Raw genomic sequence first — 72,089 nt, 5'->3', positions numbered from 1 at the left:
TCTCAGCCCTATATATTCCTATTGTTATCTGTCTAATTTCAGACATCTAAATATTCTTCTGTTGTATATTAATCATCCAGTTGAAAGGACTCAAAGTGGTATAAATTAATCCAGAATATCAAAGCTATCACATCAGAAACATATCATAATGTAGGACTTTTTCATATTATAGTTTCTGGAGATAAAATAATTTGTTTAGAGGAATGTGAGCTTATGTGGATATTTCTCTCTATTTCCAAAGTAGTAGTGTACATGTAAAACTAATGTAGCTTCATCCCCACTTTTATAATTTTTCCTTATTATTGTAATAGTACTGATACATGTTTCCATGTGCTTGTCAGGATAAGAAGCTAGCTCTGTTTATTTGAAGGCTTTACTTAATTGATTTTCTGATACATAGCTAAATTCTCTTCTGGCTCAAACTAGAACAGCAGCAGTGCATTTGATACAGGCATTTAGAGGGTCAGCAGAGTTTATTGGTCAAATTCAGCTTTCAGTTGCCATAAATTGAGAGTGAATTAATTGATTTCTGCTAATGTATTGTAGAATTGCACTTGTACATTTGGGGGCCAAATTTAGGCCAAGGACAATAAGGACTACAGCCAAAAAATGATTGTGACAGAGAAGTAGAATTTAAATTCAGCTGTTTAGGGGCAGGTAATTAGCAGAACAAGGCAACAGCAGGCTGGGTAACTGACCTGTGAAAAAAGCAACCACAGTTACTCTGTAGTTGGGTCACTGGTGGGTTGACCCCAGCTCTAAATTTCTAGCACTACCTGGTGTATTAAGCTGTTGCAGAGTGTTCTGTGCTGTACCTGCAGCACAGGTACATCCCAGGTGATAAGATTATGAAAAACTCCCACTGATTGACCAGTCACCTACTGCTGATAACATTTTTTCAAATTAACTCCAAACAGTTTGTTACCACAGCTCCATTTCTAAAAGAGAGATTACCACTTTCCCATGGTGTCATTTACAAAACAGCACGAAAACAACAGCCTCCAGGTGCTGTGAATTTCAAGCTGTTCCTTGTGAGATAAGTGCCATCAAGATTCCTTCCTTTAGTACTGGCAATCCCATATTTAACCATGTTGTTGAGTGTGCTGAAAGAAGAATCTTAAAGGGTTTTTCTCAGTGTTCATGTGAGTGTTGCTAGAGAGATTACAGAATTATTATTTTTCAAATTTCCTTTGAAGTATACTTGTTATTTGGGCTCTTCTCTTACACAAGAGCAGTTTCTTGGTTGCATTTTAACCTTAGCTGAGAGCAGGAAAGGGCTGTCCAAAGTTGCACACCAATTGTGTGCAGAATTTCTAAAACTGAGATATTTTGAAGCTGGTTTCAGATTTTAAAGGGTATGCAGTAGGGTCAAAACAAGGAAATATAATCCTGTGCTTGAAAAGCATGCTCAAGTATAGTTTAATAGACACAGACCCTGTGTTTAATATGAAATGACATATTTTAAATTCACAATTGGTTTAAAGGGTCCCACTCTGCATTAATTTCTGTTTTCTTTTTGAATTGAAAAGATACAAATATCAATGAGCCATGTAGGACCAAAATCTATGCTTGTCCATTCATAATCATAACAATGATTTTACCAAAATCTCAACACAATGCCCACTCAGTTTACTGGAGACTGACTATAGTTGTTTGACTTTGGCTGAATTCCAGGTACCCACCAAAACCACTCCATCACCACCCTCTACAACTGGATAGGGGAGAGAAAATACAAATATTCATGAGCTGGGATAAGGGCAAGGAGAGAATACTCACCAATTACTGTCACGGGCAAGCCAGACTTCACTTGGGGAAATTAATTGGATTTATTTCCAATCAAAATCAGTACAGGATAATAAGTATAACAAATCTTAAAAACATCTTCCCCCCAGCCCATCCCTTCTTTCCAGGCTCTGCCACCACCATCCCAGCAGCACAAGAGAGACAGAGAATGGGAATTAGGGTGAGCTCATCATAGGTTGTTTCTGCTGCTGCTCAAGGAGGGAAGTCCTTCCTCCATTCCAGTGTGGGGCCCCTCCCATGGGTCTGCAGGTCTCTGCCAGGACCCTGCTCCAGCACAGGCTTCCCACAGGGTCACAGCCTCCTCTCAGGCATCCCCTGCTCGAGCATGAGTGTCCTCCATGGGCTGAGGTGGATCTCTGTTCCCCCATGGACCTCCATGGCTGCAGGGACACAGCTGCCTCACCATGGGCTGCAGGGGAGCCCCAGCTCCAGAGCCCAGAGCAGCTCCTGCCCCTCCTTCTGCACTGACCTTTGTGCCTGCAGAGTTGTCCCTCTACATATTCTCACTCCTCCCTGGCTACAATTGCTTTTTCACAACAAGCTGTTTTTCCATTCTTAAATATGCTATCACCAAGGTGTTACTGCTGCTGGTTGACTCAGCCTTGGCCAGGGACAGGTCCCTCCTGGAGCCAGCTGGCATTGGCTCTGTCAGAATGGAGGAACTTTCTGGCAGCTTCTCACAGAAACCACCCCTGTAGCCCCCACTGCCAAAACCTGGCTGTGCAAATCCAATACACTGATGGAGAGTATCAGTGAGCACAGAACACTCTGTGAAGACATCTGGCTTTGGGTCAGTAAAAAGAGAGCAGACATTGGGGGATAAGCCAAGATCTAAAGGCAATCCCATTATGACCATGGGTGAGGTGGAAGCAGCCTGTGGCATCTCAGAAGGATTGGCTATGACAGAGAGGTCCCATTGATGGCCTAGTGATCATCTAATAAATGCAGAAAAGAAAGGGATCATCCCATGAAGTCATAACAATTCAAAACAATCACCTGTGAAATAGCTCAGGAAAAAGTTTAAATGAGGTCCTGAGCTATCAGAATCATGGGAAAAGCCCCAAGGCAGGCTAGGCTGGGACAGTCAGGGCTAACATGACTAACAGGCCCTCAGATTTCATACAGCAGCCAAAATAATGCATGTCTTATGCTATTAATTATGCTTATGCTATGATTTTTGGGTTTGGTAAAGTATTACTTAAGCCAGAAATTAGTGTTCCATTCCAGGTCCAATTATTATTTCCATGCACAAATCTTAATTCCTAAAAGCTGATATTCACAGATATTTGAAAGTGTTTAATCAACAGATGGATTAAGTAAGAACAGATGCAGTTTAGTCTGAAAACTAAAACCACATCAAAATACACCCCTTTATACAGTGTACACTGTTACAACCACCTGGAACAGTGGCATCTCTTGCACTTTAAACTTAGTATATGACATGAGAATTACTTGATAACAAAAATCTCCTTCTAGCAGATGGAAAACTGTCCTGTACCTCATGTTTCTGAGGTAAAAAAACTGGTGAAACCCATTAAAAGCCATCTCAGCTAAAGAGCTGCCATTGAGAGTTTCCTCATTTCTTCTTTATACACTGTGCCCAATTGAAGCATCATTTCCCAAAAGTGCTCCAATTAGGAGGTTTGGTAAAGTTCCCAAGTCACATTTCTGTGGGATGAGGAAGTCCAGCATAAAGACTCTCTGAAACAGACACAGCACATCCATTGAGCTATGAATGCTGCTTCCTCTCCTGCTTTTCTTTGACCACTATTCATTTATTCAGTAAAGAAAGCACTAGTAACTAGTATTAGCAACTGCTGTGCTTTCAGAATTTGCCACTCCATGGTTCCAGAGATGAAAATCCCCTTTCTCCTTTCACACTGGGTAGGAAATCTTGTGGTATCTGTCTCCAGGTGATTTAAGGTTGTTCTGTAAAGCCCACATACATCTGAGGAGGTGTTTGAGTGGCTTCAGTCAGTGCACACTGAGATGGTGGTTGCCTCACTCTCTTGTACATGAAGGACACAGAAGGAGCTGCCCTGCTTATGTCCAAACCATCATATATCACCCATAGTCATTTGCAAATTATTTTGTTTTCTGTATAAATGTTCACATGTCACTTACCCTTGGACTGGTGCAGAACTTCCACTAACTGTGTGTGGCTTTATGTGTATGATCAAATGGTGTTTACTATATATTTATTATTTATTATATCAAGTTATTTGTTAGCACTTATAGTTTGGTTTTTTGGTTTTTTTTTTCCTGGGGGATCTATTGATACCCTTAGTTTTATTCAGCTTCTTTAAATAAATAAAATTGAAAAGTTTCTGAGCATCAAGCTCAGATTTATCTGCAGCAGTGCAAGTCACTGTGGTTCCCCAGAAAGGGAACTGCAGGGGAGTTATGCATCCATTCCTAGGCTTTCCCAGTCTCATACTGTACACAAAACCTCCTAAACAATTTAAAAATGCAGGACCATGATTTAGAGCAATGCAGTCATGCTTCCCTTGCTGCCAGAAGCATGAGAAAAGGACAAAGGCCAGAGCAGAGAGAAAGTAAGGGTGCATGAAGCCAGTCATGTCTTAAGCTGCCATGGTTAAATTCACAAGTATGAACTATGATCCAGTGCCCGTCCTAAATGAAATCTGATTTAATCAACTTCATTAAAATTCCTGATTTGGAAATGGTTTGAGGTAAAAGAAAGCAGGGCAGTAAACCCAGCCTGGAAGAATGTCTCATCCTCTCACTGGTCTGGCAGGTTTCTTCCTGGGGATAGAAGACATAAGCCAGAACTGCAATACAGACTTGTGAAATGGAAAATGGAAGGAAGAAACTAGGTAACTTCATAGAAAGTTTCAATCTTAAAATAGAGTTGTTTTAAGCAAGCAGTATCCTGCAGGGAGCAGAGACTGTGTGTGTGCTTATTTCTGTTTCTAAGACTTCTCTGCTGCCCGCCACAGGAGATCTGTATGAACACGATTGCTAAGGGCTGTAATTTAAAACCCAGAACAATGCATTAATAAATCTGACAAAGAACACAATGAGCAGCAAGTCAGACTTGGGAACTGCAGCAAATGCTGGAAAGCTGATGTGGCTACAAAAACTTTGTCTCATGACTGCCTGGATTGCTTTTACATGAGTCACCCAACCTCAGAATGTGGTCCTGCAAGGGCTGAACTTTCCCATTTCCCTTATTAGGGGTTTATTGTTTCTCAGGTTTCACACTACAGGGCTGTCATTCCAGAAAATGACAATGGATCTGATGGAAGCATCCCCCGAGGGTGGCTAGTGATTCATTTTGAGTGCTGTGATAAAATTGCATAAATATTTCGCTTACTAGATGAGCAGGATGCTAATGTGGTGACTACACTTACAGAGCCCTCTAATGTGGTATCAAGAAAACCTAGTATATATTTGTGATCATGTTTTCACTACTTATTAAGCATGTCTGCATCAGAACAGTAAAACTGGTCCTCAGAACCAAATCATTGTAAAATGGCTAAACTAAAACCTGGAAAACTATATACTGACTTAAGACTCCCAATCTATTGAGGGACATGAAAAGATTACACTTGATAATAACTAAAAAAAAATTATCCCTTCATAATATCAGTTCTACCACTGAATTAAAATCCTAACTTACTCAGGTGCTGTGTCATCAGACTTCAGATTTCAGCCAATACCATGAGGTTTGAATTCTGAAGCCTGGCTAGATTCAGATCAGGGAATTTAATTCTAATCCATCTCAATTTATTACCTACTTCATACCTATTTTTCTCCCCACAGGGCCCAAGACTATATTTTCTTTAATGTCAGGGAGGAAATGTTCTCTTTGAAAATTTCAGTCTTATTCCAATAGCTTCTAGCTGCTGAAATCCACAAGGCTGCATTTTAAGGTTCATTTTAATTTCTATAGGTGTTCAAGCAGCTCTCCCACACCTACTTTAAAAATGAAAACTATAATCCATTTCTCACTTGCAAATAGATCTACTGTTGGTGTAGCAGGCTTTGGCATGGAAGTGACTACAATCCAGAGGCCAAAATGTTTATTACATGCTGTTTCATATTTTTTTCCACTTCTGGAGCAGATAAACTATTAATCAAACCTTTAATCTGAGTGATTGATATGCCAATTTATACCTTCTTTGCTTTGATCTTTTAGTCCTACCGCAGAGTAAATTTGGCCTCGTATTTAAGACTTGGAAAATCCCATGGTTATAACGTCTTCTTTTTCTCATTTCCCATTCTGAAGCAGTTGACTTTTTTGTGGTTCCTTTGAGAAGTGTAGCCCAGCATCTTCCTTGAACTTTGTTTCTCTGTGTATTTAGACAATTAAAGACCACTGCTTCAAGATTTCTCTTACTATTACTTTGCAGCAAATCACATGGTAGAGATAATAATAAATTTTTAAAAAATAGTGCATGCATTCAAAAAAATTGCAAGTGTGCATGACTTTTAAGTACCTGCTAAAGTCTCATTAAGCTCATGCCTGAAATAAAAACCACCTAAATATTTTGCTGAACAGAGCTCTTTTGGATCAGATCCAATGCACATTGCAGCAAGTAAAAAATTCCCATTGACTTCAGTGGGCTCCCAGCCGATTCCTGGGAGGTATTGTGTGTGTGAAGTTCAGCAGTTCTGCCAAACTTCAGTTCTTGCTCTGACATGTGTTCTTTAGCTTTTTTACACTGTCTCCTCACAGCAGAAAAATGTAGAAACCTTAAGGCCTCCCTGAAAGGTCAGAGGAGTTTTTTCACCACTGCTTTAAATGCACTCTGATCAAAACTGAGTTATTTAAAAACCATCCCTTTCATTCTATGCAGGGGAAAAAAAAACGTAAATAATTTCAGGTCTAATATATAATTTTAGATCTGATAAGTGTCATTGCAACTTTATAATTTACATTACAACTTTACGGCATGAAACTTTATGGGTTACATTTTTATACAAATATTCAGGATAGTCATTACAAATACCATATACATGCATAAACATATAGTGCAAACTCACATTATTGTACATAATCACAGTCTTTTAATGGTTTAAATAGTTAACAAAGTATTTTTCTTTTTCAGAATTACAACCTTCATAGGTTTATATTCTGTTGTAAATTTTAAAATAGAAACATTTTCAGTTCAGATTAAAACCAAATTTCTAACTGTTCAATTTTCCACAGAAGAAAAATTTGTTTTTTTTTCTGTTGACACAGAATACTTTTAGAGTATTTCAGATTATATAATCTTCTATACTTCTCCCTGCAGCCTTTTACTGGTAAACATGGAAATTCACTTTTCAACATCCCCCTCTATTAAATATACTTGTTCTTTATGTGTACAACCAGTACCAGAATACAAAACTCCACTTGCACAAATTAATCTTTCAAGAGCACAATTCATCAGACGTTAACCTTAAATGGGAGCTCATTGTTAATCACAGTATAGCTCAGACTTGCAGATTTGTACTATGCCTATTCTGTTAATTAGTGAGTACACATGGCACTTTCACTTCATTTACCTGTTTGAAGCAACTTAGAAATACTAATAAATTCCTTCTAAAATAACTTTGCAGTTAAATAAATTTACTTTGTACACAATGTGACAAGCTAAGATAAATTCAGCAGATGAGAGCTCTGGTTTCTGGGAACTGTGTTAATTTTGCAGCAGTTTCATTAAATACAAAAATTGAGGCCAAAATCTTAAGAAGTCTTAAGGCCAATGAATTTCTGATGTCTAATAAACTGTACTGGTCCAATGCAACTCGTGAATGAGTCAGTTGAATATGAAATTGAATAACAAGAATCGAAAAGGAAGGAAGGGAGGAAGGGAGGAAGGGAGGAAGGGAGGAAGGGAGGAAGGAAGGAAGGAAGGAAGGAAGGAAGGAAGGAAGGAAGGAAGGAAGGAAGGAAGGAAGGAAGGAAGGAAGGAAGGAAGGAAGGAAGTTTCTCCAAAGGAATTAAATGTCTCTGTGCCTGAGTTGTCACTGTACTGGCTTTGGATTGGTCTTTCATCATTGCAAGGGGAAAATTTAAATAATTGCCGGTCGTCTTTTTCAAACATTTTTCCTCCTCCACCTTCTCTGCTTACCTGTTATTTATAGCAATGACTCTTCCAAGTTGAAGAGAAAATCAGAGAAAACAGTAATTTAGAAGATCAGCTGTTAATACAACTTTGAGCTTGTCCTCTCCCACACTAAAATCAGAGGTGGTGTAGTTAATTATTGCAGTGTTTTGCACAAGCCAATGCCTTGTTCTGCAAGGACCTTGTTCTTCTCTCATTACTAGTCAAAGCAAAACTTCCCTCACTTTCATTCAGAACAAGATTAGGAAATATATTTTCTTTTCTTTCTTTGTTTTTTAACATGTGAAGCAGGGCTTGGTAGGATAAACACAGATAAAGGAGAGAGGTTATTGGAGCAAGCAAGAGCAGTGAATTCTTTTACTCAATAACAAAATCAACAGTTTCATTGGGAACTTTGTTCTCCAAAGAGAAGGCGGTCGTATTCTTTCTGTCAAGATTTCAAAGTAGTTAAAAAACAACGAACCAAACAAACAAACAAACAAACAAAATCAAAACCAAAGAGAAATAAGAAAGCCTTTAAAGCAAATAAATCAGATCACCACTGTAGAACCTGCAGCATGGGGAAAGTGGCGTGCTGGAATGTAAGAGGAAAAGTGTACTTCATTTATTTAGATCATACTTGATGGATTCTTTAAAAGAAACAATGGTCGGGAGAGCTACAGATTAAAGCAAAAGTCCACAACAGAGACTCTATACTTACAATATGGCAGCAGTGTCCACCTGCAGAAGATCACAGAACTATTGCAAAGAGAGAAGTGCCAGAAACTGCTGAGTCTATAAGAAAAGAGAAAATTAATAGGAGAAAGCAGAGGAAGCCTCCACCCTCTATGCTTTCCTGACCTCTTAAGTTCAGGTAGTGCTTTTAAATCCTCTCACTGACTTTCCCTGGTGCTTCTCTGGCAACTTACCCCTCTCACAGACTAGGTAAACCAACAGACAGTAATTTATACTTCTGTAATTCACATAATGACTCTTCATCATCCCAGGATAATCCGAAACATTTTCTTTCTTAGTGGAGCATTAGCTTATGTTGTACAGATATCTACATAAAGGCAGCTTACCAAAATACCCAGTTGGAACAGCATTGTACACAGAGGTTTAATAAATCTCCATAGTTTCGGATAATTTAATAGAGTCGGTATTATTGCAAATACATGAAAACATAAGCCCTTAAGCTTTGCATCTCACCAGCATTATTTCTCCCCCTGTTTCATCAGCAGCTATACCAGTGGTACAGCAGAGCAGCCACATCACCTTTTTTCCCCTCAGATGACACTGCCTAGTCAGAGTAGAATATCTGGCTGCAAGTCCCCTGGACTCTGAGAGGCAAGGGAGGTGAGAGGAAAAGTGGGCTACATGAGTAACTAGAGCATGCCTGATTCCAGAACAGCAGTTAGTAATGAAAAGCACAGATATCTTCTCCAGGACCAGGCTGTGTTGTTTTCAGTTTGATTTGCCAAAATCAAAGTGAATAAGGCTGTCATTTGTAATGCACACTACTCCTTTACCTGCTGTATTACTGCTAGGCTGCTGAAGCCCAAACTAGGTGTGACTGCTTTAGACTGATTTCAAGCTTTGTTTTAGAGTGAGGCCATTTTTTAAACATTCTGTGTTATTTTCCCCTTCATTAAAAGTAGAGAATACATTTGAGAACATCTAGAGAATGCTTCAGGCTCTATAATTTTGAAAATAGAGCTGATCTCCTATAAATAATAGTAAAGCAGCTGCTAAGTGCTGCACAATAAGAAATCAATAATAATAAAAAATATTTTCTCTCCCTAACTTTCCACTGCCTGCTTCAAGCCTCCAGCATCTCTCAGGAGCTGTTCTGATTACACTCTTAGGCAGTTGCTTTAAAACTAAGCAAATCAAGGGGAGAAAGTTTTGAAAAGCTGTTTTGTCTTTGTCCCAAGGTAGAAAAATATCTCATTAAACATAGAGTCATGATAGAGTGGGGATATCTGTGACTGTCTGGGTTACCAGCCATAGCATGTGGCTGTACTTCACTGTACAAAATGACTTGGCTCATTGCAACAGCCACATGTCATGGGTATATCCACACTGCCATTTCTCTTCCACAGAGAAATCAGCATATGAAACATATCTCATAGTCCACGACTGGAAAATGCCAAAGTACATGTTCTATAATTCTATTCATTTAATGAATAGAAATGACATCACTTTTGAACAGTTTGTGCAGATAATGAGCATTATGAGCTGTTGCAATCATTGTGATACCAAATACTTTACCTATAGGAGAAGTTTGGAATACTTCCCTAAAAGAAAATTATGAGAACTAGGAACATTGAAATTTTCCAGAGGGGGAAAAAAAATAATTAAACCACAGTGGTATTTCATCTCTCTTAGATCTTTGTTAACCACATCAGGAAAAGAAAAAGGAGCTGTCTTCTCTTCATTAACCATGTTCAGCTTTGATACAATGGCTCAAGGAACACGGCTCTCCCCTCTAGTTATTCAGTAACATCTTACCACGATTCCAATTGTACACTCTGTAAGAAACTCATGGTTCTTATTTGTAGAAGATAAAGCTGTTCAATAAAGATTAGGGACTTCGTGGGAGTATTATAAATAGGGATAGGCAAGTATGAAAGCACTTCATGCCTGCCTGTATCTGCAAGGTGATAAAACAGTGGAGAAAACCTACATGGTAACAGGGTAAGCCATCCACTGCTTCAGATACCAGGTGAGAGGAATCTTAGGGAACCACCCATGAATAAACAGTCCAGACCTTGTGGAAGGGCACGGCTGATTGTTTAGCAATTAAAATTTTTCTTATGGAAAAGATGCATCTTGCCTACATGCAGGTGTGCCTGTTGAAAAAATTTTTCCTTTTTTTAAAAAATTTCATTCTAATAGCTTTAATGATTATTTTAACACCTTAATTTTTCTGACAGCATAATTTTCCTGACTAAAATCATGGGAAGTTGAATGTGCAGTCTGGTCCACAAGTACCCTGAAATTTGGAAGAATTTTGACAAATTAAGAGAGGAAGTGTGGGGGACACATGAAATTTGTGGTGGTTTCCAAAAATTTGGATATAAAATCCAGAAGTTTCTGCAGATATTTTGCTCTGAAACTTTGATGCTGATAGATGCCAGAAGTAAAGACAAAGTTCAGAGGGAGAAGACCCCATGGAGCTGGAAAGAGTTGGAAAGAATCCTCAAAATTGTTAGTTCCTGGGTTTTAAATGGACTTAATTGCTCTGATGCATATGGCTGAGTCACTTATGGGCAGCTTCTTGTGCCCAAAGTTGGCAGTGTGGAGACACACGAGGACTCAAGAGAGTCTGGCCTAGCTTCAGTTCCTGATCTTGTTGTTCCTTCCCCACAACAAAAATGAAAGGCTTAGAAAATAATTTTCTCTTCAGGATAAAAGGAGGGAATTTAAAATTTTGTGGTTTCCCCTGTGCCTATGCCAGCTCTGAATTAACTCAGTACTAGTATATCTATGCACAGTCCAGCACAAAGGAAAAAGCACAGAACAGCAATGATTGCTCAGCTGTCAGCACTGTACATGAGGCAGGGATTTTCCAGGTCATTTTTATCCAGTTCATCACTACAATTTGCTGTTTCAATTCTGCCAATTCAACAGAAGTACCTCTTAAAAGAAAGCCTCACCCAGTTCTGCACAGGCAGCAGTCTAAGGTTTTGCAGGGTTATTGGCACTTTTCATCAGAAATCAGTTGTGAATTGCACTTTTTAAAAAAGCAAAAAAAATTTGAAAATTTTCACTACTGCTGGACATATATCCCCAAGGGAATTTATAATGACTGATGATTTTGCCCAATTGAAACAGCAACATTGTCCTTGCCTACAGCAGGCTGAGACATGAAGTGAAGAATGTGCAAAGAGGCTTGTGACCAAAACACATGCTGTTGTTTCTCATTTGAGGAGTGATTGATGTACACAGAAAAAAAAAGTAAACAGTTTTGCCTATTGATGGCCTGGTGGAGAAAAGTATGGCTGGAATGAAACCATGGAAGCAGGGGGGTGGGGAAGTGAAGAAAAATTGAGAAATATTTCATTACAGGCACTCACACAACACTTCAAAAATTCATGTAAAAGTACCTTGTAATGCCCTTAGTCCTGCTGAAGGCAATGTAGAATGAATTATTATTCCATGAAAGCAGATACAGTCTAACTCTTATTCAGATGAAGGAAAACAGTGCTTACTGGCACACCCTTTGGTAATCACAGAACCATAGAAAACTTGAAAGACTTTGACTTTCAAAGTCTTTTAGGGCTTTCCATTCCCCTGCCCTAAGGGAGAAGCAACCATATCCATGTAAATCCTGTCAAAGAGTTCTTCTTGCCATCCTTAAGCTCCCGCAAGGTGGTTCCATGGCCTCCCCAGATAATTTACTGTCCTCCAAGCCAAGTCTCTTCAGCAGGAGACTGGTGCAGATATGTCCCAGGAGGAAGGAAGAGCAGCTGGAGGGCAGATAGGGTCAGGAATCCCTGAGGAGCTAAAGGTGGGCATCTCTTCTTACCCCATGGTCAGGCCTGGGAGCACACAAGACTGCTCATATAATGGCCTCACTAGCTTAATAGGACCATTGTTTTATAAGAAAAAATACTACAACACTACACATCTACCTGTATGTTCATAGTGATAAAACAAGGGAGAAAATCTACGTGGTACCAGGGTAAAGCATGTGATGGTTTTGGGTGCCAGGTGAGCTGGTACATTTTTGTTTTGTACATGATTTAAAGGGCAAGGTTGTACATGGAGCCTTTTCAGAAGCACAGGAGCTCTCTGGAAGGCATGTGATATGTATTACATGCCTTTTAAAGGGGTGCTTTGGCCACTTTAGGAAAATCTGGCCTATTCACTAAAGCATGTACTGAGGAAAAGATCCTTGATGGAAAGGTTAGCCTGAAAGAGGAAGTAAATATCAACATGGGAGAGCTGGAGTGAAAGGAAAATTAAGAGCAGTGTGTGACTTTCTCTGTGCCTTCTCTTGCAGGAAAACCCTTCTGCTTCCTTTTTACATACTGTGGCTGACCTGCAACCCATGCTATCCAGACCAGACTGCCAGCTCGTGTATTGCCTCCACATTCATTTAAAGAGTTGCTCTGAAAATCACTATCCTTGCCTTTCACACTGATTGAAAACTTCTGCTGACATCCCCTGGTGACTGACTCCTTCCCAAATGATTGTCTGACCTTGTAATGTCTTTTCAGTCAGCTTCTCTATCTACACATATCCTGTCACTGACTTGCCACAGACAGATTGATTCTTACTTTCAATGTCATCAAACTAATTCTGGAATTTTAAAACTGGGCAGCAAGGTATAAAATCAATGGAAACAGCCATTCATATAAAAGTTGCTCCCTTCAAAAATCCATATCTATGGTGAAGGGTTATGACTAAAATTGACTGCAGTTGGATCTGATTAATAGTACCAGTGGATCTGACAGTATCTCATTACACCAATGCTAGAACAGGAAATTCACTGAATATTAGCTCAGATCACTGTAGAATTTTTGCCACAGTTTCCATCCCATCCTCTCACCTTTATTGGAAACACTGCATGTATTCAGGGTGCTAGAGAAGAACTTGAACTTCACTGACATCACAGTACATTTCTTTTTACAAGTCTCTATCTTGCTGTCAAAAAGTTTTGCTTATGATGCTAAAAAATTTTATGGAGCACACAAATACATATTTTATTGCATTTGTCAACTAAAATCAGTCTCAGGAATATAAACATCACAAAAAAAAATCTCTTTAAAGACATTGCAAATGTGATCTCTTCTCAAAAAAACAGCGGAAATGCCTTTTGGCCAAACTAGATGCTCCTCCAATCATTACCAGTTTTGCTTTTGCCTGAAAGTGATATTTGTTCTTGTGGTAGCTACATTTTTATACTCAGCTTCCTCTATGACACTGTCTGAGACTCCATTCCTAAGATGCTGCTCTTCTCAGGACACAGTCCATGTTTTTGTCAACTTAGTTCTACCACAAAGTTAGCCATCACTTTTATGTTTACACCAGCTCTCAAGCTTTCAAACTCTTCCATTCTCTGCTCATCTCGATCAAGGAACTGAGAAGCTTTTTTCCAAGTTTTCAAACTTCCAGCTGCAAGAAACACTCTCCAGGTCAGCCTGCTAGAATATATCAGCCACATTTACTTTTGGAGCACTTGGAAGAGAGGGAGCCAACACACATTAAACCCTCTGAAATCTTTTCCCAGTCCCTGCCATTATACTTACACATCAAAGCTGAAGGTAACACACACAGGTGGACCCCAGTACCACAGAGCTTATCAGAATGTTAAAGATCCATCTGATAGTTTGGGTCATCACCTGTTGAGATCTCCAATAACATGGGCAACTTAGTCCTGGCAGATTAAGCAAGAAAAATTGATATAAAATTGGGTGAGGTATAACTAGAAAAAGTGGCAGTGGAGTGAAAAGTCTGGTCCAACACATGTGTGGTACAGCTAAGATAGAACACCAAGATACAGTGAAAAGCAAAATTCAGGCCCAAGATAAGTGCAGCATGACACACCAGTTTAAATTTAATACTTACCAGGAAGTATAAACCACTTCTCCCCACTAACATTAATTTTTATCTTCATTTAATTTTCACGTGCACATGTAGAAATATATCAAACCTTATGTTGTCCCCTATGACTACCAGAAACACTCTGAATCATTCATAAAACCTGACTACTGAAACTCTTCATTAAATCCTTGAAATGTGCCATTTCAGAACTTGTATTACTTTCCTAATTAATATTCATACACTGCCTCAATTCAAATTCAAATCTGTCTGTTATTAGATTGTCACTAAGGTTAGCAGTTTAATTCACTCATATCTGACCATTCAGTGCTACATAATATAATGTGACATTCTATTGCTAATACTTTTTTTTTTAGTCTTTATGGAATTACTGAAATAAAATTATTTTCATACAGTTCAGTAGACCTAAATCAATAATTCTGTCAGCTGATGATCTGCTCTCCCATGTTCCAGGTTTTCTTTACTTAGCCTGCAATGTGGTGCCAGACACCATTAGATTATCCATTTACCATCCATCAAGAGCTATATTATAAAAGTATGATTTTATTAATATGTCCTTGAAAAACTGCATATCAGAAAATATTCAAAATTTGTTCTAGATAAAATGGTGGAAAATATTTCTAGGTAGTTTTAGAGCTTCTTTTACTGGGAAATGTTACTCAAGTTTTAATGGGATTGAAATTTTCTTTTGCAATGTAGTCATTATGAGATACTGTTGTTCACCTTTTGAAAAAAAGTACTAGCTTAGGAATGCTGTCTTTTATTTTAAAATTAAAAAAAAAACTAAGTGCAGTTGACAAAGTTCAGATAATTGGACATAGCAGCAGAGCTTAAACCAACAATGTATTCAGCATACTGACATGTGATAGCTTTTGAAATCTCTGTAGGGTCTTTTAGCTTACAGTGAGCCATTGCAGCATCCTGGACGGTTGCAGAATAAAGGCTTTGCTCTTTCAGGCATGCACCAATTTCCAATAACATAATTATTTCTTTTCAGCTTCTCCTTTCCACTAGATCAATTAATATTCTACTTGGCAAATGTAGACTGCCACCTCAGTCCAGAATCCTGCAAGGAATGCCAGAACCCTATAAAAAAAATTCAAATCCAGAAAAAATGTGATTTGGGTCTGTCATTACTGCACACTATTCTCATTAAGGCATAATAAATCTATCACTGGTAGAAAGCCAAAAAACAAGGATGGGGAAAATGGGTGCTAAATGAGAGCCACTGGAATAGATAGAGCAAAAGACCAGCAGCTGTCCTCCTGCCACACTGGGTGCCTCTAGCAGCCCTGCTTCTCAGGAGTGTGGGTAGCCAGTGATTAAAACATCTTCTATTCAAGTGTAAGGCTTAAAGTACTAACCTTAAGGTTTTAAAGACCATTTTGTAGCTAGGAAACTTACAGTCTTGCTGCTGTGAGATTTGCCTGGTTCCCAGAGTGAAAAGGCCTTGTTTCTGAACAGGATGGAACTGAATAAAGTTTAAAACAATTATTCTATTACTTCTGTATCTCTTAATATGAACAGCTCTGTTTCTGTCCTTGAATTGAGCCCAGTAAAATCTGTTTGATTCTCAAGGGAGACCAAATGTCAAACTTTACCAAGTGTTAATCTAAAATTACTGGCCAGCTGAACCAGCAGTGATGTTTAGCAAGCTATGCATTCTGCAACCTGATGACATAACAAAAAACAGACTGATAGGACTTGCAGGAAGATTTCTCTCTAACCTCAGCAGGAATATCCTGCAAAGCCTTTAAATTTTTGCTTAGTAAATGAGACAAACTTGTAACCCCATCAAGTCTGCATCTCACTTGACTGAATAATCTCAAAAAAGTCGTCTTGATCAAGCCAAGACATCAAGAAATTCAGTTAGCCTCCTGATGCAATAGGAGGCTCAAAGAGATGCCAGACCTAAATTGTGGAAGGAAGACAAGCTAAAGATAGAGACAGTACATTTAAACAGCCGTGAGAGTAAGAGCTGGAATTAATATTTATGGTCTAGACAAGCAAATATGCTAAAAGAGAGACAAGAATCCCGACAAGTTGAAAAGACTTGGTAGCCCTGTGGTGGCCAGCTAACACAGAATAGTGTTGTCTCCAGGAAACAAAATGATTGTGTCATGTGTCCTGTGTCCCAACTCCTGTGGCCATGTTTCAAAACATCCACTCCTTTCCTCTCTTCCCCAACAAACAACAAAAACAAACAAAAACAGAACCTCCTTCTGCTTACCTCACTCTATAGCCAGATCTTGACCTCACCATGATAAATGCAGCAAGCAAAGCTCTGCCAGTTCTGGAGTAGACACTTTTTTATAGCAGTGGAGGAAACCACAGGTACATTGCTCTTCCTTTTGCTGGCTATGTTTTTCCCACGGCTGGAGTGCCATGGTTTCTAAATCTGACCACTTAACAGCTGATATGCATTCATGTTGCATGAAATATGGTGGGGAGGTTAAATATAAAACAGGATGTAAAAAATTTATATGTATAAATAATGAAACAAAAGACAGAAATTCAACTGAATCGTAGTTGAGATAAATGTCAAGAGTTTAATGTAGAAAAGAAATGCAAAAAAGAAAATATGTATTGCTGAATAAAAACAGCAAACCACATGATTAGCATCTCAAAAATCTTGAAAAAGAACCTTAAATGCTGTGAATTATGTGCAATGAGACAACAATGATAGCATAGCAGATCTACTAAAAAATGTATTGTTAGAAAATGCTTTCTTGCAGCAGTGGCAACAAATCTGTGGCATTTCTTTGAGACACTCCCCTATTTGGTTAAATAAAGATAAATTCGCAGAAATGTGATGTAGTGATAAGAAGTTCCCAAAGGAAGACTGAGGACTTGATGCACCACTGATTCAGGACACTTGCATGAAGCTGGAGTCCATGGTGATCTGGAAAAGGCAATGCTCAGGTGAGACAGAGACCAGACAGATCTCCTAGTTCAATGCTGGGAAAAAGGAAGCTCCAGCAGGAATTCAGAAGCCACTGAATGTTTAGATACTGGCAGCCACACTGAATGTGCCTGGAACTGCTATCACACAGGACACTAACACATCCTGTAATGTTTTGTTGTACTTTCTTCAAGGAGGTGTCTTACCTTGTACAGGCACAGAAATGAACAGAACCAACTACAGGGCAAGTGGTAGGCCTTGCTTCTAGCAAGCCATTCATTATGAATAATTCAACATAACTTTAGGGGTTTTCCATCCCCCAAAATTCACTATAAAAATAGTAGCAGGAACGTTTCAACCACAGAGCAGGGGAAAAAAAGGGAAGAAGGGAAGGGAGGGGAAGGGAAGGGAAGGGAAGGGAAGGGAAGGGAAGGGAAGGGAAGGGAAGGGAAGGGAAGGGAAGGGAAGGGAAGGGAAGGGAAGGGAAGGGAAGGGAAGGGAAGGGAAGGGAAGGGAAGGGAAGGGAAGGGAAGGGAAGGGAAGGGAAGGGAAGGGAAGGGAAGGGGAGGGAAGGGGAGGGGGGGGAGGGGAGGGGAGGGGAGGGGAGGGGAGGGGAGGGGAGGGGAGGGGAGGGGAGGGGAGGGGAGGGGAGGGGAGGGAAGGGAAGGGAAGGGAAGGGGAGGGAAGGGAAGGGAAGGGAAGGGAAGGGAAGGGAAGGGAAGGGAAGGGAAGGGAAGGGAAGGGAAGGGAAGGGAAGGGAAGGGAAGGGAAGGGAAGGGAAGGGAAGGGAAGGGAAGGGAAGGGAAGGGAAGGGAAGGGAAGGGAAGGGAAGGGAAGGGAAGGGGAGGGAAGGGAAGGGAAGTGCGGGGGAAGGGAAGGGAAAGGGAAGGGAAGGGAAGGGGAAGGGAAGGGGAGGGGAGGGGAGGGGGAGGGGAGGGGAGGGGAGGGGAGGGGGAGGGGAGGGGAGGGGAGGGGAGGGGAGGGGAGGGGAGGGGAGGGGAGGGGAGGGGAGGGGGGAGGGGAGGGGAGGGGAAGGGAAGAAGAAAAGAAAAAAGAGAAGAGAAGAGAAGAGAAGAGAAGAGAAGAGAAGAGAAGAGAAGAGAAGAGAAGAGAAGAGAAGAGAAGAGAAGAGAAGAGAAGAGAAGAGAAGAGAAGAGAAGAGAAGAGAAGAGAAGAGAAGAGAAGAGAAGAGAAGAGAAGTTGCTGCTACATTTAAAGGCATCTGAGCTTCTCTTTACTGTGCAAGTGCAAGCAAAGTACGAGCAAAGTCAATGGCACTGACCTTCCTATTGTTGAAGGGAAAGCAACAGATTCTTGACAGTTTCCAGGGCAAAACAAGGGAGACCTTGCAAACATGTCTCTGTGGGGGCTCTAAACAATAGCAAAGGCTCTTTCCCAGGGCTGAATTTCTCTATTCCTTTGGCACACTTTCACAAAAGGGTTGGGCCCTTTGAGGTTATCTGCAATGTGCTTGCGCTCTGAGCATTAACATGCCTGTGAGCTCTGTACCCTCAGCATACTTTTACTGTCATTAAAGAGTGACTGTAGTGCAGAAAAAAAGAGTGTCTTGGAGATGAGACACTGGGCTGAAGAAAAGCAAGCCTCTAGGCTCTCTTCACATGGCTCTTCAGGCAAGCAACATCACATTTCTAAAAACCATATATGTTTAGTTCATAAGCTCTTTGAACAGAGATTATTTCTTTCCTTGTGTATGTAGGTATAGAATAGCAGCGTATTGGAGCAGTGGTCTTGGCCAGAATGCCTTTTCACCATCAGCTAAGAAATTTAGCAACTATGAAAAAAAAAATTTTTTTTGCAGGCCTGTCTATTAATAAAAGTATTTAAAACATCATACAGCAAATTTCCTTTTATATTTTTTGAGATTACTGAAGACTTTCAAGTGCACTGATCTTTGCCTGTGCTGACTCCCAGTTTCCCAAACACAAGTGCATATTTCTTTAGCCATATGCTGTTGACTTCCAGCCATGTGGGGCACAACATTTCTTTGCTGTATTGACACAGTTGGGACAAAACTGCCACCAGCAAGCAGGTTGTGAGAACCTCAACATGTGCGTTAAGATTTTGCTGTCCACAGCTGCAGAGGCTGCTGGGTTTGGGTTCAGCTGTGCAGCACAGGGGTATTTTTAATTACCTCAAGGAATTAAACTGTAGACTGTATTCAGCATCACATAAGGATGCAAAAGCTTTAGGGTGGTGCAAGATACATGGAGGTGAATGACCTGACCTAAACCTAACTGCACTACTCCTGCCTGTTCCAATAAACTTCTCCCACGTGCACAGGTGCATGACAGTACTGCCAGCATGGTATAGGAAGTTTGTATTTCTGAAAAAAAGTAGGATTAGTATTATGCAAGTCTGTAGAATGAATCATCCTCACTGCATGGAGAGAAAGTATTTGAAATAATTTATACCATTTTAAAACACCATTTTCCTTATTTACTAAATACAAGCCAGCTCATCCCTTTGGTATGTGTACCAGCTGTGTTTCTATTTACCACTGCCCACTTCTTTCAGAACTTCTGCTCTGCCCAAAAGTTTACTAATAGGCAGGCCAAATAAGCTGCTTTAAGTGGTTTTGTGAATCCTGGGCTCTGCACTGAAATCGTTGTCAGTATCCACCAACACCACCCAGCAGAAAGTGCAATTACTCAACTGTTCTGTTAAATAAAAATGAAGCAAATAGGCAAAAGTAGTGAAAAATGTTCATGCTGAGCTAAACTACTCAGCTACACAAGGCTATCCATATTTGAAATACGTAGGACTGGCCTTCTGTGGCACCGGTGGTTTATCTCCTACCCAATAGTAATGGGGAAAAGAACAAAGTGTATCAGCACTAGAAATACTTTCATAGGACTAGGATTAAATTTAATTACTTCATTTTAAAAGATCAGTTTATCAAATCCACTGTCTTAGGCCCAGTTAAAACTCAGTCAGCATGCCTGTGGCTCTTCAAAATAACTATAGAACATTTTATTTTTTCACATGTTGGGGCAGGCAAAAGCCATTTCTACTTTGACTGGGATAAAGCATATGAGATGCACTGTTCATTGGCCACTTCTTCCAACCTCACCTAAAAACACGTGTGGCTGTTGGAGAGTGGCTATTTATAGGAAAGTAAACAACTCCAGAAGTAATACTTCTCTAAGTATCAGAACCTCCTTGGCCTAGTTCTCAAGGGGTGAAAATGAAGATTTAATCAGTCTTTACACTTATATATTTTTTAAATTATTTAACTTTTATTACTGTTGCACCATTTATACAATTACATATAATTTCAATGCATCCATTGTACATTTTGTTTTTTCATTTGTTTTCCAATGAGTGTGTGTTGGTGTCTGTGACACAGAATGGAAGAGAAACTGGAACTGCAATGAACGCAGACTTTTTCATTTCCACTGACCAATAAACAGAACTACAGGTGCACCCAACCACGGACATGCATTAACTCGTCATGAGAAATCTAGGTAGGCTAAGTAGGATGAGAATGCTTTTTACTCCCAAAAAATATTTGGAGAGGAAGAATTGGAGGATTGGCATTGAGAAATACGTGGACAGCTAAGTGGGTTTTGTCTGAAAGTTGGCATTCATCCACTGCATAAAAAAAATATCAAAATAAGAAAGGCTGTAAATAAAAAAAAAAAAAAAAAAAATCACAGAAAATACTGCTTTCATAAAGATCTGATTGCCTTGGCACAAACCTTGTGGGCAGAATCAAATGCATCACTCCCAAACCCCATTACAGAACAAAAAGAAGATTTTAATACACTGGTGGAGTGCATTTACAGCAGTTCAGATACAAAAGATGTGCTGTACTTTCAGACATCCGTTTATTTATTTATTTATTTTAATCCAGGACTTGTGTCAAGTTGGCAGAAAGTATATTAGATATTTCCCCACAAAAATACTATTTGGATTCTCCCCCCTCCCTCCCTCCCAACTTGATGGGACATCCTTTTCATTTTTTTTTCTCATTATTATTATTTTTTTTTTTGTTTCTCCTTCTTTTCTGGGCAATACACATTTGCTATTTCAGATCTGAAACGAGTTAGTATAGCTGAAAAAATAAAAAAAAGACACAGGTTGTTTTAAGTGGTTGTTTCAACAGGCTGTCCAGTTTAATCTTGCACTGCTATGGTTTGATCCGAGTTAGCGGCGGGGCCGTCGGAAGGCTTGGCTTCCTCTGCGGGGTCCGAGGCCTTGGCAGCGGCGCTGGGCGCTGCTGCTGCCGCGGGCTCCTTGCAAGGAGGAGCAGCCTCGCTGCCGCTAGGTTTTGAGTCTGAAGCTGGCGCCGCTTCGCTTTTAGTTTCTTGGGCTGCAGGCGCTGCGGGAGCCTCAGTCTTTTTGGCTTCCCCTTCCTCTTTGCTCTTGTCATCCGCTTTACTGGGAGCTGTGGCTTCTGAGGGCTGGGAAGCTTTTGCGTCGCTGCTAGGCTCGGAGGGTTTGGGTGCTTCGCTGCTGGCAGCAGGAGCAGAGGCAGCAGCGGGCTCCTCTTGCTTGGCTGCCTGGTCAGTGTTCTTCTGTGGCTCTACCTTTGCATCGACAACGGCCTCCGACTTCTCAGGTTCTGTTTTCTGGGTCTCTTCCTGGGTCACTGTTTTCTCCTTCTCCCCTTCTTTTTCTTCTGTCTTATTGGCAGTGACCTGAGTATCCTTTTCTCCCTTCTCCTCCTTGTTGTTCTCCTTCACTTCTGTGGTCTCTGTGGTTTTCTGGGCATCCTCAGCCTCCTTTGGAGTCTCCTCTTCCTCAGTTGCTGCTCCTTCAGCCTTCTTGTCTTTGTCTTTAGCTTTTTCATCATTGACACTGTATCCCTTCTTCTTCTTGCTCAGTTTGCCTCCCATGTTGGAGCTCTGTAACAGAAAAGAGAAAGGGTTGATTACTCAGAGCCCAGTATTCATCACTAAGAGAATCAACAGAATGCAAAGGAAAAATAGTTTCCGACTGCTGAAAAGGAGACCACATGTAAGATGTTGTCAGCTGAATGTTCCCATGCTGCAGAGCACCACTGCCACTGAGCTTAAGTCCTGCTCAGCCCTGAGAATTTCAGCCAGCAAACACCCTTCTGTCACATTCCCTGACAAACAGCCCTCTGAACACTTCCAACCCTGGTTACAGGTCAGCGGGGAGGAAAGGGACGGAGTAGCAAGAGGCAGCAAGATGATGCAGGACTAACACACAACCACAGTCTTTTGTGGCCTGAGAGAGGATGGAAGTGAAAAAAAGACATACTTATATTCAGGCTGGGAATGAACAGAATTTGACTGTCAATCACGTGCCATCCACCCCTGGCTAACACAAAGTCCAACATCACTATAGCAAAGGCTCTGAACCACCTTTTCATTACGGTTTGGAGAGATCAAAGCAGCCTAGAGTCAGTGAGAAGGCTAACATAGAAGCCTAACTCATGGCCGGTTTCCCTTGGATATACAGCCTTTGTAGAGGGCTGGTGGTACCAGGGGCCAGGATCATGTTCTCCCTCACCCAGAGGCACCCACACCTGGCTGCCCCAGAAGCAGGAACAGCTCCCATGAACAGAGTCCTATCCAGCTTTGCAGCTTCCACAGGGATGTCCACCCAAAGCCCTGCATTCCCCAGCAGGGTGGGAGGCACAGAGGCTGAAGCACAGCAAGGCTGTGACCACTCCATAAGACAAAAGAAACACATACAGGTACTTCTGATCACAAGCTTACACGTGGCACATGACATGATGCAATAAAAAAATGGAAGAGAGGGGCATATTTGTAGCCTCTGCTTGCAGTTTTCAAGTATGACAAGCAATCAGGTACACTGCTCAGTTATTTAAAAGAAGTTGACCACGTGTGTAACCATATCAGTATTTATATAGCCTTTATGTGGGAGTCTTAAGTAAAAATATACAAAAGCTTTCACAGTGCTTCAAAGCAAACTTTGTCTATGAAAACAGGAGAAAGATATATTGGGTCATTAATGAAAACAAAAACCTCTATGAATGGAGAAAAAAAAATACATTTCTACCATCGAAGGAAATATTTAATTAATGATTAATAAAAGGTTAAAAAAAATATTTCTGTGTTTCCTACTATTTGAAAATAGGAGAAGGTGACTTTTTTCAAAGAAATGTCAAACAAATGTTTAATGTAAGAACTTCTCCAAGGTAGATGAATCATTTTAATTTTCTATTTTGCAAAGGTAGATATAATTACAGGCTGCATATTTTTCACACGCTAAAACTGTGAATAAAAATCAGTAAAAATTCAAAAGATTGCTCATAGCAGGCTGAATATAAAGTAATATTGCATACAACTAAGAGCTAGCTGCCTCTCTGTAGATTATCTGCTAGCACAGCTACAAGCCCCAGGCACAGCCCAGCAGCCAAATATCCACATGTCTTGGGTAAAACTGAGATATTATGGTCAGCAGAGATGTTTCTGACTGCAGCTTTCAAAAGGAGTAACAATTTGCAAATACTGTTGAAACGTTATCACACAGTCCTGCAAAATGGTAATGTGATGTTACTGAAACACTGCTTTATTGTCTGAAATTTTACAGGAACAGCAATAAAAGGATTAACTTCCACAGAGTCACAGCTGAGCAGTCTAATCTCCACCTTCATGACAGAGTTATCAGGTTTTTAGGCATTTAGGGCAGGCTGTGGACATTAGTTTGTTATCTGACAAATGTATAGCCTTCTTGATTACTCCATAAATATTGCCTGATTATTGTTTATGTGCAGTAACAACCAAATACTTTGAAAGGACTTTTGCATGTCCGTTAGATTGAAGATTTATATTGAATCCATGCATGTATCCCAATTTGTAATCCCTAATTAAGCATTTATTTCTTTTCCAGCAAAGCCCAAGTACAGCAAACTGAATTTCATTTGTTGTGTCTTCTGTATTTTTCAAGATTTTGCTTTTTTTTATGATAGTAGTAGCATGCCACAATTTATATTTCCTTCCAAAACAGTCTTTTGACCTCAGTTACAGTTGGATTCAGAATGTCTATGCCAAAGGACCTTTAAAAATTACAGAAGCATGCATAGGAGAAATGTGCTCCCAAACTAAGAAAAGAAACACACACTGCCTTTGCTCAGAGCTACACTGAAATCTCTGTGCCTCACTTGGCATCACAGCCAGCTGGCTCAAGATGCTGGAGCAGAAGATGGAGAAGAGGTTCAGAGACTACCATTATGGTCTGTTAACAAATATTTACACTTACAAATGGACTGCCATCTTCCAGCAGAGTTTCAACTACTTTATAACAGAATAGTTTCACTCTTTGGGACACTGAATCTCCTATTTCCCTGTTAAAAAGCTGCCCAGATCATCGTGATGACAGCTGTGCCAGGCTATGATGCAAAAGCAGAGCAATCATTGGGGTCATCGCCCAGGTAGCAATGCTACAGTGTCCCTTTTTCCCTAGATCTGATTTACAAACATTCCTCCTGTCCCCAGACTTCTGATAACACATTTGGGCTTCCCTGTAGCCTTTTACAGAAACAGTCTCACATGCTCCACTCCTTCAAACAGATGCTGGTCTTGTCCCTGCTCCTGCCTGAGGCACAGCCCTGAACCATCCAGTGCAGAGTCCAAAGGTGTGGCAGGCACAAAGCAGGCCTTAAAAAGTACTTTAAAATTACAACCAGCTGTACCTGCAAGAAGACCAGCATGTGGACCCCTACACCTAAGCTTCTCTGGGACTGAGCTGGATATTGTCATGGGGATAATCCTGGCTGGTATTAAATCAAAGTGAATGTCAGTGAAACGTCTCCCAAGTGAAGAAAAGTGCAAAAAGTCATTGAGATGCAAACTCATATACTATTAAATCCACTCTTCGTTACTACCTGCATGCTAACACTTGACAGAGTACAGACATCTTTCACACTCCCCACAAGAGGAATAAATTATGAGAAAAAATAAGGAGGATGCACCCTCTGTCACAGTGAGACTGGGGTCCTGGCTTCACTGCTCAGCCTCTTCCAGTACCCCTGCCCCTCCCTAAAACCATAGTCATTGCATTCACCTTGTGAATGACAGGCCCAGGACCAAAGATTGCCTGCAGCTATTGACCACCCTGCACAAGCTGAACCCCAGTATGCCTTCAGTTATTGGCACTTCCACTGACAGGTTCAGCTTTTGAGCTAGCTTGAGCAGCTGCCAGCTGAACATCATGCAAGCACATATAGCAAGCACATCCCAAATGAAGATCCTTGAAAATTTTGGTGCTGAGCACCGTTCCTATAAAATGGCACAGCATTTGATGGCTGTGTCTTCTTACTGCTGGAAATAACAGAGTCTAGAGAGAGAGAGAGTCCAGAAGACAATTTTATATAAGAAGTTGCAATGTAACAGTAGTTTTCAGGGAAATTTTAACAACTCTGCAGAGCAGTACTTCAGAAGAGTGAGGCAGAATATAACACTTGGAAGCTACAATAGACTTTGTCTGCTTCCCAGGCTGCTCAGTATTCTTTGTATTGCTCTTTTTATGGAAAAAGAAACCAATCCAGAGATCACCAGGTCTGACTGTAGAAGAGCTAATCTTTGCAACAGGAGCAAGGATTTCTTCAGTTTCTAGAAGCTGCTATATATTTTGCATATCTTGAAGTTTCCATTCTCCTGCAGGAAGCAGGAACAGAACCAGAGAGATTGCAAAGTTCTCTTCCTTATTGTATAGTAGAAATAATCTCTGGAGTGGATTATTTAGATTAAAAGATATAAGGTGTAGAAGTCACTTGGAGAATGGTAAGCACTTTGAAATTTGCATATTTGTGATAATCAGTACTCGAAAGATTCAATGTCCATAAGACTATAGTGCAAAAGGAAGAACAACTCATGAAACATTTCAAATTTTCCATCTGAAGACTCACAGACATGAGTCCCTGGAACATGGGCAGCACACATTTGCACAGTTTTTAAAAATTATTATTTGGAAATTTTATTCTTCAAATTGTCCTTCTATATTGAAAAAGTCCCTAGAATGAGACTCTTACAATCTCTTTTGTCAGTAAATGTTTGTCTGCCCAATTAGTTTTATGTGCTTATAAACTTCTAAAGTTCCAAACATTTCTTTTAGCATAGGCTTCCACATGCCATGAGAGAGTCTGACTGTTCAAGAACGGGCTTGCTCTCACCCTCCCTCGCAGCACTGCGAGCAGGGCAACAGGAAAGGACAAACACACGGATTGCACCTGATGTTACCTCTGTCTGGCTGCCAAAGCTAAACTTCCAGAGCTCCTGTTCGACTGCATGCAAAGCCTGGGGAGTTCAGTCCAGTGCCAGAAAAACCAGTTCAGGAGCACAATAGGCAATTCTGGAATTCCACTGCCTCCAGCGCAGGGCAGGCACGTGCGGCGGGTCAGGACAAAGTAGCCCTTGCACAAGCCTGTTCCCAGGCATGGGTCACTCACACTGCCTGCAGGCAAGGGCTGGGAAATCACATCCCTCACAAGGCAGTTTCAACACTCCAAACCAAATGAAATCCCAGAAACCACCCCAACCCCCAGGTGCTGAAAAGAAATAGAGAGATCTCGAAGAAACCATTGCATCTCTGTACCTCAGGGTACACCCTATGCCCTCATTTAAAAAAAATAAAAAAAAAATTTAAAAGGGCAAGAAGTTTTAATTAAGGGATACATATGGTAACTGAAAGAAACAAGGGGTATGCAAATGCTGGTTTTGAAAGGTTTTATGAAATTTTTATGAAAGAAAAACACCCAAAGCTTGCTACTTCTCAAAATATGCAATATAATTTCATGCTCCCCATTACATACACACACACACTCACATTCCTATCCTCGCCAGGTCAATCAGTTTTCCAGGTTAATGCTAGAAAATGTCTGTTAGCATACCCCTAGATAGGATGAGACTTGATAGCCTTGCTTTTTAGCAAAAAAGCCATGTTTTTCTGTTCTTTCTCCATTATTTTGTCTGATTTTACTTGAACTTCACAGAACAGAAATACTAGGTCTCATTCAGATTCAAGCTTCTTCAAACCTCAGAATAAGTGCCTTTTTACCTTTCCTTTCCTTTCCTTTCCTTTCCTTTCCTTTCCTTTCCTTTCCTTTCCTTTCCTTTCCTTTCCTTTCCTTTCCTTTCCTTTCCTTTCCTTTCCTTTCCTTTCCTTTCCTTTCCTTTTCCTTTCCTGTCCCTTTCCTTCCCTTTCCTTCCCTTTCCTTCCCTTTCCTTCCCTTTCCTTCCCTTTCCTTCCCTTTCCTTCCCTTTCCTTCCCTTTCCTTCCCTTTCCTTCCCTTTCCTTCCCTTTCCTTCCCTTTCCTTCCCTTTCCTTCCCTTTCCTTCCCTTTCCTTCCCTTTCCTTTCCTTTCCTTTCCTTTCCTTTCCTTTCCTTTCCTTTCCTTTCCTTTCCTTTCCTTTCCTTTCCTTTCCTTTCCTTTCCTTTCCTTTCCTTTCCTTTCCTTTCCTTTCCTTTCCTTTCCTTTCCTTTCCTTTCCTTTCCTTTCCTTTCCCTTTCCCTTTCCCTTTCCTCTTTTCCCTGCCCTATCCTCTTGTTCTATGTTGCTTATGCTTCAGAGCAGTGATGGGAACCACCTCTTCTATGGTTAGGCAGGCTGGTGTGAGGGAGGCAGAAGGAAATACACCCTTGGCCACCTCTCCCTTCTGAGGAGACGCTGGGCTGGCACAAATCTGTGCAGGGAAAGGTGGAGCACATGGTGGAAATCTGCACCTGTGGGGCTGTGACCATCACCTGCACACCTGCACAGACCCCCGAGCAGCAAGGTGCTCAGACGTGAGGAGCACACGAGAAAATATGACCTGGTTGTTCCTTAGCACCACACAACTGTGTGTGTTTTGTGCTGTGAGACACAAAAACAAACTGGGAACATCTCAGCCTGGCACTTGAGCTGTTTTCTTCACAGACAAAAATTTTTAATCCCTCCCTCAACGTGTGCACAGTCCTGTAACTACTGCATCTCCTTTCCTTCTTCCAAAGCCTTGTGGATCTCAAGCTTTAGAAAAGGGGTATAGACTAAAAGAATAGTGACTGCTTAAAACACAAAAATCATGCTCACTTGATTTCCTAACCCTAATCTTAAAAGGAGCCAATTCCAATTTTGGGACCTACCTGTTTTCTTTTAAAACACAGACAATAAAGGAATTCTAGGAAATAATATTGTCTGGTTTAAGTGCTTAATTCTCAGCCAGATTTCCGTTCTAGTCTTCTCTGGTGACCAGTGGAATACATGTTATGCAAATTTCTTTAAAGAAAATTCTCAGGAACATGTGCACCACATAAAAATTGGAAGCATGATTTTTAATATGAGCCATTTGTTATTAATATATCTAAATTATTATTGTTGATATTAGACTTCAATTATGAGAGTTATAATAATTTAAGCACACTGCAGGCTGATATAAAATTATCTCTGTCTATTTAAGAACTCATACATGAAAAATTGCTTCATTTGAGAAGCATAACTGCTACTAATACAGCAAGTTATCAAAAATGTTAACAATCAGATGACAATCTTTTTGAGACCAAATTTAAAAAAATTTACCTGAGATACTGCTAAGATTTATCGATTGTGGTCAGAGGTGTGTATTAATTAATCAAGTAGGAAACAAATTTTCCAAGAACAGATGAAGGGTGATGGTCAACAGTTTCATAACAGGTAAAGGTTTTGCCAGAATTATCAATTCATAAAGCATCAACCTGAAACCACAAGTACTTCACATGTGTAATCCATCCTTTCACCCTGTGTGTAAAAAAGGCAGCTAGATAAGCAGAATTCCTGAATAAAAATAAAATGTGTCCATCATTTGGTCAAAGAGTGATGAAGATTTTATGAGTTACTTTGACAGCCACTGTTGGAGACTCTAGACTCGCATCCTCCTGACTTGGAGGGCCCTACAGATGAAGAACCTGGCTGCTCAGCAGTGACTGAAGAGCCACTTCTCAGCCTGACATGGTCAGACAGCAGCACTCCCTTTGCTGTAGGAGGGTCTGTGGGAGCAAGTGCATGCCAGCACTGCCTTGCTGTCTGTCTGTGTGTGTCACTCCAAGTGAGAGACACTTGAGTGAAGTCCTGACCTGTGTGCTGCAATCAGCCTGTAGGAGCAGGTTCCCAAATGTAATACACCTCATTTCCACAGCTCACAAGCAGCCTCTCCAGCTACAGAGCCATCTTGCAGAAAGCATAAGGTGAAAACATGGGCCATTCTTGCCTTCCTGAGTCAATGAGCAGCAGGGAAGAAATGCTCTGCTGTGCCTAAATTCCCTACTCACCCCAGGCGAGGCTGTGCTTTGTAGGCAGAGATAAGGTCTTTTATTAGACCACTTAATAGGGATAGAGATAACAGCACCCCTATTCTCCTCAGACAATTATCTACAACTGACACATTTTGTGTTAATTTTCTTCATTACTTTCCTAGTGCTGGTTTCAAAGCAGAATTGTCATGTTTTGCAACGTGTGGGCTTTTTTCACTGATCCAACACAGTACTGCTTTGCCCAGCAGTGCAGATACAACTTCCAGCACGTTCAGTTTCATCCCTGGCAGCAAATTCAAGGCTGTTTTGCATTGTGTATAACAAAAACAAGCCATATTAAAAACTGAGCAAAACAGATGCAGCATAAAATACATTGTTTTTACAGTGCAGTGGATGTATTGCTCAGCTTTGCATTCAATTCATCTGATGCTCTGATTGCTTAAATTAAAAATGCTGCCATCAATTTCTATTTATTTGCCTCATCTGCTTCATTCTGTTTACCAGTCTTCTTACAGATTCATTCAAAGCATTTCTCCTATATTCAGATTAACTGCATATGTTCTTTTTGTTGAATAATAAAAGCAGCTTGCAGACATGCTCATGCAGGCACACACATGCAGCCAAAAGTCAGCCTGCCCCAGAGTGAGATCTTAATCACACTATTGTTAGGCACAGGGTTGGAAGAGGAAACTCTGCTGTAAACACCTGCTTTGCAGAGACTGGAATTAACCTTACAAGAACACCTCTTGTAGAAACAGCTTGCAGGATTCAAATAACCTGAAAGACTACACCAAGACATATAAGCATACACTGTCTCCTTGTTCTTTCTAAATTACCACATCATTTTGGGGTTTGTGCATGTCTCCTCAACAGCCAGTTTAATAAATATTTTGTACTAGTCAGTTTTCTAACCTGTATCCAAGAATCAAGTTCCTAAGCAGGAAATGATGCAAATTTCAGAGGTGATTATTACCCACATCTTTGAAGCTGTTTAGGTCCCAGGACATGCAACACTGAGGGAGAGGTGAGATTCCACACATATTATTCCAATTATGGCCAGCCTCCCTCAAATACCTAAGACACCACCACCATGTATAATTACAAAAACACACAAGGTGATAAAAGCCTAGATAATGGCATGATTTCTTTTTCAATTGTATTTTGCTTGAATTCTGCCCCTCCAGTGCAATCCCCACCATGGATCTCAACACCACAAATATGCCTGGCTTGTAGACCCAGGAACAGTTCCTCCTTTGGGTGCCTCCAAAGGCTACATTAAAAATGTAGCAGTCAAATGCTAGCAAGCATTGAGAACATTATCCTCCTCCACACTACAGTCCTACTGAAGAGCAGTGGTGGGAAGACCTCATTCCTGGAGGGACTTCACACTGGAAAAGGGAAGCAAGCTTAACACCTATAGCTTATATTTTTCAAGCCTCTTCCTGAACAAACAGTTCAGGGAACACGAAGAAAGTTGAAACTCATACTTTCTATACTGAAAAAAAGAAATTATCATATGATCCTAATTTACATGTTTTCTTCAATAGCAAAACTTCTTGGTTGCTGTTAGTATAAATAGTACACTTACCTGTCATTTCTTAAAATAGTTATAGAGAGCCACATTCAAATTTTAGTAAGGTATTTAACTAGGGAACTCTCACTTGAGAAAGTTATGTATGGCAATCTATATTTACATTTCATTTGTCTAATATTCCACACTCAAAAATACCTCTATTACTTTAATGCCCATTTAAATGGTCAAAGTTGTTTTAATTAAATTTGAAAGAGTTCTTAGAATATAAATTACAGTATGCTAGAAGAAACAGATTAGCTTTGAAATCTAAGAACTACCAGTTTTGCTTTGAAAATGAATTCTCCAAGTCATTGCTAAATTCTTCCTCATTTTTGTTTTCCATCTCATGGTGCTGCTCACTGAAAAAAGCAATGGCTGAAAAAACCATTCTTAAACCTTGGCTGTAAAAAAGCATCCTATACCTAGAAACAGAACTTTTAACAGACAGCTCAGACCTAGGATAGGTCATAGCAATCCTTAGACTATGTAATTTCCTTCTTCAGTTTGCATTACAACCTCACCACAAGGAATGAAACCCCATTTAAAATTATAAACCAAATCCAGCTCTCAGTTTTGTTTTTCATTTTTAAATATGAGGCACATGGACTGCAACACACCATTTCTGACTGCAGCACACGACTCCACAATTGCACCACTGAAAGCAGGAAAACAGGGAAGCCAGACCAGCTGCCACTGAATTAATGCAGAGCCTGCTGCTGCTGTGCATATCACGGCATGCATGAGAACACTGCAAGCTCTTCCTTCCAAAATACACAGTATTTAGTTCACCCAGCAAAACAGAAAAAAATAGCAATTTAAATGAAGTATTCATTGCTGACTCCTTTATTCCATAAGTATTTAAGTATTTTAAGATTTAGTATCTAGTTAACATATTCTCTGTGTGCTTTTATCTGTTTTAGCTCTATATTAAGCTACAAGAATAGCTTTTCTCTCTTTTTCCTCAAAAGGAAATGATTGCACATCCACTTGATGCTCCTGGATGTACCACGTTTTTGGGTTTAGACATTAGAAGAGGCTGATTTTAAAAGAGCACTGCCATCTCTTTTCTCCCAAAGAACATGCATCTACTTCAGTCACTGATGATGGCCCCACCCTCCCCAGAACCTCAGCCCTGAACATGTGAGCAACAGCACTCCTCACAAATTAAGGCATTTGCAAGAATCACAGGATAGAACCAATTTCATTCTCCAGCTGATGCACAATTGCTAATGATAGTTAAATTAGTAATTGAAACATTATTCCAAAAATACCTATACGTCTAACATGGCATTAGAAAGCTGAGCATGCTTACGTCTTTAGGATAGTGTTACACACCATGCCTCTGGTGGAATTTAACCTCCTGCAAGCAACCAGCACAAAACCTACTCACCACCTCAGCAGCACTTACAGGGTATTTTACACCAGCTCCCTGAAGAGCTGCTGCATTTCTCCTTGCAATAAAACCGTCTGACTTTCAATCCTGTGTACAAAGTTTCATTTTAAACAAAAAATGTTGTACTGAAGTCAACATATTCAAGTCAAGTCATGCCTTGTGTAACATCAAAACTACCTATAATTAAACCTGGGAGACTTGGGGCTAAATTACAAGTATTTCTCATGTTACTAAGAAAAATTCTTCCTCGTGATCTCAGTATCAGTGTCAGCAGCTTATCAGCTCTCAGCTTCTCACAGCTCTGTTGTAATAATGTCTTCTAGTAAAGATGTGCTCTAAAGAAATCAGGAAAATGGAACAGTGAATGCTCAACACCTTGGAAAATTTCCTGAGCACTCATTTGTGCTATATACATTTTCTACCCGACTGCAGCTTAGTCTATTATATTAAGCTTTTCACTTCAGTTTCTCTCACTTCCTGGTTCTCACACTAGCACAATATGTGGGGATTTTTTTAAACCAGCATACATTAAGAGAAAAGAAAATCTCATATTCCAGACTTTCTTTTTGATCTTATTTAGAATGCATGTTTAATACTGCATTTTGACTTTTTTCTTTTCCCCCCTCATTTTTTAAACAAAACTTTACATTCAAGCTGGGTTATCAGCTTCACTGATTGGGGGAGGGTTATCAAAATAACATGGAATAGGTACTCAAAAATCACTGAAACAAAAGAGGATTAACCAGCTAATTTTTATTTGTGCCTCATCCCTCTCCTTTTTCACCACTACTCACTTGCACTTCTCTAATGTCTGTTAAAAATACCAAGACATCTTAGGCAATCTTTAGTTAAGACTTGCAATATTCTCCAAAACTTGAGAAATGAGAGCTGTATTTCCTGACACAGAGGGAGAGGCACAGGTATGCATCAAAGAGAGCTGTCAGTGGAGCCTTTTACCCTCCTTCAGTGCCACATGATGGTAACGAGGTAAAGCAAGCTCTGTGTGTGCCAGAGGGTTGAAAGAACCACAGTTTCCTTTTTTATTTCGGTGGTGCAATATGACAGTGGGAAATGCGGAACAAAACCAACATTTGTTAGAGAGTTTCATCTCCTGATCCATCAGGACAATGGTCAGCTTTAAAAAATTCACTTTAAAAACATAAAGTGTTTCTAATCATCCCAGAGTAAGAGCCATGGCAGGCAGTAAGCTGTACCATGTCACGTTTTAAGCCATTAGACATCAGCTTGGATTCAAGACTCCCAGGCCTAGACTGTTTGCCTAAATTTCTTCCTGAAATCTTCACTGACTGTACTTTCTCTTTTCTTTTTGCTTGTTTGGTTCGGGTTATATTGGGATGTCTGATCAGCTCTGCTGGAGGGAAGGTTACATAAGACCAGAGGCTAACAAGTCCATTTGGCAAGATATGAAGTGAGCAGCCAGTGCATTCCATGAATTGCACTAAGAGATTTATGTTCAAACCAGGAAAGGCAGAAATCCAATTTAATAATTACTCAGCCAGAACCATGCCAAGCCAGCAACTACCCAAAAAGAAGAACGAACATTGCAGCAGCAATGAAAACTAGAAATCAGGAAAGATGATCAGATGCATATCTCCTCTCTTAGTTTACATTTCCATTTAAGTATCAGCAGGAAATCTGTCCATAAGAGCTATCAAATTTAAACTCACTAAATAAAAGCATAAAAACCTTTGCAGGGATGGCTGTGGAGTTGGATGCAGTCCCTTTTCCACCCCCTCACCTGAGCACTAACTTGCATTTTATGTCAATTATTTTAGTTAATACATAACATGGCCACCATTCAATTTCAGCAGTTCAGAATCCATACCAATTTGATGATATAGCTCTTAGATAGACCTCCATCAAGGCTGTATGTAGGTCAATCTGCAGTTTTGGTCACCTCGTATCATATAACAGAAAAAAGCTTATTTTCCAATGCCCACATGCTATTTATAGAGAATTCTTCCAGTCATTCCTTCAGTTTAAGAAGATTTCAGCCTGTGGCTATGTGAAAAATTACTTATTCTAACCAAAGAAGGTAAGCAGATATCAATATAAAGTATAACTGAGCTATTTCAGGACATAAATGAGAGAATTCTATCAAAGCAATGGAGACTTCAGAAATACGGAAAATTGGTTTTCATTTTTCAAGACAGAGCCATAAATAAAAAGAAAAATACCCCTAGAAAAGTTCTGCTAGCTGTTTCAGCACTAACATACTTCAGCAGTAGCCCATGTTTCAAACCAGCACTGGGGTTCCATTTCTTTGTCCCCCATGCTAGCAGATACATGGAACCCATCTGTGCCCCAGGAAGCCCATGCTGCAGGAGTAAGAGGATAGAAATTTGTTTTAATTCCATTAACAGAACACAGCTGCTACAATTCCCAGCAGTAACTGGCTTTTCTAGAGGTTCTTTTTATAATCAGTTCTCCTGGCTGGTGAGGTAGCAGTGGTCAGCCTGGCCAACACTCCAATTTGGGGATTTTTCCCTTCTGCTCTGGCAGGTCAGCTGGTGGGACAGGGCCCCTGCATTCCCCTGTGAGATCACATCAAGAAATGTGAACTGAGTTAATGCCTCTGCCCTGCTGCCTCAGCTCTGGCTCCCAGAGTTTGGCAATTCATGTGCTTGGGCGCTGGGGAGAGGGAGCTGCACTTCATAAACTTTAAGATGTTGGCTGTCAGGAGCCAAGAGGCATTTAGCTCTGCAGAAATCATGTTCACAGCTCTGCTCACTGCAGTTTTCTGGGTATCCCCCCCATATGCACAAGTTGAGCACTAAATTCACACATCCCAAACAAGGGGGCTGGGTTGAAATATGATTCAAGTGCATGAAAGTCTCTTATCCATATTTGGAAATATTACTTTCAAAGGTCTCATGCTATCTCGAAAAATGCTAAGTGAGCCAGTTTCAAGAAATACGTCACAAGGAACACCTAACTATTTTAAGAATCTTTGCAACCCCAAATATATTCATTTAAGTCTCAACCTCCCACAATCTCTTACTTTCTGTATTTCTTTCATTTTTAATCACAGGTAACTGCTAAGCAATACCACAAGTAAGGTTATTCTGTGATTTATGCATAAACCAAAATAAAATCATTTTTTTTCCAGAAATGGCCAACTTCCCTGTCCACTTTCAACTCAGTAATTCTTCACAAGTGGACAAATCTTCTATTCAAGTATTAATGAGCTTTTGCAATGTGGTGATTTAAAAAAGTTGTGTTTTCAAATTCTACTCTGAGTGAATATATGAGTCTAAAAGGTGGGATTCTTTTATGTTGTTTGCCAATGACTGCAAACTTTGCTCATGTCACAAACTTCTCACGGGATCTGACATGAGCCACTTCATTCCAAAACATATATCAGATAAAGGAGGAATTACTCTCCTTACTCAGGACAACTTAGGTAAATAATGCAAAATGGCAATCACCTCATCACATTTTCCCTAAAATCACAGCATGCTCATTTACAGCAAGAGGCATCTGATTCTCAAGGTGAAAAAACCATCGTGGAGCAGTGGGACAATATTCTTTGGTTTAAGCCTCTGGGACCTGTCAGAGTAAAAAAGTGTACCATGGTAAAAATGACAGATGGGGTCTTCCCTTTCAAAACAGACACAAATGACTGCACTAAAACTGTAACACATCACAAAGTCACAAGACTACCTCTCTCCTTCTTTCTGTTTTCAGGGGTCTACAGAGGCTGGGGTAGGCGCAGGCAAGAACCCAAAACCGACTCAATCTTTCCCAGCTGCTCTTGCATGGAAGGCCATCTAATTTGCAGCCCAACTTCCCCATTTGCAAAATGGCATATTATCCCTTTTCATTCTCAGATAAGCTCTGCCTGATGCCAACAGGTGCTGTAAGGGCTTGGAGATATTTCTCCTTGTTTTAAAAAGCAAGCCCATCCCACAGGATTCCTTCAACCCAACTCTCTGTTAGAGAAGGCTGTTTTTCTGCATATTGGCACTGTACCGAATTGCTCTCTCTGAAGCTTCCCACTGCACACCACATTTGAGAACAGCATAATAAGCAAGTCACTCATGGTGATTTTATAGTACTATGTCAATATTGCAATAGGCAGTTGTAAAGCATCTCTGACCAATTTCAGGTACTGCTGGAAAATCCTTCTGGAACCAAGCTCTTTCCCATTTATGCCTCTAAGCTGAGAACATCTGTACATGGACATTTTGATTTATAGTTCCAAATATGCACATTTCGCTCCGTTTCGGATGACTTGCTGAGAAGGATTTTTTCTCAAGCTAAGAAAGCTCCGGTGTATCCAGCTGGATGAAGATGAAGCTACTGCTTGGCAGCCATCTTAGTGCTTTATTGAAGACAGATGTAAGAAAACAAAGTCATTTTTTCTTAAACAGAAAATTTTGAATGTTTGAAAAACAGCCATAAACCCTTTTTTAATTTGCTTTGGTTCCTGGGCATTGGGCACATTCTGGTCACTGCTATATTTATATTATGTTCAGATGCATGTCTCTGTCTTTTAGGAGTGATTATTCAAATTTGAACAGACACAAGAGGAAGTTCTAAATTGGTTCACTAACTTTCCAAGACCTTTTTAACGATGACACAAGTTTGAAAATTCTGAGTTATATTTGTCTGCTGAAGCTTCCTTTCCTACCCACAGATCTGAGCTGTAGCGATTACATTATTACAGTCACAGAAAGTCATGAAAATCGGAAGTGTCTTCCTTTAAAGTGTGATTAAGCATCAAGTAGACACAGCGACATGGCACTGCTGGAGATGAAATTCAACAGAGCAGGATATGAAAGGATCATCTGAAAGAAGTGGCAGAAATTAGGGATTTGAAGGGTGACAAATTTAGGTATATTCCCTTCTATCACAGCACTCAAACTAGTCTCTAGTCTGGAATTTCAGAAGTCTTGGTCAGTAAATCAAGACCAGCAGTACAAATTTGACCAGGTCAATATCAAGGGAATGAAGAACAGCCCCAGAGCTCTCAGTTCTTAGTACCTGCACTGAGGAACAGCTACAAAGGACTGCAGGCCTGGCTCAGAGTCACAGGCTCAATTTGTGAACCACTAACTTTGTACATTTTGATTTGTTTCTTTTTCATTATGAGTAGATTATGTGGCACTGAGTTTTGGTGCTGAACTTTGCAGTGCTGGGTTAAGGGTTGGGCTCAATGATCTTAGAGGTCTTTTCCAGCTTAAATGTTTCTATGAGTCTATGTTATGTCAGAACATTTACATTACATAAACCCAAGTCTTTTGAAAAGTTCCATATAAAAAGTTCAAAAGTTACAACTGAAGAAAGAAAAAATTAAGAGGCTTTTTTTCCTTTAAAACTAAAATAAAACTACTTTCACTATGATATTTGTCAAAGACCAGTCAGGAAAATATTCATGTGTGCCAAAAAACATTAGAGATTCTAGCCTGAGAAAGAAGAGAGCTTAAAGTAAATAAATAATATGGGCTCATAACCAAATGACACTCAGCTTCAAATTTACTGAGTTTCTATGAACTCTTGTACTTGTAAGTTTCCAACTCATAATTTTATCATAAACTCAAAGCATTTGGACTTGTTTAAAAGCATCAGCTCTAGTACTGATTACAAAAATAATCTAGATTTAACTTCTAATCTTGGCATAAGCAAGAAAAATCTTGAAAGAGTCCTAAACCATAAGGCAATTTTTGTCTCATGATTTCTTACATGATTCATTTTAAGTGTTTATTCCTGGCAATACCACGTGCTTGCAAGGAAGGTATGTGAAACACCCATTTAAAAAATGGATGTCAATTTATTTCAATCATTCATACCTGTTAGGCTAGTATTCAGATAAGTTCAAGAAACACAAGAGTCCTTTAAATTTATTTTTAAATTTGTGGTAGTGTTCTTAGCATGCTTTGATCTGGCAAGTTAATTGTATGTACCCAGAAGCCAAGAGATGCAGCACTATTTGAAATAAACCTAATAAAGGACTGTATAACAAGGCCATAGAGAAGACAGAAAAATTGTAGATGGAAAGTAGAGAATTGACTCTCTGGTAACCAGTATGTCAGGAGTACTGAAATAGGAGTCTGTCAAAACCAGCACAGGTAGAGAAAGAAGGTATCTCTGGCATTTTTCCGTTTCAAACTTACACATAAAATCCAAAATTCTCCCAAAAATATTAAATTAAATTTATAAAGTCGAGAATAATTTTTCATCTACAAGCTAGATATAGTGAATATATATATATATATATATAATAATAATTATATATATATGATAGATAGATAGATAAATAGATAGATAGATAGATAGATAGATAGATAGATAGATAGATAGATAGATAGATATAGTAAGACAATCTATGCTATTAACTCTCCAGTTACTGAGCATTCTGATGTAAATTCCTTTGGTCATTTGCATACAACTAATATTTTTATTTTTGGTGCTCTTGAGTGGCTTTCCAGCTGGAACACTATGACAATCATTGGATTTTATTAATTTTATTTATAGATTCAATTAATCCACAAATGAAAACATGGAGATTTCACCTGGCTGCCTGTTAGGCCATTTCAACTCTTTATCCTGGATATTTTTGAACATCTTTTTGTATCCCATTCTTATTTTTAGCAACTGGAAAATAACTATTTGCTATCAGACCAGATTGAAAGAGCAGTTCTAAAACTTGTTCAGAGTAATGTGGTAATTCAGATAGAAATCAGTGTGCAATTTCAGTATTGCTGAAGAGATGAGGGCTTCCTCACACCTTTTGAAGTTCCAGATTTTATTTGCATGAGTTACATTTTCAAAATTCAGTTGAGCGGAGTTGAGAGTTTTTCCTTATGATCTTTTCCTCAAAGATAACTATAGTTAACAGTACAAAGCAAGAAGTCAATCTTTACAAAATGCCATCATCATTAAGAACAATTTTATAGTTTGACTCAACTACAAAATAATGCTTAGAAATGCTAAACAAAGGTAATCTGCAATGAATTTAATTCAGGAATCCAAAAAATATTTTAAAAACTACGTTTTATATTTAGGAAAGTGGAATTTAACTGGGATCCTTGATCTCATCTCCAGCATTTACTAGTACAATTCTCAGTAAAAAAACACAATGAGATAGAAAGATTCCAGCACTGTTTGTTTGTTCAATGAATGAAGCTATAAGCTGGAGTAAAGAATTCTTAACCAGAGGCTTTGAAGCCAGTTGGCTTTGTTGAATCTAAAATTCAACAATTTTTTTTCAGAAATCAAGTGTTTCAGCCCAACTGTATCTACAGTTACTCCAGTGCAGTGCTCATTTGCCAGAAATATGCTCATACTAGCAAGCAGCAGCTGGAAAACATTAGTCTCAATGGTAAACCTGGGTGGATATCAGTATCTGCAAGCTAATAGCCAGAGAAAAGAAATATTGCAGCCATATATGACCACATGCCTATACAGATTGAAAGCAATTAAGTCTCTTCTCAACTGAGTGTCACTCTCCTCAGATCACTGTAATGACTTTCAAACAGTGTTTAGAAAGTTAGTGGAAGCAAATTTTTTGGATTTGCAAGGCACACCACCGTTTCTCCACAGTAAATTGCTGAGATTTTCAGCCTCCCCTTGACTAGCACCTCAGCACAATGTTGAGAAGCAGAATGCACCAAGGAGCCTATGAAAGCTCAGCACATGGAATTAAGCACATGGAACAAAAGACTCAATGCTCAGCTGCAAAAACATTCAACAATTAATTAAATATTTAACTACAGAAGGATGAAATTAAAAGCCTGAGTTTCCATTAGTCCTCTGTAACTCTACCTTGGACTTATGTTTAAGAAAATATAAAGGCCTGTCATCCCTCATGTGACATGATCAAACACTTTACAGCTCTGTTAATAAGTAGACAGGAGAAGAGAGCAAAAGAAGAATAATTTTGTGAACATAACAATTTTTTGTATTAAAAAAGAGAGACATTAGAGCATGATTGCAATTAAATTTGCCAGGAAACAAAGTCTGGAGTTTGTAAAGAGCTAATAAGATCTGAAAAAAGAGTGTTTTTCCCCCTTCCCTTGGTACTGGAAATGTAGAGGGGAAAAAAAAGGAAAATAAAAAAAAGGAGTAATGTTAACTCTCCATTCCCATTCAGATGTGGGACTTCATTGAGTCTGTCAGTCTGTGCTTATTTTGAATCGATGGTTACCCACAGAAAATAGGAATGCATCACCAAAGTGTTTATTTTCCCTTTCACACCTCATATGGAAATCTTGCAGCACTGAAAGAGTCCATGCTCCACTGCTGATCTTGCTAAGGTTTGAGACCACCAGCACTCCAGGGCTCTGTGCAGATTTATGAGCACTATGGAATGAATAAACAATCACAGCCTGAAACAATGATGTGTATATGAAGATACATCCATAGAATAATTGTATGAACATCTCCAAGCCATAATTTTGTTCTTGGAGCATGATATTGCTGGGAGGTTTCTGTAACACTAAGGAGACACGTTTCTTTCAGATACAAGCATAAATTTGGTGGCATAGATTCATGGAGGTTAATATTCTTCTTCACCTAAATCCTCCTAAATTTTCAACTCTACTTTAAATGCAAAAAGCAAATAAAATGTACACTAACCTACCACATTTTTTCTCCCTGAGAAGACACAGTACTTTGCATCTCATCTGGAGTTGGTATCATGAGGTCACTGCATAGGAGACCTAGAAGCCTGAACAACCTTTACTTGGCTAATGCATTCCATGGAAATGGGATATACCCTTTGCTAAATAGTTCTTTCATTCCAGGCAAGGTTTAACTCTTTTCTACAGCAGTGTTTTAGATCTCAAAATTATTAAGGAATTAGGGCACTAATCTGGACATTACAAGCATAGTTGGCAAGGAAAGCTCTTATGTAGAATCCACAAGTTAAAGGTACAGAGGAAAGTTAAACTACAGATTTAAACTGAGACTACAAGCCAGAAAATAAGGTACTGAAACATGAGTTATGATTGTAATTCAGAAAATTTAATTACTTGATGATACTGTCCATACTGAGCATGGCCTAATAGGAAATGTTTAGCAAACAATGCCAGGGAAAGGTTACTAAACTGGTCTTGATGCTTTTCTGATAATTCAAATGTTGTGTATTTGACAAGTGGTAGACATCTCTGCAGCCCCCAGGATTAACAATCATTTTAGGATGCCACTTATTATCTTTGAGGTCAATCTGTGTAAATGTTAAAGAGTGAAACTGCTTTTACATCTGAGTTTGTAAAAGAAGGAGAAAGGACAAAAGGGTGATCTTTTCCCCTCAGAACATTTCTGAAGAAAGAATGTCCTTTATCAGCTTTTAAGTAGACACTGGAAAATGGCAGGTCACCTCCCTCTCACTGTCTTTCCTCTGTTTTTTTACCATGTTCCTCACTTGAAATATCTAGCAAATTATTCTAGCATGCAAGGTAGTGTGGACCATCACACAGAGAAGGCAAGATGTCTTCTTTTCTAACCAAAAACCCAAATCAGCTTGTATACAGGGTCAGTATGGTTCATAACATTCTCTATTACCAAGACAGAGCACCTCAGCTTCAAGCTGTCCTGTGCATGTACAGGATGTGCCCTGTTTTCATTTTCCTGGTGCCATTTAACATCTTCCTGCTTCCTCTTCATTGGCATGTAGCAAAAGATCCCATGAAAAGCTGGAATTGCCAGAAGTAAATGCATACTTTTACTCTGGGAGAGAGGGGAGGAGAGAGACAAGAGAGAGAATAAAAAGTTGGACAAAATGATATATAAGAAACCTATGTTCTTCACATGTTCAGAAAGAGCAAGAATATGCTAACACAAGATAAGCCTTCAGTTGTTTTTCTGTGGGATCTTTGCTAACAAAAAGTTCTCACCCCATGACTGGAATTTAGATACCCTAGCTGTTGTACACAGGTGTAAGAGGATGCTCTGGACTAGACAAGCAAGGTACAGCATTAGCAAAACACCAAAAGAGAACAGCAAACCAGCAAAGAACAAAAGCTCTCTCTGACCAGCAGTAGCAGCCCTGGCAATGGAGCTTGGCATCTCTTTGGACACAAGGCTGGCCTGCCCAAGTGCCTGGTGTCATTGGGGAAGTGACACAGTTTGAATGCACAAGGCCAGGCCAAGCAAGGCATCAAGTGAAATCCAAGCAAAGTGTACAAAGTGCTCTACATAACCCATTCTTGGTAAATGGCTCTTCAGGGCATTTGGATTGAGATGTAGGGCTGACCCAGGAACCTGACCAATCTGCATTTGCCATAACGTTCAGCAGGAAAGGAACATGAAATTGTTACATGTTTTGAAAAAATCCTCACTTCCAGTTTAATTAGAGCAGATAGAAAATAGTAGAGTTACCTAGCAACGTAATTTTAATTTTTTTTTTTTATTTTAAGAGAGAGATGAAATTAGAAGCAATAATTGACATTTCTAAAACTACTTTTACAATAGTTCATATTGCTATAGTTGCAAAAATTCAGTTATATGCTGGAAGCGATTTCTGTGTGTGTTTTCTGTGACAAGCAGGGATAATAAACAACAGTCTTCTGTTCTTCACTGTCACCTTATGCTGTATGTCACATTTTGGTCTATACAGTACCATTTGTAATATACCCTCCCCTTTTACTTACAGTGCCCCTTCACTTTCATAAAATACAGCTGTCAAGGTCTTCAGTAAAAAAGAAATTCCCAAATTCTCTCATTCTCAAGCATCTTCCTGTCTAATACACTGTCCATTATATCAGAGTGGTATTCTGTGGAACAAGGCTGGCTTAAGAGTATAGCTGCCACTATCTATTGACACAGGACACTTTAAAATGAGAATGTAGTAAGAGACAGAGTTCAAGAATTGTGCACCCAGTCCAGCTGGAGAACATACAAACATCTTACAACTGTCTCATTAAATGAGTTCAGGGAAAGGGCATTGCTAAAAATGAAGAACAAATGTCTTGATTTACAGATCTACAGAGCATTTGCTGCAGTACATTAAACAGCAACAGAAGTTGTTTTTAATTCAGCCTCTCTCTCTGAGAAGCACATAATGACACCACATCACTGCTGCCCAGAAACATGTACAGAGCAAGTCATTTATGCTACCTTTTACTTAAAGTCCATACCAGTAGAAGGTGATGATGGCAGAATGATTGTGTACAAAATATTGCTGCAGTTACTAAAAACAGAACATGCAATCCTTGCCCTTGCTTTCTGACCACTGCCTGTCCAGCAGCCAAGAGATGCTCTCAATGACCACCAAGTCACCAAGTTTAAGGGACACAAATTCATTAAAATAAGCAGTAGGATAGAAGATCAGAGATTGCACATTCATATTTTCACAGTAGGGACATACAAATCAGAATACTGATTTACCATTTACCAGCAATAACCAGCTGGTCCATTGCAATCATACTGGTTGTTGAATAAAGGCAGTTTGTTGTCTGCAGTGTGCACATACCTCTGTGTCAGGGCAATTGCTTCTGAACTGCTACTCCACTCTTCCCAAAGATGCCTAAGCAGCTTCACACATATGTTTTATTTCTCTGTTACTGCAAAAGGCCATCCAGCACAGGGCACAAAGCCCAGATCCCACTTGGATGGAAGTGAAGCATTGTCAAATGCATCTGCCATGGTGAAACCAGGTCAATATGTTCGTGGCTAATTTAAAAGTGAGCTGCCTGGATTGAGGATTTTGGGAGAGGGGCAGCAGTTTCAATTCTTTTGAGCACAGCATTAGTTAACTTTCTGCAGCTAAGCAGACAATCAGAAAAAAACCTCACAGGATTATAAGGATCATGTATCCATGGTGATTTTAATAAGAAATCTTACTTGCAGTAGAATAGATAGAAGCAAGAAACAGAATCAGGCTTCAGGGATGATTTATTTTAGTTCGTCTCCTAGGAAGTAGATGTTACTGGTTCGATTTGAAGTCAAAAATTGTAAGCCTGGATCAAGTTCCTGAGGTTCAAACTCAACTATATTCCACTCTCAAATACCAGATCACTGTGGCTGTCTTTATCTTGAATATGCCAGTTCTCTTAGGTAAATTGCTTATAATGTACTAAGCCAAGTTTTGACAGAGTCATGCTGTGGACATTAATTTCATCAGCATAAGTATCTTACTTTAACTGCCCTGTTTCTTTTCATGTAGCTTTCTGACAGAGCAATATTTATGGTACTTCTGCTTCTTCCCAAGGCCACCAACATTTAAGAGTGCTCAGGTAAAGTAGCCTAATATAGATATACCTAATTTTGTTAATTCTTCAGCCAGGAAAGAGCAGGAGTTTTGCTGGATATGTCAGGATGCTGTGTAGGGGGAAAAAAAGCACTAAACAGTTATAACTTTAATATGTATTCATATTTAAATTACAGTATTATAACTCCTTGCAGCTGATTGCAACATTTTCTCAAACAAGTTCATTGTTGCTGTTTATTTTGACAAGCTTGTCTATCAAGCCTTTTTAAAAAGCTCACTACCACCATATTCCCTGAGATCCAGTAGTACCAGAACATCTGGATTTCCAATACCCATGGGATTCTGTGATTGAACTGTCCAGCTGCAGGTGTGTCCTAGGCAGTGAAGTCATTTGTGATGCTATTCTATGCCCATTTGGTTTCTCCTGTTGTCTACTATATTTTACTCAGTGTCCTAGCTCAGTCAAAAAAGTAGAATTTGATGGAAAGACTAGTAAGAATACAGAGAAAAAAGACCTGTTTGCATTGAGATTGACTCTGTAGGAGGGAGATGCCATGGTTAGAATTTTAGGCTTGAATGGGCTAAGACTGAAATAGAAATTATGTTAAGACATCTGAGAAAAGGACTTTGACAAATGGCAAACCAGCAATGAAATGTTTGCATTCCTTTTGCAAGGTCCAACAGCTCTGTTCCCATAGCTACTGTATGCTGAAATGGATGATGTAGCTACAGCAACAGAGCCAACATCCATGTTCAGTGTAAAATTCCTAAGTCATTACTTAATCCTTCTTTTACCTCCCTGCAAACTTCTAAAAGAGGAAAAATATAGGATTATCTTGTTCTTTGAATGAATTAAAGCTTTGCTAAAAATATTAGAATTAAAAGATCCACTGCAGAAAACTGGTGCCAGAAAATGCCTCCCTGACACAAAATGCCTCATCCCATGATTCCCCTCTCCACACTGACTGAAGGCCACTGCTTTTTTGCTAAAGGAGAGCTGTCTCTGCCTTCCTCAATGGGTGATGTTTGGCAGTCTGCAGCTCCTCCAGGTCCCACTAAATTCAAGTGAACCACACAGTCAGTTATAAGCCAATCCTTCCATTTGGTATATCTGGTTTTTTCTTATCTCCCACCACCCATTATGATTTTGAAGATAAACTTCTACTCAGAAATTCTGCACTTCTTCATAGCAATTATTTGCTTCCACTTAACAGTGCTAGCTCCCAACATAAAAAGGGAAACATTACATCAAGCACAGAAATTGTTGTTTAAAGCAGCCTTTTAATCTTCAGCATGTTGTTTGCCATGTGATTGCCAGCTGGATAATGTTTGGCAGGCCAAGGGCATATTTTGTTATATGTATGTACAACTAAACAGAAAATAGTTTAAAGTTCAACCCAGTATAATGACTTCTGCTTTAATACTCCGATTCAAGCCTCACCAAAAGCAAGGAGTCTCATCTACGAGAATTTATATTGGGTCCATAAGATGAACAGACAGCACAAGCCTGGATTTCCTAAGGATCCCATACCAAAATATGCTTTATAATTGCAAAATACCAATGTAAAAATAACAGCAAAATCCAGCACCCTGAGCTCTACCTAATTTCATTCAATGTCCTATTTCAAACTGTGTTTTTTCCTAAGCTACATAATCTTAGTCAAGTGGTCAGTCTTTGCTAGAACTCTAAAAGGATTAAGCAACACTTAAACCCTGATTTAATATAAATTAATCTGTAACTGTTGATTAGAAGAGCACTAAAGCAGTTTTATGTTAAAGTCAACTTTAGAATATTCTGAATTAGAAAAAAAAAAATCCTCACTGTTTAGAAATAATCTCACAAGAGTCCATAAGGCAGCATATTCTCAGCATAAATATTTAAACTTTTAATAACAAGATGTTTAGGCAAGCTCATAAATCCATGTGTGGCATAACTACCCAACATCTACACTGGCGTTGCTAATTTTGGTTTGTGTGGACAGAAGGAAGGCTCATGTAAATACTGCAGAGCATTTTTTTCATACCCTGTCTTTCTGTCAGGTCAGAATTGTTAGACCTTTCAGAGACATTCAGCTAATATCAGAATAAGTTTTTTTCTGTCTGAAAAGGTACAGCACAGGTAGCAAAGGTATATGCAAAGTTATTCCTTCAGCAAGTGTTATTAGTCAACAGTCTTCCATAAACAAACAAACAAAAAAAAAAAAAAATTAATACAAACACAGCCCAAGTTTCAGCATTTTCAGGGGAGAAGATGACCACACAGGTTCTGAGAAATGACCATTTTTTAGATGAGGCTGTTGTGCTTTTTCCCTCCTCCCCAGCATTACAACACGTCTTTCCCACACCCCGGGGCAAAGCTTCTGAAAGAGGAAAGTTTCACAACAGGCGCCGGCATACCACACACTGGCCTGGGACAGCAGAAATTGTGCAGGAAGTGAAACTACCCTGAGTTCACAAGTTTTCAAATACACAGCTGAATACAGATACCATCTAGCTGGAAGGAAAGAAAAAAAGTAGAGTTGATTGGGTTCACGCAATGCAATGAGAGACAGAAAAAGAGCAAGGCATTTATGGGGTTTTAAATCACTTCACAGGTAGCCAAGCTGGTTGATATTCTGCATGTATTATATTTTGTAAAGAGAATTTACAAATAATATCTCTCTTTTTTTTTTTTTTTTTTTTTTTTGGTTTGGTTTGGTTTGGGTTTTTTTTTTTGTGACAAACTGTGTGAGCTTTGGGCAACTTAATAAAACGAGGACCTTGCAGGTCACCAGGTCATTACTAACCCTGGTGTTGTAATACCTTTGAAGTACTGCAGCAAAACTCATTTAAACATCTAAAGCCAGCTATCAGGTTGCACTGACAGAGTTCTCAATATCTACAAATTTAGGATGATTGTAGGCTCCGAACTAATTAACAGCAGAGCTGGAGATAGGCTGCTCCATACAAGACCTGCATACAAGCAGGCACTCAGGCATGACTGGAATTTCAATCAGAACCAGGAAAGGCTTCCTAAGGCACAGAAGTATTTGCCACCACCCTGAAAGTAACAGTTCTGAGGCCAAAAGGAAAGAGTAGGAGCTCATCAACATTTTCTTTCAACATTTGAGATTCTCCCTGCATACCACAATAATGTGAAACGTGTCTGGTACAAGCCTAAGCAAAGAGAAAAGAGGATTCAGAGGGCATCCTGAACAGGTTTTCACCTCAATTTTAACATCAGATTCTCTAAGAATCCACGAACTGGATGACCAGGACTCCTCCAAGCTGTGTTTATTCTATGAAACCAACAGCTACACATTATAAGGAACTGGGTCTAACTAGTCTGGATTTGGCTTCCTCTATTGCCTTAAAAAGAATTTGATGCAAAGAATCCCCGTATGACACAAAGCAAGCCACAGCTCCAGAGAAAGCCAACGTTCCTTCTGCACACTGGCCACTGCAGGGGGATAGACAGGAACTCCAAATGAATATAACCTCTTCAATATAGTGACAAACCCTGTAAATTTGAAGTGCAAAATTGCAAAATAATTTGCTGTGGGATTGCCCTGGACACGCTAAAGGAAAGGAGTATCACCTCTTTCTGAAGGGCAGATGGAAATAACTGCAATAAATTGGATTTCAATGCTAGAATATCTCTATAGAGACTAACAATAAGGAATAAATTTTAAACTCAGTATCCTCAAAAGTCAACATTACCAAGATGTTAGTTTCGTGCAATATAAGATAAATTTAGAAAAATAAATCCTTCAAATTCAAGAGAATCTAAAATGGTATTCTCTCATGGAGGCACCAGGCTTATTATTAAAAGCAGTTGTGGTGTTTATTTCACTGTACACATTAAAAATGCCAGATCCAGGATAATATTTCTTCTGTTCTTCAAAAAATCTATTCCTTAAACTTTAGACACAGATTCCTGGCATGGTTTGAAGGTGTCCTGCCTATCTGAATCACACGTTCTTCTGGTGTGTTCAGCATTAAGCAGGACTTTCTCACAGGAGTGCAGTGGACTTCTATTGCAGAGACTCAGCACAGTGATCTGAATGAAAAAGAAAGTAACACCTCACAGACACAGCCAACCCCATGACTTCCATCCTACATTAATTTTAAGAAATGCAGTAACTTACTCTACTCTACTTGTGGTAGGAGAAAGGTGTTTTACACACAGAAGGTGTTTTACCTCAGAGTCACAGCATTATTTGATAAATATTTTCACACCTTCTGGAGCAAGAAATTGTCATCCTCTGATCAATGTGTCAAAAATGAAGCTTACATAAATGGAAATGAAAATTCAAGTACACACAGCAGGTGATGTGCCCCCATCCATAAAACTAGCAAGAGATTTAATCAGTATTCTGGTAAGGAATCTGCAAATGACAGAGGCAGTGTGGAGGATCATCCCACAGGCCATCCCAGTAGTTGTGACATAGTTCCAAAAAAGCTGGCAATTTTAAGTGATTCAGCATTCTTGTGTCTTCAACAAAGAAAAGTAAAATTTTAAAAGCACAACAGTGATGGGGACAATATTTAATCAGTATTATTTTAAAGGAATCAGCCATGTTGTCACGACAAAAAAAGAACTTTATTCAGACATCTCCATTTTATATCTTCTTCTTTTTGTGCACACCAACAGAATGGAATAGAAAGTCTTTAAAGAGTCAAATGGATGCAAATAGAAGCTGTTTACAGTGAGCGTTCTGAAGTGACTGCAGGAAAACTCATTATTACTCAGTGTTGACAGTGGTAGCCATGAGGTGCTCCAGGAATGGAAAGAAAAATAATTAGGAGTTGCTGATATGGGTGAAGTCATTCATGTATAAGAACATATTCCAAAAGGCAAGATGCAAAAGTGATAGCTGAAATTGTTCATTAGAGAGTGAAAAGCATCCTAAGAAATGACAGTGGGGAAAGATCATAACAGATCTAGAAGCTATCAAGGGATGATTGGTCTGATACACCTTCTATGCTTAATTTACAAGGTACAAACTAGAGAGCTTCATGCAGCAGAGCAGGGCTGAACAAATTCAGGTCTCCCCACAGGTCTGTGAAACTGTGTTATGTAAGTTCTTTCCATTCTACATAACTCAATTATTCATTACTTCCAACATACCAAGCACACAGGATATTTTCTCTGTATCCAAATGAATGTAGTTGCCAGCTAAAGTAATTATTTTCTTCAGCAAAGGAAGTAATCCAGAGACAGACTTCTGCTTTGAGGTACTCATTTGCACCTCCCACTTGTTGGGGGAGGTTGTGGGGGTGTAAATTATCACAGAGAATTTCTTAACCCGTGAGAGGATTTCAACTCAGTGCAGCTGAAGATGTGGCTGATGGTCAAGGAAAAAAAGGAGCTCCTTGCTCAGGGATGTGCTGCACTCGTGCACTTAGTGTGTGCCTCCTGGGCTCCACACATTCCTACCAGCCACAGTGGAAAAGCTGATCCCATAGAATTTAAGACATGTAAGAGAGGATTTTAAATAAACCAAAAGTAAGGGAGGGCCAGTATTTTTTTGAGATGTTGCAAATACACAAAAAAAACCACAGCCAGCTGGCAGGCTGGTGACCATACAGCCTGCCAGAACAAACTATCCTGTGCCCTGGCACAAGGCTTTGGCAAGCTTTGCCATGTCTATTGGAAGTGCAGCTCCCGTGAGCCTTGGCAGCACCAGGCAGTCTCTCACCTAATCTGCATCCAGGCAGGAGTGAACACAGGGAGAGGGGATGAAGGAGAACAGATGAGCACAAAGGGAAGCCCATGTTCAGTCAGGGGTCTGGGACTACCTTGCAGCATGTGGGAGGAAAATGGAATTTAAATGGGATTTGAGTGCAAGAAAAGCCCTAAGACCCAAAGAGATGCTGGATTTGGGAGAAGCTTGAGGAAATGGCACAAGAAGGGTTCTTAATGGCAGAGATGCTTGTGCCAATAATTCACTAGAGAGGGTTCAGCACAATAAAGCCATGTATTTCAAGGAAGCTGTTGGATAGGACAATTGTGACAAATTGTAAGGGCAATGTTCACAGAGTGGAAACACAGAAACCCCAGACAGGGGAAAATGACCCAGAAGAGATGAAGTTCTAGCCTGAGAGCCCCTGGGTGAGTACAATCTTGCCTACCTTCTTTTTGTTTGGAAATTGGGTGGTGGAAGGGCCCAAGGAGAAAGAAGACAAAAGAGGAGGCAAACTGTTCAAGGTAGCAAAGCAAACCTTGATTCATACAAACAAATTTTGTTCTGTGTTCCAAACTCCATAGAGAGCAAGAATAAGTGCTTGTGCCTGCTTGCTGCCTTGCAAAGATTCACGAGGCCCTGGAAACAGCTAGATTGGGTCTGGTATTGAGCAGGAGTTAAAACCATGGAGTTCTGGACAATCAAACTTCTCTCTACCAAGCCTTTCTCATCTGTGTTTTTTTCTTTCCCATTATCTGAGCTAATGAATAATTGTCTGTTATGCTGGTCCATTCCCAAAACAGTTGCCCAAGAGGAACAGAGGTGAAACAATCTCCAGTACTGCAAAAAAACACACATACTGGCAGACAGCAATGGATTAAATACAAGCACAGGGTTCATCTGGTTTTCCATTCACTCTAGTATTTCATTCTATTATGGTTATTTTAAATAAAGAGCTCTCACTGATACTGTAGGGGGATTTTTTTTGAAGTAATTCCAGGATATTTTCTCTGTGCTGCTTTTTTGCTTTTTTTCATTCTAATGGGAAATTCTCACAAACACATGCACACACACACATGTGCACACACGTGCATATGCCTCAATTTTAAGAAAACATGTCAGTTCTTTTATGTCCTCAAGGACTTGCCAAACAGGAAGATTTTTCAAGCAGAGGAATGGTCAGGCAGCAGCTTTTAGGTTTATGGACACAAAGGCCAGTGACATAAGGCACATAGAGTCTGTATCACAACTGCCTGCTACTGAATCTTCACAGTGGGTCAGTGACTTGATTACATAAATAGTGGAAATAAGAGATCAAACAATCCTCAACACAGCCAATCTATTAATTGTCTTCTTGTGCTTGAAAAATCAGGAATTGGCAAAAGATAATCTAGGAAGGTTCTGGGCTTATAAGAGGGAGCAAACCAGAACTTCAAGTTGCTGGCTCCAGTAAAGTGGACTTAAATCAATTTTCATTATCTACAACTTTTTGAAATATGCTCAGCTTCACTGAACACCCAGTATTTAGGATCCTGGCTATACAAAGAGGAAAGGCAGTAACTTAGAGAATTCATTTCTAACTCACACTTCTCATCTTTTCTTTGCTTCAAAGAAATCCTCAGATCATTTTCATTGCTGCCATATCTGAGTTATGATAAACATGTCCAAAAATGGTCAGTAAATTATCTTCAGTGGGTAATTAGGAGCACTGACGAACGTGACCTTCTCAACCAGTGGTAGACGTCAAGGCTTCTCATTTTAGGCATTTAAGTTTGCTTCTTAAGATATTTGGCAAGAACTGCAACACTACATTTTCAATTTTTTGTAAAACCTAAAGAGCAGAGCAAAATCTTTTATGTAACAATGACGTGTTTCAGAGCACTAGGCCTTTGGTGCAAGGACCTTCACAGATGATGAATCAAGGCTTCAAAATATGACCTAACCCAGGCATGCCACTGTAACTGAATTCAAATGCCTGCTAAGCTAAGTTACAATCCCCTACTGAGACCCAGGTCAGCCTGAAGGGATAAAAAGAAGCAACAAAAAGGTAGGAGTTAAAACATCTTCTGTAACAGTCAGTGGAAATCTTTACCAGATTGTTGGTAATGATTTGTTGCTTAGCCAAGGCAATTAAACAAAAAAGTCAGGGCTTCATTTGTGGTCTAGGAAATGAAATTTCAGGTGTCAACATGTAGCTATCTTCAGATGTAATAACATGATATACTTTTCCTAGAAACATGGTAAGGGAATTGTAAATTGCCACCAAACTTTGTCAGATCTTTAAATAGCACCTGCAATCTTGAAGTGCCCCACAATTGTTGAGGTAGCAGCTGGTTGGAAAACAAAACATCCTCTCATCTTTGCTTTATTCTTCATGTGTATTATATCCTTCTTAAGGCTACTTTATGTGTTGTTCTGTGAAAAAAATAAAAAAAAATGGCTATTTTTCTGAAATAGAAATTTTCTGTAGAGTGAAAAAATGTTTTAATTTTTAATTTTCTTTTAAGATGGTGTGAGGAAATTGTTTCTGAAGCAGTATGAGTTACATGTATAGTTGAAATGGAAAATAGAAACATTGTTCCAAGAGGAAACAGCCTCAGAATACTTAATGAATTTGCCATGCACTGCTTCATCTGACCAATTGCATTACTCAGACCATACAACATGTACTGCACCTTCTCACCTCCCAAAACTGTGCATATTTTAGACAAAATATGAAGAAGGGGAAGAAATGTGAAGGTAAGAAATTGCCAGCCCCTGAAAACAGGTGAATAACAAATCCTATCAATCACTCTCATTGTCAGTGCTAAATTTGGATCTTGCTTTTAGCTTAAACAGATATTAGTGAGGGACTTGTCTTTGACATTCAGCACTTATTCTTTTTTTTTAATTTCTCTGCTGGAGTACTTCACAGGGGAAATATCTGTACAAGAATTGTACTTGTTAGCCAGGAGAAGGCACACAAGCCAGTTGTTGGGGCCGACAATGCCCCCCAAGCAATGCTTCAGCGCTAGACTGCGGAAATGGCAGAGCAACACAAGTGAACCCAGAATTTCAAGGGAGAGCTCTTTATATCCCTCTAATTGGGTGGACACATCAATCCTTGTTAGAGCACCTCAGTGATTCATTTGTTGTTTACTGAGGCATGTTCTGGAAGAGTCCACTGGCATGCCTTTAAGGGTCACAGAGAAGCCTCTTCCATTGAAATTAAAAATCTAGTTGTCTTTAGCAGCTTTTTAATAAACAGGATTTCCATTTGACCCACATTAAAAGCTTCCTTTGTTGAGATTTAGAAAGAAATGTTTGTCCTCGCAAAAGAGCGGAGGGAGCTGTTAATATTCAGATTAGATTTTTGCAGTGATTATGTACTACTAGCACTCGAGTTTCAAATAAAAATTAATGCAACTTCTTCCTTTTTGGGAAGAAGTTCTCAAAAAGTCACCTTTCTTCCTTTCAGAGACAGGAGCTTTTATGCCTGCTGGAGTCTCTCTAACAGGCAGCTTTTCAGTCAGACATGCTAATGCAGGTGAGGAGCTGCAGTGCTCCCAGGCCTGGTCAGGCACAGGCTCTCCCAGGAGCTCAAGGCATTCTGCCTGGCTCTAGCACCAGCTACACCAGGAGGTGGTGGCCATGTGGCTGCCCAAAGCACAGCGGGGGCCATAAACTTTTTGTGTGTTTGTGGTGCTGCTTGTGGTTTCTGCAGGCTGCTGAGCCCTGTGCTGCCACGCAGCTCTAGCATGCACCTCGAGCTGACTCAGCAGCACTGGTGCATCACAGAGCCATCCCAGCAGCACAGCAGTGTAGGTGTGCAAAGGAATTCACAGGCAGAAGGAGAAGGAAGCAGGTTTTGGTACAGCAGCACAGCACTGGGTAAGCTCCCAGGCACTGTTCCTCACACCCCCAGCGCTGGGAAGAAGAAGCAGCCCCACCAAGAAGCCACGTGGCATTGCCCAGGGGTGGCCAGGTCAGAAAGCCTTGTGAGAATACAACTTCAGTCAAAAAGTGCTTTGTTTTTCAGTCTGTTCTCCTTGACTGTTTTTAGTATTTTTATATTAGGGATGACATGCTAGCCATACACTTGTTATCTAAGTTACATGACACTTTATAGAAGCTTCATTCTTTCACGCAATGTGAGTTTGCTTTACAGAAGCAAAACCACTAGAGAACAGAGGTCAGTGTCCTGCTCTCTTTAACAGAGGGAACACTGGTGTGTTTTAACCTGCATTTATACTGACTATCTGTGCTGAAGGAATGATACTGGTCCCATTAACACTTGTAGGATGGATTCAGTCTCTGTAGTGCCATTCATATGTAGGAGAGTGCAAATGTAAGGCAGCAGGATCTCCATCACTACTGTCATATCTCATGTTGCCATTTGGTAATTACTCAGCTTCCTAAGACTGAAAAGGTTCTGTTAGATTTTACAAGCTTTTCTGAAAAAGGTTGTATGATTACCACTGATTTTTTATACATTACTTTTATTCAGTTTAATTCAATTGAAAAGAATGGAACAAGGGCACTTACTACAGGCAAAGCAATACTGAAGCTGGTACTGAAACATGCAGTTGGAGGCAGAGATATGGGGCACAGAGAACTATAGCATCCTGGTGTCCATGCTAGTGGAAGCAGTAGGGCATAATGCATGTGAAATTCTACAGGAGGAGGTTAAAATTCTCAGAAGGATAAAATTAGCTCCCACAGAGCTTGCTCATGAATGTGGCTATGGTGCTGCTGTGAACAGAGCCAGCTCCTGCACTTCTAAAGCTACCAAACGCATGATGGAGAGACTCCCACTTTTATGGCTGCAATATAAACACGCAGAAAGCTGTAGATCTGATGGATGAGGCTGGTCCAACTACTCTCCACTTCCAGATAAAATCAGAAAATGCATTTACTTGCAGTTGGTTTTCAAAAATCCCATCAATAGGCCTTTCTTTTTAGTGCATTGCCTCAGGACATGGCAGAAAAGACTTCTCCGGGAGTTGGGAGTTTCAGTAGGCAGGAAGTGTCCAGTGAGTTACTGCATGAAAAGACAATATGATTGCTGGGCTCACCTCATAAAACACAGCTTTACACAAGAATAGCACACTTACCTTGCTGTCCTGACAAACTGCCTCATTTTTGGCTAGCAGTGTTAAATTCCCCTCCCTCGAGCAAGTGGTGCTGTTCTCCTGCAGCCAAATGGCTGACACAGTAGACATAAATACAAAACCCCTGTACAAAATGAAGTGCAGATTTACAGCTGTTTCATAAGTACACTAAGTGAGAAATCATAAATTATGCTGAGCAGCTTTCCACAGGCTAAGACATTGCAGAAAAAGTGCTAAGTTCCTGTTTACAGTAAAAATGATTTCTTAAACCACCACTGGTGTAGCAATTTGTTATGTGCAACATGTTTCCATTGCTGCTTTACTGAACTAATTCTATCAAGGAGTACAGCCTGTAGCCTGAACGACTTGTTTTGTAGTGGGAATCAAGAATTACAGATGAAACCATCAAGCTAAAATACCCTTTATCTTTTGAAGCAAACTAGAAGTGATTCTTACATTAAAAAAAAACTGAAACAAAAACCCCACAACTCCTTTGAAGTGATCATAAATATGTATTAATAATTAAAATATAGGCCCCTTGATTAAAACTGATGGAAATCCCCCCAAACTTCCTCCAACCAGCATTAAGCAAACACCAAGAAACTTGAAAGTATGAACCCAAATTTCCAGTTCAACATAACAGTTTGAAATAACAACCTACTCACTATTTTAATTATTCAAATCAAAAGGCAACATAAAAAGAGAGTTTAGTGAGCCTTCTTCAACTCTATTGCAATGCCAGGATCACAATATCCCTTGAACAGTCTGGATCCTGGCCAAGACACCAAAGTGTCAAATGGTCAGAGGCATCCTTTTCCTCACCATACCAGTTCACTCACACCTGAGTTTTACTCATCAATCTGCACTCAGATGTAACCAAAAGGATTGCATGATAAACCATAAGGGTTATTGCTCGCTTTAACAGGAAACTACTTTAAAAGGGAAAAAAAAAAAATAAAAAAAATGCAAGCTTAAGATTTGAGTCAGCCTTCATTTACACAAAATAATGGAAGTAAGAGATGCAGTCATCAAAGGTCTGAGTTAACTCAGTTCTGATTTCCCACACTGGAGCTCCCTTGCAAGACATACAGTGGTCTTTGGGCATATTTAGCCCTTTGTGACTGAAGTAATTCACTTACTATATTTTAAAGCAAATGCTTTTTATTGGAAGACTTCACAATTGGGTTTAAAGCACAATTATTTTTTAAATTTCATAATTTGATGTTGCCATGTTCTAGTCATAAGATGAATCATCTTACAAATGTGGGATTAAAAATCTTTACAATCTTGGAAAGAAGGTGTATTTAGGTGATACAGCTAAGCCAAATGAAATAGTTTGCTGTCAAGTGGGACAGTCACTGCCATCTCCTCTTCCCTTGCAGCTGGTCTGGCTCTTAGCTGAGCCTTGTGTGAGGTGATTCAGTTCACTGAGCTGTAAGGAAAGGAGCCCAGCCAGAAGAAAAACAAAATAAACAGGGGAGAGCATGAAGCCAGCCCACCCCATGGAGCTGCTGGTTCAGGTCAGCTGTCATACCTGCATCCTTGGGGTGGAAGTATCTATCACCATACATGGGATTAGTTCCCAAATAAGGAAAAAATCATAGACTTTGTAACGTAAATTTTAATTTTTCACACTATGTTTTCTGTCTTTAATGTAAAGACAAAAATGTCTTTAATGGGACCAACTCTGTGGGTAAGACTCATGCCAGGCATGTAATTGGCAGCTGGGGACTTGAACACCTTCCCAGTAACTCCTACAAATAAAATACTGCAAAACAGCATAAGGAGTACATATTTAATTATGAATTCAAATGAAGACATTTTCTTTATGCTAGAACTACATGGTAAAAGCCTGTTACAGTCCCCCAAAAGATTGGTATTTATGGCATTTTTATATAAGCTTTCACAGTGGAACAGGCGAAAATTTAGCTTCCCTTTGCTTAAAGAGGGTAAATTCTTCTGTAAAAGAGCATGTTTCAATTCTCCCCTGCTGATTTTAGACCTTAACCTGAGCTTTCAACACCTTGGTGAGGGCTCAGACCAGAGACATTCTCTTGCCAGTTGGTACTTTGTATAGACAGAGTAGACAGCTCTATCAGTAGAGGCTGAGCCTGACCCAACCAAAACAAGGTAATAGTCTGCTGAATATGTTTTATAGGAGACAAAACTAATACCCCAGCTGAAGTCAGCAAGAACAAGGGTTTGCATCCTGACTATCCATGTTATGTGTGTCTTTATTTAGTTAACACTAATTAGTCCATAGGCTTTGTGTCATATTGCACGGGTTAGGTCATAAGCCTAGAACTCTCATGAACTGTACTCTTTATTAAGTGGCTAATTATCTTACAGTAGAAAATGGAAATGTTTTTACTATCACAGAATGGTTTAAGTAGGAAAAGACCTTAAAAGATGATCTAATTCCAAAGCCCATGCTATGGGCAAGGACACTTCTACAAGACCAAGGGCTGGGGCATCCACAGCTTCTCTGGGCAGCCTGTTTCAGTGCCTCAACTCCCTCATAGCCAAGAATTGCTTCCTAATGTCTAATCTAAATCTATCCTTTTTGTTTAAAGCCATTCCCCCTTGCCCTATCCCTACATGTCCTTTTAATAGTCCTCTCTCCTGTTTTCTTATAGGCCACTTCAGGTACAGGAAGGCTGCTCTAAGGTCTCCCTGTAGCCTTCCCTTCTGCAGCCTGAACAACCTCAACTTTCTCAGCTTGTCCTCATAGCAGATGATGCTGCAGATAGAAGTCTCAAAAATATGCTCTAGTCCTGAAATACAAACTTGAGTGTTGATTTGAAAATTCATGTTTATTTTTCTTGGCCCATCTGCTCAGTAGAAAAGGTTTCTTTAAACGTGACTGATTGTGTCAATCATATCTGACTGATACCTGTGAGATATTTCTCTGTGACAAATGAGACCAACTCTAAGTTTAAGCATCAGCATGCACATAATACTTAAAGACAAAAACTGTTTTCTAGGATTTATCAACCTGGAAATGAAGTTCCAACATGTCATGTTTAGTCCTTCATCTTGCTTACCTGTTGCTTGCCCTGCAGAGCTCCATAAGGCAGCTGATGAAACAGGCTTGGTTGGATAACTCATGAAGTTTTAACAAAACCAGATTAACCACCAAAACACAGCTGAAGGCAGCTGTGATGCAGGATGCTGACTCAAACCCAGGACAAGCAGTGAAATCCCCACAACCACTCTAACCCACAACCCTCATTCAATAGCTCCCATGCAGAGATCTGCAGAGAAGAGGGCACTACACTACTACACACTCCCTACCTACTCTAGTAGATGCTACTGCATAGTAGTGCACACTTACACAACCTGGTTTACCTAGGACACACTCCTTTTCCTCACTGCCATAATTATTAGTGTGCTCTTTCTCACATACAGGCCCGTGAACTAGAAAAAAAAATCCATTTTGAAGTACTTTATATCAGTTTATATGAGTTTATTAATATTAATAAGATCTAATACCAGGGATTTAATAATTTTAACCTAAGGCATATTGTTATCTGACCTATCTTCTCAACATGAAAACTGCACTGCTGCACACACTTACCTTGCACAGATTAAAAAGATAATGCTTCTTCCTCTTCAGGCAGTGGAAAACTCGCCTTCAACATGGATACTATTCAAATTAACCTACCACTGGTTTCTCAAAGGAAGCAAGGAGAAAGACAGGCAGATGAAAGACCACTGGGATTTAGTGTTCTGGTAAATGCTTTTGTATTACAATTGCAAACACAAGCAAGTGTTTTATATTTATATATATATCTGAACATCAATCCCAATCAGTGCTGCCCACTCAACCATCCAAATTACAGTGAAATTCTAGTGGCTCACAGCTCTGACTTTATTAGTGCAACTCAATTAGATTCAAATCAGATACTCACTGATCAACATGAATAAAACCAGAATCATGCCCCCCACTCTAGTTATGCTCCTAAACATGCCTCCCTCTTGGAAAGGTTCACTTTAAAAAGTGCCAACACACTGCTGTGTGCGACTTGACATCCAAACATTGCTGAATAATCTAACAATTAGCAGCTAAATAAAGGTGAGCATTCCCTTTTCTCTAATAATACCAAGTGGGCAACTAGCCAAGAATCTGGTATATTAAACAGAAAAACCTAGGCAAAATCTGCAAGTGCTTCTTAAGGGCACACTATTTCTAGTAAGCACATATGGAAACTAAATGCCTCTTAGGTTGCCCTCAGGTAGGAAAAGATTGATTGACTGATTGATTGATTGATTGATTGATTGATTAATTGATTTCAAACACAAAGTCCACAGCATGCATAGCCCCTGGTATTGAACCAGGAACTTCAATGGCAGCTGCCCACCTGCACACAAAAGATAAATTGCACAAAGGTATTCGTTCAGCTAAATATTATGTTTATTTAAAAGCATTTATGAATACACCAAGGATTTCTTTAGAAATTATATCACTTTCCAAGCTATTGTTATCATTAAGCTAATGTTACTATTAAGTTTCAGTCAACATGTGTTGAAAAACATGTGTGAATATGTGTGAACATGTGTGAATAGCCTTCTCCACTCATCTGTGGAACAACCCAGCAAACGTTTCTGCAGCCTATAAATAAAGTAACAAAGGACATCCTAATGTCATATCAATCAGAAGTACACAACTGTCCTCAGATGCAGTCACAAAATTTCATTCAGGGCTTGAAGAGTAAAATTTTCAAACATACACACTTGATTATATATCGCTGTCTTGAAATAAAACTTAGAAACTGAAAAGCCTCAATCATTTTTGTAAGCTTTACTCCCCTCGTAGCACATCAGCCTCATTTTGAAGAACAGCCTCAAATTTACAGCCCATTTAAAGAATTCTGTCAAAAGTACTATGAGAAATCCCCATTTAACAACATGAATTCAGCAAGAATAAACTAAATAGCCTCTTGCCAGCTCTAGAAAAGCCTAATTTTCCAGCATATACCATGTCCATAAAGCATCTTAACAGAGGCTTCATCTTTGGATCTCAATATTAACAGAGCTCAGACACACTGCCCATAAATCAGCACATTTGGGAAGGATTTTGTTTCAACTCAACTAATTTCTCTGCACTCACAAACCAGCTCACTGCAAAGGCTCCTCATGTTCCTGATCACACACACCACAAGACTGAAAGATACCTAGGGAGAAGTCAAGATATTGCCTCTCCTTGCCCCAAGGCAGAATGAGTCACATTTAAGTCATCTCTCAATGGTTATTACTTACCTAGTCTTAAAAAATCATTTGCCTCTTTACACTGCACAAAACCAACGTGTTCATTTCTCCCTTTCATAGGTCCTGTTTGATCACTCTTATTGCTTACATGTGCATCCACTTGAACAGTAGCTCTCTTTTATGTGGCATATGACCCATGCAAGGAATATCTTTAAATGCTCAAAGCACAATAATAAAAAGGGAATTCTTCGATGTCCATTTTAGGACACTTAAAAGGCAATTTATTCTATTCTGGTTCTAAACACTTAACACAACTAAGGAATGGACCTCTCTTATCTCTGTTTTCTCTTTCTCATCAACAAAATCTTCTTTATGGTAATTCTGACCATATTCCCAACTACCACATACTGTCTTTATTAGAAATTATTCCACAGACAATGAATTTTTACTATTATTTATTCATTAAAAATTATTTAAAGAGCAAAGAGCAACTATTTTCTTCAAGCAGTCCAAAGTTGTCTATATGAACAGTGGAAATCCCATTTCTTGAGTACAACTCAGTTACTTGCCAGTCCTAAGTGACAGAACACAGAAAGATGACTCCTTGTTTCCATGAAAGGCTTTAATGTGATTGCAAGATGTGAGGTGTATTGCTAAGATTAAAAAATATTCCACTGTGTTAGTTAACAAGAACTCTGTATTTTTTATTTCATACTAAGGTATTCCTGGCTGTGACTGTAACTTTGAAGTACAGTCTCTTAGGAACCATGAGCAGATTTAACCACAAATAGCTAGATGTGCCTAGATACATGAAGTTATATTTAACTATCTCCCTAGCTCATTTGATCAGGGGACCTGGATCATATGGCTACATTAATTAAGATAAAACAGGGCATTTGTAATAATTAAGTCATCTCTTTGGTCTTTCCAGAGCAGGAAGTCAATGACTGGCACACTGCACTGATGCTGTCTCACCAAAGCCACTGTTTTTGCAGGACAGCCCTGAAGGCTGCCTTGGACAGCCTGATTTTATTTGTTAGCTTTAAGAAGACCAGAGGAGCTCCTTCCCAGGTGGAATCCCTAAGGCTGCTCAGCGGTGAAGTTTCCAAAGACAGCAGGGTGAGACAGGCAAGAGATTCAAGTCAGGAACTAGAAGCTTAGGAAAAAAAAAACCTTAAAATGCTGAGGACCAGGTAGTAGACTCATAGTAAAATTCCAAGAGTGTTGAAAATAAAGTTCAGGACTAGAGAGGACTCTGGTTTTTCATTCAATGCACAAAACTAAAATGGGCTTGAAGCAAGCATTAGTATTCAAAACTTGAAAGGGCTTGTGGGTGGAGATCAGGCTGTGAATAAATCTTATATTTATCTATTATTTTGGCTCTATCAATACTGTAACTTTTCTCTGTGTACAGATTCAATTAACTGAGATGACTAGCTGTAATTCTAATCAAAATAATGTCCTTTAAGGGTGTTTTTTGGGAGCACAACTTACAGCAGATGATCTAAATCAATACCTTCAATTCCCTGGCCCCCTACTTGGGGACCCTCCAGAGAGATGAAATGCTATTTTGTGTCTTCACCCTGTAGCTACAAACTTGTCCTTCAGAAAAAAAGACATAGGTATCTGTCATCATGGACCACAGCCTGAGCTCAGTCCTCACCTTGGTGGCATCATACACTATGTCCACAGCAATCACATTGTCATCTCCATCATTCATAGATGTTCTGCTTTATTTAAATGCAATTGCAATCCAGAGCAATTAGAAGTGGATCCAAAGAATGGTTCTCTATAAAAGAAGCCCAGGGAGTATGACTGTGACAGCTACTGGCCTTTGTGCAATATGCAACCCAGCACAGCCACAGCGTGACAGACAAGCTTTGTCTTTTATAATAGCAAATGTTTCCCTTAAAATTGTGTTCTGGAAGGTTTTTCAACTCACTAATGCAGTCTAATTATGAGTTCCAGCATTTTAATTTTCTACAGAAATCAAACAAATCTAGTTCTTCTTAAAAATGAGACTGACAAAATTCAAGCTATCACAAAAGGGTTGCATTTGCTGGTGGATTTTTTTTTCATTTAGTCAAGAATCACTTTTTTTAAAAACTAAAACAATGTGTAAAAAGGAAAAAAAATCTCCTCTTTCAGTCAGCAGAGGAAATCACATTAATATTTCTTCATCTGGTAAGAAGTTTAAAACTGTTGAATGCTTTCAGCTGGCAGAGTTCCAGGTTTTCCATATTGTTACAGGATTTGCATGAAACTTTGTTTAAGACCAAGTTCTCATGTTGATATGATCTCACTTTAGTGAACAGCTAGATTTGGGAGCCATATGCATGCAAACCATTGGGGTCTAGTAACATGAATTATAGAGTTCAAAATTAAAGTTTTACAAGAAGTGGTTCTGGACTCATACCTCCACTCATTCCATATGAATGCCAGCACACAATTAAGCTGATGACACAGATCATCTTGTGTTCTCCATGTCTGCTAGTGCACACACTGCATGTTACTGTGTGATTATCAAGGTGTTCCCTGAAATAGGCTGAGTTAGTTCATGGCTGAAAATATGTGAAAATACAGTTCATGTGAAAATATGGGCTTCTAGAAAGGATAAGGAAGGGTAATGGCCACATAGCCACCATGTTCATTTAATTTAAATACAGGTAAGTGAGCTACAGTAACATGGCAAGGAAGGGAATAGAGCCAAAGCTAGATGAAAAATTAGCTGGAAGAGGACAAAACTTTTTTTAATGGGATACACTTACAAATATGGACAGAGAAAACAGGGTATATCCTAACAAGTAGCATTTAAAATAGCTTCTTCAGTCAGGAGAAAATGTGCCAAATAACTTGTTTTTTAAGTAGAAAGGAAATAAAAGCTGCTGAGATAAATATTTCTATTCTCAGTCTGTAAATTTACTGTCATTGTTCCACAGAAAACTCCTGGACAGATTTTTTTTTCTTTCCTGAACTATAAATCTGTCAGTGCAGAATTTCTTTCATTCTCTTTCACCTCTGTGTTTCCAGTGGTGAGGCACTCGGATGCTCCTCACAGGGTCAATGGCTGTGGGAGAGCCTGCTCATTTCCCTCAACATCATACTCCATACATCAGCTCCAGCTCAGAGCACACATGGCAAGCATTTAAAGACACACTATTTATCCTGCTTCAGGCGTTTGTCATCTGTTAGCTGATATGTTTGCTCTTCTGCAAAATGTCTTGGTAACAGTGACGTTCCAAGAGATGTTTGCAAAAACACCTGCAGGTGATTTTCAGTCCAGCTTGAGCCCTTGGTCACAGAAGGTACCTCAGCACTGTAGGCCACTTTCAATACATTGTGGCCCAGTGGATTGTCAATACAGTGTGCTGTTCAGTCAGGAAACGAGACAACATAAGGAGTGCCACATTCCCATTGCTAGCAGCACCAATTTCTTCATGAATCTGTCAGTCACCGACCCATCCACAGAAGAGGATGACAGCTGAACTTTCAGTGACCTAATAATCATTCTGGTGCTTATAAAAAAATTCTGTAACATTAGTTTTCTTGTGCTCTGTTGAGGCTTCTGCTCACTATTACATGAACAGGAAAAGAGTGCACTCCAGTGAACTATCAAATTTCAGTGTCCATGGCAGCTCTTACTTAGCTTGGCTCTAAAAGTATTATTCATTAAGGTAATGTCATCCATTCAAGGCAACTGGAGGGAAAGGATGGGCCACTATGCAGAAAGCTGAATGTTCCTCTAGATATCACTAGGGAAACTATTACTGAATAAATCATTAAGATGCACAGTACTGTTGGAACATCAGATGGCTGCAAGCAGCTTAAAAGGTTTCTGCTGGTACCTCTTCACTGGAGGATGGTCTTTTTCCAGATGAAGATCTCCAAGGGTAGGAAAGGAGAAAAGGGAACAGCATACAGAAGCAGAGAATGGATAAATTCCTCTTACTAAAATTCTCTCCTGTGAGTAATACCAGATCCTTCAGGAAAAAAGATATCTTCAACTTGTCACTCTCCTTGAACTCTCACATCCTACATGCAGCATTCTAGAGCTATCAGAAAGCTCTTAGCTGTGATTGCTAGAGTTACACAGAGCATGCAAACAATGAAAGGGTTTCCACATTTGCGTCGTTCTGCTAATTTAAGCATTTGAATTACAGGCTCAGGGGCTATCCTGAGCACTCAGGTACCCTACAGAAGCTTCACATGCTCCTAGTGAAAGCTCCAAGTGAAATAAAGTTACAAACCAACAGTACTCTCTTATATCTCCAGCAAAGTATGGAACAGAAGAGCCTGAAAAATTCAGCCTGATTTTTAATTTTATCCTCTGGAGAATTTCTGTGTCCCTTGCTTTGCAAGGCCTGTAGATCTGAAAAGAAAAGCAACAGCCAACACAGATCTTTCACCCTCTCTTCAGTGACACCAGCTATTCCCAGTGTGGACTATACATTCACTGGTGCAGGGTTTACATGCAGGGCTGAGTGATGCTGCTGAAGGAAAATAAGCCCCACTCTCTCAGCACATCTAGCTAGGAAACATTGGCCAGAGCAGCTAGCACATCTTCCCCATTTGCTTCAGTTTTTCTAGTGACAGCAAGAAACCCATAAGAACTGTTTTCACCATCTCAGGTCTCACTGAATTTGCCTCCTCCCACCAGATCTGCACAATTAGCAGCAAAAGTCAATCATGCACTTACCAGCACTGGCCAAAATAAAGCAACTTTATGTTACTGGAAACCGTGTAGAAAGGGAAACGTAGAAGCAATCTGAACACCTCATCCAGTGGTGACAGGTTTCACCCTGTCCTTTTCCAGAGTCTTAATTTTATACCACCTCTACCCTGGTTTTGTTTTTGTTTTTGTTCTCCACTAATGACGGGCTTCACATCCTTGAAGAAGGATGATTACAGGAAGCTGATGTAGCAATTCGCTGGCTCCAGTCTATCTCAGACAAGCTCATACCAAAGCATTTCTCATGGTGTAACTCTTCCACGTTGACTGTGTTTGTAATTGAGTTTTCACTGTTTTCTACATCCTGATTTGTGCATGTTTCTTTTCTAAGGCAGGAAGATGACAGAAACTTGCATCAGTTCTATCACTGTTGATCCATTCTTTGTTTTGTCTAACTTTGCTTCATTTCTTCTCCATAGTTCAGCAATCATCTTAAATTTGTCTAGTAGATGCACATGTGCAGGACCACACTATGTGACCACCTACTTCATGCTAAAATAGTTAATCACATCAAGATGTAATTTTGACTATCAGCCACTCCATCACCAACCAACCACACAAGAAATACCATAACAGCAGAAAATAAGGTCAAAAACTATAACCAGCTCTGTCCTTCTGCAGGGGATATGTTCTGCATCCCATTAAGTATTTAAAGACTATCGAAACAGCAGATAGCCAGCAGCCCCCTGATCTCACTACTCGTACAGAACCAGCTTCCATTTGTCATGCAAAGTCATGATGGCCTAGATTTCTGTCATTAAAATTAATCCTTGGGAAACTTTGTTATTATAGCTACTAGGCCTTTGCCTGAAGGAAAAGTTTATGCTCCAGCAGTGCACTCATATCCTCTTCATGCCAAGGCATCAGTAGTTTTACAATCACCATCGTGACATCATCCATCAAGGTTGGTAGCTCAGGCCCATCCTTATTATACATTCAGTGTTGTATCCTTTGTAAGGACAGTAAGTCTCTAATCAAAATGAAGATTCTGCCATCAGTACTATGATTTACATGAAGTATCAGGTCATGCTGCTCTGAGCAACAGCTAAGGCAGTGTACACAAAATAAAATCTTTTGAAAAGACATTCAAATTCCTAAAGGTAAAAAAATTTCCCTGGATCAGCAGATCATAATCATATGTGGCACCACTTACCAGGCTAAAATCTAAACTATGCAACATGTGACTAAAAATCATGTGGCTTTCCCAACGCTTTTGCACTGGTGGGGTACTTGGCAGTATATACCCAGCAAGTCAGGCAACTATACAGATTACTTCATTCCTATTCTGCAGAAGACAATACCAAACACATCAAAAGAGATCAGTCTGTGATTTATATCCCAAGACAGAAGGCTTTTATTAATAAAACTGTTTCCTCAGAGTTAAATTCCATTAACCGTACTTAAGAGAGTATTATTACACATCTTGCTCCCAGGCAAAACCTGGCCATTCCACATGTGTTACAAATCAGTATCTCTTTACATTTATTGGTGTGAAAGAAGAAAGCCAAAGGAATTATTTTCAGATTCTGGCAAGTCAGGAATCTTACATGTTTGAGGAATCACATTGCTATAAATCTATTTCTATTTTAAATTTATGAATTTTCATACCAAGTAACCAATACATACATTTTTATATTAATCACATTTCTCCATCTTGAAGTAAGAAGCTTAGGTGGCATGACTTTCAGGGAAGAGGACTGTGAGATACAAGGTATTGTAAGGAAGATTTTAAGGTCCTTTCCATTCTGCATGAGGTTTCCCCTCTTCTTCCCCCTGCATATTTTTTTAATCTTGAAAGCATTTCCTACTAATGCATGAAACCCCCATTATGTTGCATATGGTTTCTATTATCAAGTCTATAATGCCTTCAGGAATTTCTTTGATTTCTCTGGTTGATACCTCATTCTTTTCATTCCTGGTTAACACAGAAGCAGCAACCCAAGTCATCCCTAAGTATCTTTCTTTAATTATAAATCACTCTCCATACTTCTGTAGCATACCTCAAAATGGCCTGCCTTTACTATCCTAGTATGAATGAAGGTAAGGCCTTGAATACTGGTTGATTGTTATACTCTTCATTATGCATTTGAAGATCATTCAGTTTTCTTGCTTGAAGAACTAGATTTTGCCCATTAAATTTACATTGCACCCATGGACACTACAGTTACACACCTAAATCAAGACCTGGGATTTGTTCACAAATGTGTACAAAAAACTGAATATCTTCCTAAAAAAAAAAAAAAAAAAAAAAAACAAACAAAAAGGAAAAAAAGTAAACAAAAAACTTCCAAAATTCTTGTTTTCAAAATTAGAGCAAGATCAGCTTTCCATGGCAGATTTCCAAATAATTACTAGCTCAATGGTAGCTGAGTGTCTGAAAATGTAACCACTCTGAAATCTCCCAAGACTTTATGGGAAGGTCTGTTTCTACCCTGCAACCAGCTTTTTTTTCTCTTGTACCCTGCTCAGTGTGTGCCATTGGGCCATGGGTGGGTGCTGGCACGAGGCAAGAATTTACCATTGTTCAGACAGAAGCCATCGTGTACACAGGAGGTTCTGCTGCAGGACTTCATGGTTCACTGCAAGGGGCAAAGCTACCAGTGGAACACAGCACAAACAGAAGAAGCTTCACTTGGAAAATACCATTTATTCCACAGACTTGATTTTGAAAGATCAAAACACAAATGCTGAAGGACTGGAGACAGCTCTAGACATGGTTCAGAAATTATGGAGGTTGCATACCCTGTACTCAGGGTAAGCCTGTGCGCCAAAGGAATTCCACTTTCTGAAATAAATCAACCTTGTATCACCATGTTGCTTCAGAGGGTGTTGTATTTCAATTGCAAAGATATATGGAAGAGGGTGGAGGGGAAAGAAAAGAATTTCACCTGATCATTGCTTCAGGCAACAACTTGAACAGTGATTTTACCATTTTTACCCTTTTAATGTTGATTTTTACTAGATATTATATACTCAGACGTTCAAATCAACAGAAAAAAAAACCTGCTGCATGATTGTATTTTGGCAGCTACATACAATTTCCCTGTATTACACAATCATCTATTTCATACATGAAGCATACAAGAATAGACAGAGCCACCACGAATTTCCCAATGTTTTGTGTTTATTCTCTCCACAGATCAGAGTTGGTGCTCCCTGGCTAAACTGAAACAGACAGACAAAAAGAAAACACCCGCTGCATACAATGCACTAGCAAGGGAGATCACGAAACAAAGCCTTTCCTCACACGAAGTTCTGTGAGACAATGAGTAGACAGTAAGTGCAAAAACCTTTGGCCGTGTCCTTGCTTCTTTTTTCCCCTAAAGGTTGCCCGGAATTCTCAGAAACACCCTGAATACAAAAGGATTTTGTGGGACAAGGTATCTCCCCTGGAGAGAACAGTAGCAGCAGATGCTGCATCTTCCTTCAGTATGGCACTCCCACTCCAGACTCTCCCTGACTTAATGGGGAACGTCTACCCAGGGAAAAAACCCTCAGTGTTTGAAGCCTGGCCACCAGTTTAGGTGGTGCCTGGCAAGCATCTGGCAAGCAGAGAGGGGACATTTAGACATATTTTCGGGCTCTGATGGCTTCTTCAGAAGAGACCTTAATTGGAAACACTGGAAATATCAAGTAATTGCTATGCAAGGGACCTTGGGGTGTATATTTTCTAGTGAATGCTCACCACCCTCGAGGGGGAAGCAATAAAATCCGCTGCCATCCCCTGTTTAGGAGCCCACTGGCAATATTCTTTTGTCAGCTTTAACTCCAGCCTGACTAACACACCAGTTGTCCTCTGTTCGGAAACTGTCATTAGCTTACAGAATTACGCATTTCAAACAGGTTTAAGCATGGTCCCTCTAAAGAGAGATATGCATCCGAATTTTGGACAAGAGTTGGGAAAGAAGAGCGGTGAAGAGGGAACAGGCACCAATGCCAGCACAGAGACGCAACAATTCGAACAAAAGAGATCTCAAGATGTCGCACTACCACGCACGCACACAATCTTCCTGCCGACAGATCGCTTCCCTCGGCAGAGGGAGATGCTCCAGGAGCCCGCCCTCCCGGGCGCAGAGCTCGCGTGTCCCCGGGCAGATCCCGGCGGGAGCGCGTCCCTGCGGGGCTCCCACTGCGGCTCCAGCGCGGCGCCCTCTGCGCTCAGAGCGACCCTCGAACGACCCTCAGTGCCGCAGAGGGACCCTCTGCCCCCCGCTCCTGCCCCCAAGGCCGCTGAGAGCGGGGGTGGGAGAGCTCGGGGGACACCCGCGGGCGCTCGCCTGCCGCCGGCCGAAACCCGGGCAGCACGGCGGGGCTTTTCCCCTTCCTAAATGCCCAATTTTGTGTCGCTGAGGTGAGGGGGGTACACGGGCGGGGGGGCACAGGTCCTCTCGGCCATGGCCAAAGCCAAGCCCGGCGCGGGGAAGGAGGGGTGCCGGGGTACCCCGGGTCGCCCCGCTGAGCCACGGCGGGGACGCGCCCGGGGTCGCGGCGAGCGCGGAGCCTTTGTTCCGCCGCGGCCCCTCCGCGCCGCCGCCGCGCATGCGTCGGGCGCAGACAAAGGCGCGGGCAGGGCGGCGGGGGCTTCCCGCATCCCGCTCCTCCCTGCATCCCGCTCCTCCCTGCATCCCCCCTCCGCCCCGCATCGCCCTCCGCCCGCATCCCCCTCGGCCCCGCATCCCCCTCCACTCCGCATCCCCCTCCTCCCTCATCACCCTCCGCCCCGCATCCCCCTTTCCCCGCATCCCCTCCCTCCCCGCATCACCCTCCGCTCCGCATCCCTGTCCACCCCGCATCCCCCTTCACTCTGCATCCCCCTCCGCCCCGCATTCCTCTCCGCATCCCCCCGGCGCGGCAGGAGGGTGGGGGTGTCCCGAGGGTGTGCGTGTGTCCGCCTCCCATTCCCCGCGTGAGCCGCCACGCCCAGCTGAGGCGCGGGGAAAGCGCCCTGCGGGACCGCGTTTGAAAGACACGCGTGTGCGTGGGGAGAGGCGACACGGCGGGTCGGGAGGGGAAAGGAAAAAAAAGGTCGAGAGGCATTGTAGCTTTCTTTGGTGGGAAGCCAGAGGGGTGATGGGGACCTGTGGGAAGCGGAGGGCGGCAGTCGGTGAATATTCATAGAATAGGCGCAACGGGGTGTAGGGCGGCGGCGGAGGTCCCTGTCGTGTTTGACGGCGGGTCCGTAGCCCCTGCTGGGGCAGCCGAGCCCCCGAGCCCCGGTGCGCTGCCCCGCCGAGGGCACGCTTCAAGCCCGCCGGCACGGCCACACACACGCGTGACCGCGGAGGCAGCGCCGCTTCCGCGCCCCTCGCCGGGGACAGTGGCCGTGTCGCCAGCCACAATGGGCGAGCGCCGCTGCCCCGCTCCTCGCCCGCCCCGCCGCTCCCCGCAGCCCGCGGAGCCCCCGCCAGCCGCCCGGCCCCCCGCGATCCCCCTGCAGCACCGCCGCCCCCCGCCCAGCCGCCCTGCCATCTTCCTGGCGCCGTGCTCTTCTCCCAGCGCTTCCTTTCATGGAGAGCTTGGGGTATCTTCCTTTTCTCATCATTCTTTTTTTTTCTTTTTTTTTTTTTTTTTCCTTTTTATTTTAAATTATTATTAATAATTAAGCAGACTCCCTTTGGAAACAGGCTAAAAGCACCGAAAAGAAATTCGGCATAAACCACTATTATTCCCACCACACCCATCGCTACCCCCACCCTTCCCCAAGAGAACCTTCCCGGGCATTTAAATCTCAGGGAATCGCCTTCGGTCCGTTGTGTGCCTCGATCCCGCTCTCAGGTGGTTCCCTCTCGAGGAATCGAGCTCCTCGCAGCGATATTCCTAAAATGTGCCCGGGCAGGCGCCTCCCGGGCTGCTCCACTCTCTCTGCTCTTACCGATTCACACGCACATCTCCTCTCCCCACAGTCGAGACACAACGGAAAGGGGGGAAAGGATAAAAATGGCAAAGCTCTCGCGGGCTGCTGTGTAAATGGCATAAGTGAGACACACCGCGTCTTACCTTTATGTGTTTTTCCTCTGTCCCTGTCGGTGTGTTTGTGTGCTGGGGTGTCACAAAGAGAGTCCCAGGTAGCCCAGAGCCCCCTCGCCTCGCTCGGAGCGCTCTGGCTCTCGCCCGCTCGCTCGCCGGGACTGGAGTGCCTAGTGCCTGCTGGAGCACTGCCGCGGCTGCTGCCTCTGCATTTCTCTCTCCCCCTCCCTCTTTCCCTCCCTCCCCCCTTCCCTGTGACAGTCTGTGGGCAGTTCAAAAGACACACACTTTATTTATTTATTTTCGGGGCTCGCGGGCGGGGGATGCGCTGCTCGGCGCTGGCGCTTAGGGGGCGCACGGACCCCAGGTTTAAATATCAGCCGTGCAGGCTGCGGGGGGGGGGCTGGATCGCGGCTCCACGAACGCAGCATGCAGCGTTACCCCCCCACATCCCTCAAAAAAAGGGAAGGGAGCGGCCAAACTCCCTGGCCCGAGGAGAGCGGGCGCGGCGCGGGGCGCACGCCGAGGTGCGGGGCGCTCCGCCGCCCTCCGCACCCGAACCGCGGCCGCGCACCTTGGGATGCTGCGCGGCGGAGGGAGCGGGCAAGCCGGGCCGCCTGCCTACACCTGCAGCCCTCTCGGGGAGCGGGAAAGCCGCTGGCACGGCCGAAGAGGCTAAAAATTCCCGGGCCTGGATGCTCTTGGCACGCTTAAGGAGAGGGTCTGCCGGTTAAACAC

General features: G+C 40.7%; 1 protein-coding gene across 1 annotated transcript; it reads right to left on the bottom strand.

Moving 5' to 3' along the window:
- Window positions 1–21,326: 21,326 nt before the first annotated feature.
- On the bottom strand, window positions 21,327–71,612 carry BASP1 (brain abundant membrane attached signal protein 1). Its single transcript, XM_056484596.1, has 2 exons — window positions 71,382–71,612; window positions 21,327–22,199 (listed from the first exon to the last, which is right to left on the bottom strand). The coding sequence occupies exon 2, from the start codon at window positions 22,188–22,190 to the stop codon at window positions 21,468–21,470; it is 723 nt and encodes a 240-aa protein (XP_056340571.1). The 5' UTR covers window positions 22,191–22,199; window positions 71,382–71,612; the 3' UTR covers window positions 21,327–21,467.
- Between the last annotated feature and the right edge of the window lie 477 nt (window positions 71,613–72,089).

This window comes from Oenanthe melanoleuca, chromosome 2 (assembly GCF_029582105.1).
Source record: "Oenanthe melanoleuca isolate GR-GAL-2019-014 chromosome 2, OMel1.0, whole genome shotgun sequence".
NCBI lineage: Eukaryota > Metazoa > Chordata > Aves > Passeriformes > Muscicapidae > Oenanthe > Oenanthe melanoleuca.
This window is presented reverse-complemented; position numbering and strand designations above follow the sequence as displayed.

What these genes read in the sequence shown, in the direction of transcription:
- BASP1 (XM_056484596.1), bottom strand. Translation starts at nt 22,190, where the DNA reads ATGGGAGGCAAACTGAGCAAGAAGAAGAAGGGATACAGTGTCAATGAT.